The 67,426-nt window shown below is 35.4% G+C and overlaps 4 protein-coding genes across 6 annotated transcripts; 2 read left to right on the top strand and 2 right to left on the bottom strand.

The window, feature by feature from the left end:
• Positions 1-26,559: 26,559 nt before the first annotated feature.
• LOC126708403 (protein ALP1-like) lies at positions 26,560-27,909 on the bottom strand. The gene is made up of 3 exons (XM_050408197.1): positions 27,415-27,909; positions 27,103-27,328; positions 26,560-27,020 (listed from the first exon to the last, which is right to left on the bottom strand). Exons 1-3 carry the CDS (start codon positions 27,907-27,909, stop codon positions 26,560-26,562), a joined length of 1,182 nt encoding a protein of 393 aa, XP_050264154.1.
• A 6,133-nt stretch (positions 27,910-34,042) lies between these two features.
• On the top strand, positions 34,043-41,741 carry LOC126710280 (peroxisomal acyl-coenzyme A oxidase 1-like). The gene is made up of 14 exons (XM_050410668.1): positions 34,043-34,350; positions 35,091-35,199; positions 35,357-35,418; positions 35,671-35,880; positions 36,173-36,260; positions 36,343-36,505; positions 36,840-37,038; positions 37,536-37,733; positions 38,540-38,671; positions 39,809-39,929; positions 40,010-40,120; positions 40,456-40,525; positions 40,927-41,110; positions 41,196-41,741. The coding sequence occupies exons 1-14, from the start codon at positions 34,213-34,215 to the stop codon at positions 41,403-41,405; spliced, it is 1,995 nt and encodes a 664-aa protein (XP_050266625.1). The 5' UTR covers positions 34,043-34,212; the 3' UTR covers positions 41,406-41,741.
• A 12,641-nt stretch (positions 41,742-54,382) lies between these two features.
• Positions 54,383-55,621, top strand: LOC126708402 (uncharacterized). The gene has a single exon (XM_050408195.1). The coding sequence runs from the start codon at positions 54,383-54,385 to the stop codon at positions 55,619-55,621; it is 1,239 nt and encodes a 412-aa protein (XP_050264152.1).
• Positions 55,622-57,242: 1,621 nt separating this feature from the next.
• LOC126709852 (dynamin-related protein 3A-like) lies at positions 57,243-65,418 on the bottom strand. 3 transcript variants are annotated; one of them, XM_050410211.1, is made up of 11 exons: positions 65,401-65,418; positions 64,423-64,536; positions 61,625-61,734; positions 61,208-61,300; positions 61,028-61,120; positions 60,791-60,928; positions 59,720-59,806; positions 58,749-59,120; positions 57,905-58,023; positions 57,766-57,797; positions 57,243-57,624 (listed from the first exon to the last, which is right to left on the bottom strand). In XM_050410211.1, the coding sequence occupies exons 3-8, from the start codon at positions 61,697-61,699 to the stop codon at positions 58,980-58,982; spliced, it is 627 nt and encodes a 208-aa protein (XP_050266168.1). In that variant the 5' UTR covers positions 61,700-61,734; positions 64,423-64,536; positions 65,401-65,418; the 3' UTR covers positions 57,243-57,624; positions 57,766-57,797; positions 57,905-58,023; positions 58,749-58,979. The 3 variants fall into 3 exon arrangements, with proteins under 3 accessions (XP_050266168.1, XP_050266170.1, XP_050266169.1); XM_050410213.1 differs by lacking the exons at positions 64,423-64,536; positions 65,401-65,418 and adding exons at positions 58,179-58,237; positions 58,321-58,437 and having other exon boundaries at positions 58,667-59,120; positions 61,625-61,970; XM_050410212.1 differs by lacking the exons at positions 64,423-64,536; positions 65,401-65,418 and adding an exon at positions 58,179-58,437 and having other exon boundaries at positions 58,667-59,120; positions 61,625-61,970.
• Positions 65,419-67,426: the final 2,008 nt, after the last annotated feature.

Here is a 67,426-nt window from a genome sequence, read left to right as displayed (position 1 = left end):
TGAATCCACACATCCTTAACCCTTGCACAGTCCCTAATAGCATGCAGAATAGACTCAGAATCCACTCGACAAATGGGACAAATATCATCTTCCCCCATACCCCTTCTCACCAAACACCCTTTCACCCCTATACTATTATGGGCACAACGCCATATGAAAGATTTGATTCTAGGGAGAGTTTCTAGCTTTCAAACCCACCCCAATTTAAGCTGAGGATTATTATCATCCGCCAAAGACATAGAGTAAGCACTCTTTAGATCAAAAGAACCCCTCGGGTTGCCTGCCCAAGCCAACTTATCACTTCCCCTAGTCATAGTTGAAAACGGAACAGCCTGGATCAAAGCTTTCAAGTCATAGGGAAGCTCAAAAGGAATCAGCCCCCGTTGCCACCTTGCATCTGTCAACACATCTCTCACTCTAAGATGACTGGCCTCTTGGGTTAAAGGACCTTGAATCAATTTACGCAAAGGCCCTTGAACCATCCAGCAATCCAGCCAAAAGTTTAGATTGCTATCTCTCCCAATCGTCCACATAGCACCTTTCTCAAAAGTGCCCATTCCTCTCCTCATCGCTCTCCAAATCGGAGAGCTTGGAAGCCTATTCCCATTTCGAGCATTCACTCTTCTACTGCTGCAATATTTCTGCCTTAACACTTGGGACCACAAAGCATCCTTTTCCGTGTGAAAACGCCAATTTAACTTGGCAAGAAGGGCCTTGTTTCTACCTTTTGAAGCCTGCAGCCTAAGACCCCCTTCCTCCTTGGAAATAACTACTTTATGCTAGCCAACCCAATGGACTTTCTTAGCGGCTTCAGACGAACCCCAAAGAAAATTCTGGTTAACCCGATCAATACCATCAAGAACTCTAGCCGGCAACTGAGCACACTGCATAACATGAGCTGGAATGGCAGAAGAGGAAGCTTGGATGAGCACTGTACGGCCAGCTAAAGAAAGCAAATTAGCTTTCCATCCCGCTAGTTTGTTCTTTACCCTAACAAGAATGTAGTTGAAGTCTTGAGAAGAAGATCTCGTATGTCTAATTGGAAAACCAAGATATTTCCCAAGGGATGGAGTAGAATGGAACCCAAGAATATCAAAAAAAGATTCCCTGCTATCCCTATCCACGTTTGTCGAGAGAAATACTCTAGATTTGGCTTTACTCACAGTTTGACCCGAGATCTTGCAAAAGGAACCCAACACATCTCTAATTGTGAAACAATTGATTGCATCAGCTCTAGCAAAAAGAACTAAGTCATCCGCAAAGAACATGTGAGAAAAGGCTGGGCCACTTTGGGACACCTTAACCGGCTGCCAAAGCTTGGCATGACATTTTTCTTGAATGAGTTGACCAAGAAACTCCATACAAAAGATGAAAAGGTACGGAGAAAGAGGGTTGCCTTGCCTAATCCCCCTTGACGGGTATATTGGCTCCAAAGCTTCCCCATTGACCATTATTTCCGTTGAAACAGTAGATACACAGCTCATAATCAGCTCTACTAGATCCTCTGGAAAATTAGCTCTAATCATCATATCTCTAATGAAACTCCATTCAAGTTTATCATAAGCCTTTTCCAAATCAATCTTCAAAGCCATATATCCCACATTACCTCTGTTTTTGCTAAGAGAATGGATGATCTCTTGAACAATGATAACATTGTCAACACTTTTCCTTCCCGGAACGAAAGCTGATTGGAGAGGGGAGATGAGCTTATCCAAAAAGGGTCTAAGCCTTGAAACAATAATCTTTGTGACAACCTTATAAACAGTGTTACACAAACTAATAGGACGATAATTACCCAACGTTTCAGGACCTTGAATCTTAGGGATGAGGGTAATGTGGGTCCTATTCAAGAAAACTTGGCAACTACATTAAGAGCATCCTTTGCACATCTAAAACTTATTTTTTCTATTTTACACTTATTTTTACAAAACACTTACATCAATTTGTCTATTATACACATTTATTCAAATAAAATATTCATTTCTTTAACACTGTCTTCTCTCTCATAGACCCAACACCACCCACGCAGCCACCACTCCACCACTCACCACAAACCCATCGGAAAAAGTTTAAAACAACCACATCATCACATCCAAATCGAAACAAACACATACCCATACCCAAACCGGAACAATTACACCCATACCATTGAACCAACCAACCAACCACCACCACTGAAAATTTGAAGAACACCACCCTTAGACCTCAAACTCGATCATCGATGCTGTAACTGCTAATAGAAACACTTTCAAAGCACGGGTCCGAAGAGCAACGCTTGACCCATCGTTGCTGTAGAATCGGATCCTAATAAAAACACCACCAAACGCCTCATCGTTACTGTAGCTACTGTTGCTTTGCCGATCTCCAAAGATGCCAATGATCCGACCCAAATGACCGATCCAAACACCACCGGCCCGACCCAAACGACAACCACAGCCACAAAGTACAGAAAGAAGAGAGATTCAAAGAGGCACTGAGGGAGAAGAGAGGAGAGATCGGTGGTGGAAGCTAGAAGAAGAATGATTGATGAGATAAGAGAGAGAGAGTCATGCGCCTGAGAGAGTCTCTGATGAAATGAGAAAAGGAGGGAGGTGAGTCAAGTACAGAGAGGAGAGAGAAAAATTATTAAGATATTAAATACATATGCTACACGATTACTGTAGCAATTGTGTATTTATACACAAGTTTACACCCACTGATGTGGGTGTTTTTTTACTCAAAATGTGTAAAATTAGTTACTTTTTCTATTTTACACATTTATGCACATACTGATGGGATGCTCTAATAGTAAGGAAAAGTGTTTATAAACATTTTTTTTTTTTTTTGTTTTTTATAATTCGGTAATTGGGGGTGGGAGGACTTGAACCCTAAACACGCCTCAGTCGAAAAGACTAGAAAGTGTCAATTAAGGTACAAGACTCTTGGTTATTGAGACACTCTCAAATGTTTGTAATAACATTTAAGGGTGTGCATGGGGTCAGGTTGAGGAGTAAAAGAATTAAGAAAAAGATATAATATATATTTTAAAATATATATTAAATGTAGATGGGTTGAGTTGGATTAAGTGAATTTGTGAATCTCCTGACTCGAAACTTACTCAACCCATAGAAAAAAAAAATGGCAACCCAATTGAACCCCTAAAAACCGACCTAACTAGGTGGGTTGGGTCAGTTTTGACGGATCAACGAGTTGGTTACACACCTCTAATTACATTGATATATATCAAAACTTTGAGTTTAAGGAAGCACCTAACTCCAAGTTGGTACGGGTTTTTGTTGCACACCTTCGGCTTTTGGGCTAAAATTTCATTTATCTATTCTATTGTCTATTTTAGCATAAAAGCTTAGAGCATTTGCATCAATCAATGCAAAAAAAAAAAGGTATCAATTTTACTTATTAACTGTGTAAATTTACACTAACATTATTCATTTTGCATATAATTTTTTATTCATTCTTTACGTATCTTGAAGCCGAAGGAAGAGAGTTGATGGTGGTTATTGTATGTAAAGAAAGAAAAACAATAAAAAAAAAATCGAGAAAATTTAATATTATAATGTAATGTTATATAAAATAGATATTTTGATGTGTCATTTTGAAAAGTGGGAATATAAAATAGAAAAAGTAAGTTTTTATTATACTAACATAAACAGAATTTTTTACATGAGCTAACGTAAATGTTCGTATTTTTTCTATTTTACATGGCCATTTTTCAAAAACACTCATAGTAGATTATCTATTTTATTAAAATACTTTTTTTATAAAAATAAATAAATCTCTCTTCACATTACAACAACCCTCCACTCTCTTCCTTTATCCTCGGGAAATGCAATAAAAAAAAAAAGAAAAAAAAAGGAACAAATAAAAATGCGTATACACAACTACAATAACCATATAAATTTACACAATTACTCCAGCTAAAATGGAAAATGGATCATAGATGACTGATATATGAGTGATATTTTTTAAGATTGATTTGTCAAAATTTTGCAGCTAGGCCATTTTACATGTACTGAAGCAAGTGCTCTACAGTGGGTGTTTTAAAAAGATTTAGGAGAGCTCCCACTCAAAAAGAAGAAAAGTCTATCGTTTATACTTTATACCGTGTGTTTATAACTGTAAACCAAAAAAAAAATGGAGAGCATACATATTTTCTCAATGTTTGCAGTGCCTCCAGCATCCAGATATAGCATAAGCACAAAGAAAATAGTTAAATAAATAATGTCACCAAGAAGAAAAAAAAAAAGATAAGGCAAACAGCAGCAACAACGTCCCAGCCATAAGAACCAGCATCCAGACTCTTTAGCAGCCTTTAGACTATAGTTTTCTAAAGCATTGTCAGCAAATATGGATCCAGATATAAACATTAGAGGGCGTTGTTAAGGATTTCCCAGCTTTCTTAAGCAATACATAATTGATTGCAAAAAAATGGCTGCCTTCCCCCTGACTATACTATAAAAACCCAGATAAACTTTGATTACTATCCACTGCTTTCTGACATCGGAGATTCTAGTTGAAGCTAAAAATAGCTGACATGAATATTATTCCAGACCCCAAATGTAAATGACACACCAATTGCACTTTACCTCTGGTTTTATGGCTACTGTTGCAGTAGACGTATGCACATGACCCTGTGCTTCTAAGTTCTAATAGGAACGATGAAAACCAACCCAAAGGATAATAGACATAAACACCAAAGAATTACGAGGTTCAACAATAGCCAATATCCACAAGTGATGACGAGGAAAAATTTTACTAACAAATTTGAGATAACATAGATGGTGCTCTCACTAAACCCAAATAGCTCTCTCACAAACAAATTCCATGTACTAGAGATTTTTTTTTTTACTTCTCTAGCCTAATTGCCATTGCCACTAATTTTGCCCAAACAAAACATATCTATAGAGGGCTTTAAGACTCTAAGCTATGAAACACGGGTGCGATTCCGGATTCGGGTGCGGGAGTGGAACTCGACAATTTTTGAAAAAATAGGGTGCGGGTGCGGCGATTAAAAAATTATTAAAAATATTTTTATTTATATTTTCTATATATTTTTACTATTAAAATATTTTTTAAAAATACATTACTATGCCTTGATTCACAAAACAAAGAAAGAAGAAGGCAAGAAACACAAAACCACAAAAAAAGCAACAAATATTCATAATAAAATTGAGGAAGGACAGATTTAGGATGTTTGGACCTCATTCAAAGCCGATTTCGGCTATTTCGGCATGATTTCGGCCTGTTTCGGCTGTTTTGGTCTATTTCGATCATCAACCGATATGACTCGATTCGGCCGTTACAGCCTGATTCTGGCCAAATTGGTGCGAATCAAGCCGAGTTGGCGCGAATCCATGTAAAAAAAAAAAAGCTCAAACGTAGCACCGACACGCCGACAGTCGCGTCCATGCTTCATAGACTTTAAGTCAAGTAACAATTTCCTTTGAGTTGAAAAACTTTGACAAATCTAAGTCGTCTAATTGATCGCCGCTTACGAATTTCCAAGCCACATGGACTTTCCTAGAGAATATGGAAATTGGAAAGAGAGGAAAAAAGGGATAGGTTATAGTACTGACAGGATAGAATGGGAGTGGGTTGAAAATAGAGGTAATTTAACTAGAATTGTTGTGGAGAGGAATGCCAATTAATAGTAGTTCAATATTAACTCAAGTTGCATGTCAATGAGTTCTATCTCAACTAACGCCTCATCCCCTTATAAGGGCTAAGTGGATGGTGAGGTCGAAGGTTCAAGACCCATTGTGTGTGCATGTGTAGCTTAACAATCACCAAAAAAAAATCTCTAGTTGCATAATTACAGCAACACGACAAATATCCACATTCACAATTTTGTAGCTTTCTCTATATTAAATATCTCAAAGGCAAGTAATCCCCAATTATTGCTAATATACACACTCTCAAGCCTGATACAAACATTTTTGCTTAGTTGAGGCAAACTTCTCGTTTTTGGAAACCCAAGCAACGTTGTATAAACAATTAAACATCATACTCAAATTCCATCTCCATCACATTGTACTCGAGCAACATAGTAACAGTTTAACCAAACAAAATTATAAGCACATTAATCAAATAACTTCCCATTAGGTATTGATTATTAGTGCATCTCTCTCTCTCTCTCTCTCAATAAATAATAGAGAGAGCAACATTAAGGGCCAATCAAACAGTGTTGGCATATGCCCGAGCCAGACCTAACCCTCCTATCTAAACTTCCCCACTTTGAGCTACCATTGAATGATCACAATAAAATAAATAAATTCATAAAAGTTATAAATATCCTATCATTGAATTTGATGAGAGGGGCATCGCATCTGATGCAATACATTGTAGAGTGAAAATCAGAAAATCTGTATCACCTTCTTGGGATTTGATAGGTTGTTCCATGTTGCAAAATTCAAAACATCTTCACGTAATGGCACTCTCATTTGATAGTTCAACGTAACCCTTCAATAAAAGAGCTCCAAATCATCTGTCCACTCCAAATGAATCTAAACAAAATAAAACATTTTGCATATTAATAAGTCTAACAAAAACACAAGAATTCTTTCCTAACTTATATTACTTCAAAATATATTAATGCTTTTCGAAAGAAACATTAATGTTTTTCAAAATATTAATGTTTCTCAAATCATTTCCAATTTTTATAATGTATAATATAATAATAGTAATATGATGATTAGATAATTAGGTGACAATTATTATTTTAGTATGCTTGGAGAAATTAAAAAAAAATAATTAATTATATAAGAATTGCACACAAAATTTTGATTAATATATATAAATGATTTAGAAGAAGATTAAATGATATTTTTAGAAAATAAAATGAAAGGGTTTAGTGGTAAATGAATAGTCTAAAATCTCTTTATGAGCCTTAAAGTTTTAAGAAGGGATGACTTATGATCATAGTACATTTTGAGAAATGGACATGTGTTATCATTGTGTGCATTCTCCAGTTTAGGAATCCAAGTATGTAATAGATAGATTGTCAAGACTCTTATAGTTTAATTAGCATTTTTAAATGTTTTTAATGAAAACGTATAGGTTTTAAATCTATTTTTTCCAACTATCATGTGTGTCTATATATAAACAAATATCAAGGATTAGAGCATGACAATTAATTACGGCATTTGAGTCTTAAACTCAGTTCCTTCAAAAGCATAAACTGGAATTAATGTTCGTAATTATAGTTTAAAAATGTGGCGAGGATATAGGAAGGAGCATATATCTATGGGAAATGCTAACGAGTGCCCTTAGGGCACTGATTAAGAATCCAATTAAAGAAATTTTTTTGAGAAAAGAAAAAAAAAAACAATTAATGAGGCTTAAATTTCCCATAAAAGTGATGTCAAAACTTTCTTAAAATGGATTGTTAACAAGTGCCCTAAGGGCACTCGTTAGTATAACCCTATGTCTATTGTTGCAGGGATGGGAACATTAATAGAGGATAGCTATATCTTTAAAAAAATTAACTATAAAACGTACTTGATTATCAATGTTTTGTAATTATTTAATCTTATGATATTTGTTTGTTCTTTTAACTAGAATTTTATAATTGATTGATGTAGACATAAAATTTATAACGGATTGGAATTTTGGAACTTCGAAATTATATTCTTTCATAACCCAAACTCCAATGGCAAACCTACAAACATGCAAAGCTGTTGACTATTTTATGGTTTCTCTCACAATGAAACTTCTTGTTTGAAATATAGTACCAAACACACTTTTATTTATTTATTATAAGTACTATAAACGTGTGTTTTTGAAACATTTTTTAAACCATAGTTTTCACATCATTTTGAATAATAATGCTTAAAAACCGTTGCCAAATAGGCTATTAGTATTTTGTACTATCCATTATTGGAGTTTGCCATCACTTTCTGCAAAATTTGGAACACAGCTCTTCAAATTTATTTTCATTCATAGCCAATAGCAAACATGTTTCAATAGCCAAGATATTGACTATTCTACTACCCATTATTGGATGTTGCCATCACTTTCTGTAACAGTTAGGAATACCAATGGTGAGAATTCAGGTACGATAGTCGTTACCCAAAAAAAAAAAAAGACATGAAACCACGTACGCTCTCTAGGGAGGAAGAGGCAAAGTTGGCCCGGAGCAACAAGAAGGTTAAAGATATACATCATGCTGAGTTTAATGAAGGTCCACGGGAGAGGTCTCCACCTCCGCTTATTCAAAGCTCCGAACCTGTTGACAGAGCCTCATTCAAGGAGAAACTCGTGGGTGAAATGCCAGGGGCTTATGCGAAAGCTTTTGATTTTGATAGTCTTATGGAGGAAGATGAAGGGTCTGACGGTGAAGGTGGGGAGGAAAATGATCCGATTCCGGACGGCGGGGTCAAGTACAAGCTGTCCAAAGATACTAAAAGGCGTATTAGAGGTCCGTGGTCTAAATCCATTATTGTCAAACTTGTTGGTAGAACGAACAGTCTGCTTTACATGAGGACCAAATTGAACCAAATGTGGAGGCCGAAGAGTAGGATGGACTGTGTGGATCTTGGCATTGGTTTTTTCCTGGTAAGATTTTATTCAAAGGAGGATCTTGATAATGTGTTGGTGAAGGGTCCATGGTTTATGGGTGACCAGTTCCTTTCCATAAGGCCTTGGGAACCTTTCTTTAAGCCTTCTACGGCTAATGTATCTCTGATTGCGGTTTGGATCTGTCTTTATGAGCTTCCCATTGAACTTTATGAAGCAGAGGTGTTAAAGGAGTTAGGAGAAACCATTGGTAAGGTCTTAAGGATTGACGCCCATACAGCCATGGAGGCTCGCGGTAGATACGCCAGAATTTGCATTCAGATTGACATCAACCAACCGCTAGTGAATACCATCCTTATTGGGCGTTTTGAGCAACCGGTGAGCTACGAGGGCATTCAAACCCTTTGCTTCTCCTGTGGAAGGCTTGGGCATACCGTGATGGCTTGCCCATACACCATTCGTAAGGGTAAGGAGCAAGAGGCGCCGGTTGAAGATGCTCTGCCTAACAGGGGTGCAACACCTCAAGAGAAGCATGCCGGACATGGGGCGCAGTCCAGTTCTGGTATGGCGGAAATGGGTGAAGCCAAGAAGGAAGACGGTCCGTACGGACCGTGGATGGTAGTGAGCAGAAGAAATAACGGCCGCAAGGGGACAAACATGGCTGGCAGTACGGAAAGTACTACAAAATCTGCTCGGACTGCTACGCCTCAACCTCCTCCTAATTTTCCGGAACGGACGAGCACGTCGACTGGCAGAGCAGCTCATGCACCTAGCATGTCCCGTAATGTTCACATTCCTAGTAGTGGGGACCATCTCAAGAGGGCTGGACCAAGTTAGACTCAAAATTTCGCTGGTTTGGGCTCCACGAGCATGAAGGAAAAATCTGGTTTGGGTCCAGTGGAGTGCATGCCGCTGGAAACAGAGGGTGTTATTGGGCCTATTTCCATGTCGTCTTCTCAAGCCCAAATCCACCGAAAATATCCAACTTCAGTAAAGGGTAAAAAAGCCTTTGCAAGGGGATTAAGTCAGTCTTCTCCTAACACTGACCGTGGCTCTGTAAGGAAACCTTTGTCTGCAAAACCCACTCCGCTGCCTCTTTCCCATACCTCTGCTCTCTACCATGGAACGACTGGTCCTCTTGATCAGTCTTTCAAATTCACGGCAGCAGCAAATGTTGGATGGGTTCAACATAGTAGTGGAAGAGATCAACAAAAGGATGGGAGTGAACCTCTTGTGTCCGGTGTTGATGTAGATCACCAAGGCGATCGGAGTGAGACACGGTCTTCAGGGGATCAACGAGCTGCTCCTTCGGATTCTGAGACTAACATAGTTAATGGAGTTGAGATATTAGGTGAGTCTACTAATTTTAATCTCAAGTCTGAAGCTCTTGGCCAAGCTACTTGTGTGGGTAATGGGGGCATCTTAGATGAGGAGTTATCAAATCCTTGTTCTAGAGAAGGGTCAATCTATGAAGAGTTGGGGTATGATGGTATGGTATCGGAGGGAGGGGAGGGAGCCCCTCTGTCGGATTGAGGTGCTAGCTCCTTGTTATTTTAGTTTAGTCATGAATTTGCTGATTTGGAATTGTAGAGGAGCGTTAAAACCCTCCTTTCAAAACTACATTCATGAATTATCTAGCCGGCATGACCCGGCTATCCTTGTAGTTATGGAGACCAAGTTGGGTGGTAGCAGAACAAAGGAAGTCTCAGACAGGTTACCGTTTGATGGGGCAATTCATATAGAGACGATTGGGTTATCGGGTGGGTTGTGGCTGTTGTGGAATGAGGACAAAGTGGAGGTTGTTGAGCTTGCTAAAACAGAACAGGAAATTCATGTCGAAATTAAGGTACGGGCCTCTAATCTTTCCTGGGTTTTTTCTGCTATTTATGCTAGTCCTAGGAGTGAAGAGAGGTGCATTTTATGGAATAATCTAGCTAAAGTTGCTGAGTTACATAACAAGCCTTGGATTATGGCCGGGGATTTTAATGAACCTCTTGTTCAAGAGGATAAATTTGGGGGCAGAGGGGTAAGTGTTAATCGGTCTTTGGCTTTTAAAGATTGCTTAGATATCTGTAGTATGGTGGATATGGGATTTTCTGGCCCAAGGTACACTTGGACTAACAAGCGGGATGTTAGTAATCTCATTTTGGAAAGGATTGACCGGTTCTTCATGAATCCGGAGTGGTGTGTCCTTTACCCGGAGGCGAAAGTTACCCACCTCCCCCGGTGTCATTCTGACCATTGTCCGGTTCTCATGGAAACCATTCCGGTTAGATCCGTTTGGCTCAACCGTCCTTTCAGATTCCAAGAGTTCTGGCTCTCGGATACGTCGTTTCCCAATGTTGTTTCTAGTGCTTGGTGTGATAACCAGAATTTAGCTGAGTCTATTGAGGTTTTCTCTAAAGAAGCTACTTGTTGGAATAGGAATCATTTTGGGAATATACACCAAAAGAAGAGAAGAATTATGGCGAGAATCTATGGTGTCCAAAAAGCTATCTCCAATTGGCCGAGCTCCTCTCTCATTAACCTTGTGGATAAGTTGCATCAGGAGCTTGATGTGGTTCTAGATCAAGAAAGGGACCTCTGGATGCTTAAGTCCAGAATTAATTGGATGATTCAAGGGGACCGCAATACTTCCTTTTATCATGTTTCTGCCCTTGCTAGAAGGAAAAGGAATCACATTGCCTCAGTTTTAGATGAGAGGGGCGTGTGGTTAACGAGGGAGAGGGATGTAATGGAGCATTTTAGAAAGGGTTTTATCTCCCTTTATACCACTTCCTTAGAGGAGGCCTCTTGGGTGCCAAGGCAGAATGTGCGTGGCCATGTGTATCTGTCTGAGGAAGTCAAGGACATGATTGGGGGTATGGTTACTCTAGAGGAAATCAAAGATGCCTTATGGTCTATGAAACCTTATAAGGCGCCAGGCCCGGATGGTCTTCATGCCGGGTTTTTTCAACGGTTCTGGCTTGTGGTTGGGGGGTCTGTAGTGGAGGAAGTTAGGAAAGTTTTCAGAGATAGAAAGGTTCCTGATTTTCTTAATAGGACCCATATTGTGCTCATTCCTAAAGTCCAAGGTCCTGAAACCATTGGTAATTACTATCCTATCAGCCTGTGTAACACTATCTATAAGATCATTACTAAGATTATTGTTGCTCGAATTAGACCTCATTTGGAGTATCTTGTCTCGCCTTATCAAACGGCTTTTGTTCCGGGTAGGAGAGGGGCGGACAATGTTATAATTGTGCAAGAATTGATCCATTCTATAGGTAGAGCTAAAGGTCGCAAGGGGTATATGGCTATTAAGATTGATCTGGAGAAAGCTTACGATAAGATTGAGTGGGGTTTTATTAGAGAAATGCTGATTTTTTTCAATTTTCCTGCCTCTCTTATTGATATTATCATGAGCTGTGTTTCCTCGGTCTCGACTTCCCTTCTTTTTAATGGTGGCTGTTTAGATGCTTTTTGCCCTTCTAGAGGTATTAGGCAAGGAGACCCCCTCCCCTTATCTTTTCATCCTTTGTATGGAATTTTTGGGCCATTTGATTGAGGAGAAATGTGAGGCAAAACTCTGGAATCCAGTGAGAGCTTCTAGGAGCGGCCCCTTTTTTTCGCACTTATTTTTTGCGGATGATTTGGTGCTGTTTGCTAGAGCAGATCAGGACAACTGTAATACCATTAAGGAAGTGTTGAATGAATTTTGCCAAAAATCTGGGTAGAGGGTGAGTGAAGCCAAATCTAGGGTGTTTTTCTCTCCAAATGTGGATCCGGATCAAAGAGAGCTTCTCACTAATAGTCTTGGTTTTAATTCGACGTCAAATCTTGGTAAGTACCTGGGTTTCCCTTTGAAGCACTCAGGTGACCGCAAGCATGACTTTGATTTTGTGCTAGATAGAGTTAAGAAGAAGTTGGCTGGGTGGAAAGCCAATTTACTCTCTATGGCTGGTAGGGTAGTTCTCATCCAGGCTTCTTCCTCAACGATCCCAAATTATGTGATGCAATATGCTTCCCTTCCTGCAAAAATTCTGAATGGTATTGATAGGGTCAATAGAAGCTTTCTTTGGGGGTCTTCAGATCATGCTAAAAAAATGCATTGGGTCAATTGGGGTGAAGTGACTAAGCCGAAAGAGGTAGGAGGGTTGGGTTTACAAACTGCTAAAGGTAGGAACACGGCGCTTTTGGCCAAGCTCAATTGGAGGTTCCATAATGAGGGGAATGTGCCGTGGGCTAAGGTTATGAGGTTCAAGTACTGCAATAGGCTTAGAATCAGCTCTAGGAATGAAGCTGGACTCCCAAAATCTCCAGTTTGGAAAGGCTTAAAGAAAGGTGAAGAAGTTTTCAAAAAAGGGGTCAAATGGATCCCAGGTCACGAAAGCAATCTAAACTTTTGGTCTGATACATGGACCAACCTTGGTCCCATCCGGTCTCTTATCCACGGCGCGATCCCGCAAGATTTGGAATATTTACAAATCAAAGATGTGTTTTCTCCTGCTAGTTGGGATTGGACTATTATTCCTTTTGAGCTTTCCCCTGATCTTAAAGCTGAAATTCAAGCTGTCCCGGTTCCTAGTGTGGCTAGATGCAGTGATAAACTAGCCTGGAAGTCTTCTTTAAAAGGCAATTTTGATATGAGAAGTGCCTATCTCCTTGCCATAAACTCCCCTGGTACCGAGTCCTTCTCTGGTTCTTGGATTTGGAAGCTTCCGTCGTTGCCTAGAATTCAGTTGTTTATTTGGAAGTGTATGCAGCAAAGTATTGGTGTAAAGGAATGTTTAGCTAATAGAGGGATTCCACTTGATACTACTTGTCCATTGTGCCACTTAGAAGCCGAATCTATTTTGCATGCCCTTAGAGATTGTAATCTTGTTAGACCCATTTGGCACCAATTAAGACTCTACTCTGTTCAGTCTTCCTTCTTCTCTCAAGGTATAAGAGATTGGTTAATATCCAATGGTGGCCTTAAATCTACTCAGAATGCTGTAGGTATACCTTGGAATGTCTTATTCTCTTTTGCTCTTTGGTGGATTTGGAAGCAGCGGAACCAGGTGGTTTTCAATAGTAAGAGTGTTAATCCGAACCTGATCAAGAGTATCTCATCTCAGGCTTTGGAATTCTTCCTCTGTGCCTCTAAGCCTAGTCGGAACCGACCTATGATGACCAAGCAAGTGAAGTGGGAAAGACCGGAGAGGGGATGGTTGAAGTTGAATACAGACGGGTCTTGGAGTGCAGCGTTAGATAAGGCAGCCGGGGGAGGTTTGATCAGAGATGAAATGGGCAACTGGGTGATTGGTTTTTCAAGGCAGCTGGGCCATGTGAACAGTTTTTCTGCAGAAATATGGGCTTTACGAGATGGTTTGCTGCTTATCCATCAAATGAAGCTTCCTACCATTATTATTGAGCTTGACGCTAAGGCTCTTGTGGACGCACTTAAAAATCCCCATTACGGTAACTCTGTTATTTCTCCTCTTTTTGATGATTGTAAGGTGCTGATTTCCTATCCCCCATGTTCGTATCAATCATGTTTTTCGCAAAGCTAATAAATGTGCGGATCGGTTAGCGAATTCTGCCCATTCTCAAGCTTCGGAGTTTTGTATTTTTTATGTTCCTCCTGTGGGTTTAGTCTCCCTTGTTGAGGCTGATATTCACGGTGATTCTTGTAGCAGGCTTTGTCCTGGGCCTTTTCCAGGTTGTTAGTTGAATGTTATTCCAGCTTACCAAAAAAAAAAAAAAAAAAAACAGTTAGGAATACCTGAGCTTCAAAATTGATTTTTCGAGGCAGAGTTGTTGAGTACTGTACTACTCACTATTGGGGATTTTCATTACTATTGTAATCTACTCTTTTAACTGTTTTTTAGGCTGTTGCCTGGTGGATTCCTACCAAGGCAGTTCCTCCTTCCGTGGTGAATGCCTGAGTTTTGATTTGTGTGACTCCTCTATTTTATTTTATTTTTTATTTTGATAATGGTGGGTCTCCTCTATTTAGTTAAACTAATCGCTAATCCGTGAAAAACTATTGACTTTGAAAAAAAAAATCCAACAACGAGTAAATAGACATTTTGCTAGTTAACATTTTTTTAAAAAAAATGAAGAAATATTTAACTTCTATACTTTTCCATAGTTTAGAAGTGTTGTCTAACATTGAACATTATTGAGTTGTAAGTACATAGTTACCGAAACCTACAAAGTAATTTACAATTCTTAAATTAATAAAGCAAAACTCTCAATAATTATATATACACACACTCAAAACTAATATAAATTGCAAATATATAAACAAAGACCCTGATAGAAAGACACACTAAGTTTCAAATTTGAGTAACAATATGACTTTCTCGTAGTTATAACAATATAGACAATTCAAAACATGGAACAATATCTGTAAGGACTCGATTCGTAACGACCCGTAATAATATTGGGTTCGCACGTAAAAAGGCCCAAACAATATCATTTGTAGAGCGTGGGTTTGAAAGGCTAGGCCTTGGTCACCAGACGGTGGGTTTTTCGTGGTGTTCATACATAATTTAAATCGTGCTTGCCCTAGGAGTCTTTCTCCTGGAGGTGGGCTGAGAGGCGGGCTGAGAGGCTTTGGTTTTTGGCCATTTTTCCCAGCCCCTGCTCTGGATTGCTTACTTTTCCTTTTATACTAGCCTGTGTTCCTTATCCTTCGTCCACGTGTAGGATCGACTTTTCCAAGACTAATACTTGTCCCATCAGCCCATATCCAGAGTGGTTGAGGGTGGTTGTAAAAGCTGGAGAGTATGGCTCTGTCAGGTGCAGAGTATTGAATGGCAGTAAGGGCAGCTTTCCCTGGTCATTATACTTTCCAGCGTACCCTTCTCTATTGATCTAGATATTTTAGATTTTTTCCAAACTGTTCCTATACCCTTTTTGCCCTTCCTTCCAGCGAGACCTCGGACATGCCGAGGACAGAATCATCCTCGGCTGAGTTTCAAGACTATTTGGACTTTTATTACCTATCCTCGGCTATAACCTTCCTCGGCTCGGGCCTTGGGCCCCACTGTAAAAATGGGCCAGGGCCACAAATTATTGGACCCCACAATATCAAAATTATAATACCTAATTCCATTATCTTTTATGTTGAATCCAAATAATTAATTAATTGAAATTAATCCAAACAAATAATTAATCAACAAAAAATCATAGCTTTAAATAAGAAAACAAAAAATCACATGAACCTAAATAAAAAGCATTTAAGGTGAAGAACTAAGATCAACCTACTAAGACGCAAATACCAAAAACCCCAAGACTTAAAACTTCAAAATTTATAGAATACCCAAATTCTACTTCAAAACCAAACCAAATTCAACAAATTTATATATAACATACCAAATAAAAATTTATCATTCCCTAGGTTAGAAGACATAGGTTGTAACTTTAATTTTTCTCCAAAAAAATAGAGATGCTTTATCTACCATGTACAATAAAAAAAAAAAAAAAAATTAGTAGAAATTTCAACCCAAAAACCAAACCTACGAAAACAATGTCAATATAAATATGGAGATTAACCCAAATACTCAAAAGAAAATCAATCCTAAACATAACAAAAGAATAAGATAGAAAAAAAAAATCTCAAGCACATATGAAAGCAAATAACAAATTCGACATAAAAGATAATAAAAAAAACAATCATAAAAGCAAAATCAAACGTACGTATTTCAAATATCCAACATGTTCACTAGAACCAAATGGAGTAACAGAAGAATTAAAAGAACATAGATTAAAAAAATAACAATAATGTTGATGAAAAAAAAAGGTGCCAAGCTTAAGATGCGAGACTTGAGGCAAAGCAGTAATTCAATACCATAGCAAAATTAAACCATGAAAAAAGAATACCATAGGAATCATTTGGTCACATGGAGCCATGCTTGAGCTTTGAGCATGTTAGCAATAGCCAGCCACACAAACTTCATCGTATGTCTAATTCTATTTGCAGTGGCAAAAGCAAAAGCCAAAATAAAAATCCTAAATATAGCTCTTTCAATTATCATGACTCTTCATTCTTTTTCAACTTGTACATTGTTGTTATTGTATTATATATATATATATATATATATATATTTTAGTTGTAGGACAGCAGATAATTTGTTGAGTTGTAATCAGTTTTCAACTCTACTTTGGTTAATGTATTGGTTTCCAACTATTTTTAGGCAACATATGGGAATAATTTTTGGTTTCCAACTCTCTTTAGTCAATGTATGGGTAAATAAATGTTAAATATTTTTGTTTAAAAAAAATATTAATAATGTGGTGACGTGGAAAATTGTGAAGTTTCAAAGGTTTCAGTTATATATATATAAATATATAAATATATATATATATATATATATATTTATAGATAGATAGATTAAGAGTAGTATTACACATTAACTATTTTACACACACTTCAAAAGGTAACTGAAAAATTATGAGAGTCATGAGACCCAAAAAGCACCTCACGATTTCAATAATAATTTAGGTTTGTGTGAAACTATATAAAATAATTTGTGTATAATAAGTTTAATCCTTAAAATAATTCTATCATTACAAAAAAATCTCATATTTTCAACTTGTAATCGAAAATAAATTATTTTATCCATAGAAAAAAGTTTTAAATATTTAAATGATTAACTATTATATAAGTAAAAGAGTCCAAATTTGGTAAGGATAGAGTGTAAAATCCCATGTTTTATACCATTCAAAAAGAGATTGACACATCAACTTTTTACTTAAAACTCAATACATCCTACTACACATAATAACATCTCAATAAACTCAGAGTTAAAGTTGAATTTTCAAATGGATATTAGAATTTATTGAGTGTGGTTGTGTCAATTCTTTAATATGTAATATGATGATGTGGCATGTTAGGATTAGAGGGGTAAAACTTGGATTTTACATCACATCCTTATTGAATTTAATCTCTAAGTAAAAACCACAGCAAAGATTGAGGATCTATGGTTTCTTAAATGCATGAAGTGGTGTATGCCATTTTACCCATTATGTGTTTCCTCTAGGGTTATTTTATGCTAATAGTGTTTCCATCCCAATAGTTGGCATCAGTCTCTAAAATTTAGAAGTTCTAGTATTCCAATCGGTGTTAGTGTTAAGATTTTGCATATTAGAACCAACTGAATTTGACCGATATGTGTATATATTTTTAACAAATTCTTATGTGTGTTGATGTTTTATAACACAAGAAAGGGTGCAAAAAACATTTGATAAACTGATCCACATAGTATAGACTCTTTAGGTCTTACTTCTTAAGGGTATGTTTGGTAGACTGTAATAGACACTATAATGTAATAGTTATTCTTATAGTTTAGCTATTCAATAGTTTGATTATGTTTTTATTATAAGGAATAGTACTTTTCATCTTTAAAAGAGATGTAATAACTATTCCTTAGTATGCGTATTACTTTCTAAAATTAATATATTTTCAAATAAACAAAATTTTCATATGCACATAACAATTATAAAAATGAAAAATCATTAAAAATAACTAATCTCTCTTTTAAATTTAAAAAATATTATTTTTTAGGAAATATAATTATATGAGTAAGATATTTCTTAAAATATATCTTAAGTTTGTTTTAAAATGCTTTAATTCCATTGTTGTAGGGTTCTATTGTTGTGTTGTCATGAAACAAATGAATAGTAATAAACATTACATTACAGCGTCTTGTATTCCTTGTAATACCTATTTCTATTCCTATGTAATTATCGTTATAATCTACCAAATATACCCTAAGTTTAAACACTTAACTAGTCATTTTCAATGTCAACCCCATGCCCCCCTCACCACTCACTTTTCAATCTTATTCTCCTACTTACCTCTCTCACTCACTTGCTTATCTCTTGATTTATGTCATAGACAAGTTGGAAGGGTGCTGTCAGAGAGGACGATGTGGCAAGGATGCAAAAGATAGACGCTTTAGTGTTTAGAGATAGGGATGGCAATGGGGCGGGGCGGGTCTGAAGGATGGGGTCTTCACCCTCGCCTCGCATGATTTTGTCTTACCCTATCCCTGCCTCCCCCCACATTATGGGAAAATTTTTTTTGCCCCATCCCTGCCCCTTGGGTTCCCATGAAGCCTCGCCCCATCCTGTAAAACTCTACTTTTTGTTAATTTGTCCATAACTATTACAATTGTTTTTAATAAAACATGTTTTGTTAATAAAAATATACTTGAAATTACAAATAAATTTATCCCATCAAATCAAACTAATTTTTAGCAAAAATTGAATAATAATATTATTAAATTATTTAACAAGACAATATCACCAAAAAAAAAAAAAAAAAATCTCATAATACAAAAATCAATGATTCAATACTATATAAATTGTTTGTAATAAAGACAAAAGAAAATGTTAAAATTGGTACTTTATTTCCAACATTGCTAGAGAAAAAAGTGAGGCAGAAAGCCTTGTTGGGTAGAATAAAATAAGCTGATGATATGTTTGTTTAAATAGTAGAGTTTTAAAGTATGGAAAATTTACAATTTAACCCTTATCAACATGGAACGGGGCGAGGATGGGGCGAGGCGGATCTGGTTGGGTCTAAAAGGTCTAAACCCATCCCCACCCTGCCTCATGATGCGGGGCTAAAATCTCACCCCATTTCTACCCCACCACCTTTGTAGGACGGGGAAAACCCGCAAGAGATGAAGCGAGGAGGGGCGAGTCAAGCAGGGCGGGACAAAATTGCCGTCCCTATTTAGAGAAGGGGAGCACTAAGAATTATTTTGGGGTAGAGGAAGATTTAGAATCCCCTAAACTTGAACTTTTCATATAGGACTAAGTTAAGTCATCTGGTAGTTTGATTATATTGTGAGTCTGGCTTTTTGGCCAAAATTCAAGGATGTTTTTTTGGTTTGGAAAAGATTTGTAATTCCAAGTTTGGCCAAAATGCAAAGGGGCTAAATTGCCACCTTTGCATTTATAGAAGGAAGATGAGACTCGTCTGGAAAGATTTCTAAAACATAGGAGGTAGTCAGGGAAGAACAAAAGTAAGAGAGTTCAACAAAGGAGCAGTGTTCCTAAAAGACAACATTTTGGGAAACACGAAGATGATGAGAGACAGGATCATAAAATCGATACCCCTTTTAAGTTTTGCCATAGTCAAGGAAACAACAAAGTCTAGATCGAGGCTCAAGTTTGTTGTGCTCATAAGGCTGAAGAAGAACGAAATAGGTAGAATTGAAGGAGCGCAGGTGATAATAGTCAGGAGGTGACCTAAAAAGGTGCTCGTATGGAGTTTGATTATGGATGACAGTACATGAAATGCGATTAATAGCATGAACAGCATGGCTTCACCCCAAAATTGGGCAGGAACTTTGGTAAAAAGAAGAAGAGCACGAACATTGTTAAGAATATGACGAAATTTTCATTAGACTCTACCATTTTGCTGAGAGGTACCTGGACAAGTTAGGTGATGTATAATGCCATTGGAATATAAAAGAGTTTGAAAAGCATATTAAGTATATTCAAGAACATTATTAGATTGAAAATTTTTGATACTTTTGGAAAATTGTGTTTCAACCATTTTTGCAAAGTTACTATAGATTGGTAGTAATTCAGAACAGGATTTCATAGGAAAAATACAACTATAACGAGAATAATCATCAATAAAGATAACAAAATATCGAGGTCCACCAATACTAGTAACAAGGGAAGGTCTCCAAACATCAAAATGAATTAACTCAAAAATACCATTAGAGATAGATTCACAATTATTGAAAGGCAAAGTTGGCTGTTTTCCTAATTAGCATGAAGTACAATCAAAATTGTCTTTGGACACAAAACCTAACAGACCCCTAAAAGTTAACTGTTGTACCCGAGAAGAGGGTGCATGACCAAGGCGAGAATGCCAAAGTGTGAGAGAAGGTAAGGAGGATACCGCAGCAGCTGCAGTAGCAACAGAAACAGGAGCAACTGGTGGAAGATGAAGGTTGTCCACCGGAAACATACACCTAACTCTAGGACCGGTCCCAAGCTCCTACCCCATCATTGGATCCTGCACAATACACCTAGAATAGTAAAAAATAAGGCAATAACCTAGTTAGCTAATTGTCCCACAGAGCATAAATTATAGGATAGGTCAGGTACATTGAAGACCCCAGGAACTGGAATGTTAGAGGTTCAAATAAAACCTAGACTATTGCCATGCATGGTGGAACCATCAGCTATATGAATATTAAGAGGATGTGGTGTAGGTTCAAGTTTGGAAAATAAGGACGAATGAGGTGTCATGTGATTGCAACAGACAGAATCAAAAAGCCAAGAATAAGACTTACCGAGTAAAACTGAGAGAGCAATGGAAAGAGATGCATCACCAGCCATATGAATAGCTTAAGCTTTGATGTCCTGTAATTTAGTGGAGGAGAGGTTGATAGTGGATCCAGAAGACTAAGACTCAACTGAGATGGAAGACGAGTAGACGCAGTATTAGCAACAACAATAGTAGATTTGTTGCAACTATAACAAGTCTTAATAGTGTGGCCAGGACGCTTGCAATAGTTGCAGAACTTTTTGTTAGACTGTTTACAATTATTGCTAAAGCTAGATGCCTCAAACCCTGATTGCTGAGGTTGATCTGTGAGGGGAGCAGAGAGAGCAGTAGCTAGAACATTAAGCTTATTTTGGGCTTGAAGGGTTGCAAAATGAGCTTCTTCTCCAACCAACTCATTTACAACAGTATCAAGAAAGGGAGGAGGACTGCGATTAAGAAACTGATCTCGGATGAGCTCATAGTCATTGTTAAGTGACATCAAGAATTCATAGAGACGAAAGTCATCGCGAATAGTAGCATATTGTTGAGCATCCTTTGAGCATGACTAAGTTGGATTAGAAAGGTTAATTTGGTCTCAAATGAAGCAAAGTTGATCATAGTAGTCATTGTTAGATTGCCCTAGTTCTTGCTTGAGCTGATGCAACTTAACCACTAACTGATATTTCATAGATCTATGAGAAGTGGAGTATCTTTTGGCCAACATATCCCATGTAGATTTTGCATCATCAAAGCTGCCCAACAGATTGGAGATGGAGGAAATGGAGGAGTTCCAGATCCATGTGAGGATCATATGATCATGACTATCCTATTCAACGTGATTGATGAAGGCAGTATCTTCTTCAGCTGCCCCCTTGACATGAATAGTGATTGTACTAGCACAATATTGCCAAAGCATGCGACCCTTAAGAAAATTGCACATAACTTGAGATCAAGATAAATAATTCTTATTCTTCCCCTCCAATATAGCATTGATGGGGCGAGGAAGAAGAAAAATATCATTTTTATCCATTTAGAGGCAAAATATGAAAAAATAGACCGCAGAAATGAAATCTACCCGAAAAACTGGATAAAGAGCACTTGGACAGCAAAAAAGTCAATGGTCAAACTCATGGTCAAAGTCAATGGTCAACGGTCAAAGTCAGCGGTCAACAATATAGCATTGATGGGGCGAGGAAGAAGAAAAATATCATTTTTATCCATTTAGAGGCAAAATATGAAAAAATAGACCGCAGAAATGAAATCTACCCGAAAAACTGGATAAAGAGCACTTGGACAGCAAAAAAGTCAATGGTCAAACTCACGGTCAAAGTCAATGGTCAACGGTCAAAGTCAGCGGTCAACAATCAACGGTGGCGGTCAACGGTCAACAGTGATGACATCAGCAGGATGACATAAGCAGCTGACTAATGCCGATGTGGCAGATGGCATAAGTTGATGACGTAAGCAGTGATCGAATGATGGTGTTAGTTAGGGCTGGCATGGCAATGATGACATCACAGATGGCATCAGCCTAGACCAGAGGACGACGTGTGACTGAGACGCAAACTCTTTGGGCGGTGCGTGAAGGCTCTGATGGTTGCGAGGGTTCCACAGTTGAGTAAATCGGGGCAAGGCAATCATAGTGGTACCTACAAAAAGTTAGTCGAAGCAAGATTCACGGTGGAGACGGCAAAGGCAGTGGTCTTTTGTGGTGTGGGACTCCTCAACGACAGCGGCTGCAAGTCTAGAACCCAAGGACTATGACTGAGAGACGAAGGAGGTCCAATAGTGAAGGGCTATGACGGCTACTGTGACGGTAGAAGCAATGAGAGTGGAGTAACACCAAGAGAGACAAGACCGCTAAGAGAAATGTTAGAGCAATGGCTTTGATACCATATTAGAAATACTGAATGAATAGTATTGTATTTCTTAAGTAATAAAATATACATGAGTGTTTTTATATAGGAGGTAAAATGTGTAGTACAAATATATGTACTATACAAGTAAACAAGGTGGGCCTAAGGCCCACAGCCTAATACATGTTAACACCTCTATTTTATTTTATTTTGATAACAATGGGACTCCTCTAAGTATTACACATTAACTATTTTACACACACACACACATGGTTTTAAAAACCAAACCGGTCATAGAACCGTTTTTTTCAAAATTTCCGGTTCAACCCCGGTTTTTGACCGGTTTTCCGGTTGTTGACCGGTTATTGACCGGTTTTGAAGCTTTTAACCGGACCGGATTGGCTCCCAGTTCCCGGTTGAACCGGTCGGACCGGCCGGTCCGATCCGGTTTTTAAAACAGTGCACACACATCAAAAGGTAAATAAAAAATCATGAGACCCAAAAAGTAACTCATGGTTTCAATAATGATTCCGGGTGCATGTGAAACCATATAAAATAATTTATGTGCAATAAGTTTAATCCTTAAAATAATTCTATCATTATATAAAAATCTCATATTTTCAACTTGTAACCGAAAATAAATTATTTTATCTATGGAAAAAAGATTTAAATAGTTAAATGATTAATTATTATATAAGTAAAAGAATCTGAATTTGGTAAGGATGAGGTGTAAAACCCCATATTTTACACCATCTAATAATTGAAAAATCACAAGACCTAAAAAGTAACTCATGGTTTCAATAATGATTCCGGGTGCATGTGAAACCATATAAAATAATGGGATAATTACACATAACCTACCTGTGGTTTGGGAGAAAATCACCTTGTCTTCCCGTGATTTGAAAAATGTCATTTAACCCACCTGTGGTAAATTCCGTTTGTTTTCCGTAACCCATCTCTGTTAAAAGCAAGGGTAAATAGGTATTTTTGCATGCTTTTTATGTCTCTGTCCTCTTAAAACAGAAAATACATACAAAAACAAGACAAAACAAGATCAAAAGATGCTATTTGTAAAAATTTTAGAAACTTGGCTCAAGAACTCCAATAAAGCACAACATGTATCTGTAACACGTTAAAAGAAAATAACAGCCAAAATTTTTTTACTTAAAAAAAAAAAAAAAAAAAAAAACTCTATCCATTATTTCTTCTCTTTGATTTAATTAATATCTCACGCACTCACTCTCTCCTCTCTTGCTCTCTATGTCTACCTCTCTTTGTTCACTCTATCTCTCTCATCTATCACACTAAAATTCAGATCGGCAGTAGCACGGTGCTGACAGTGGAGGAGTACGAGGTGGTTGTTTGGGTTTGGGTTTTGATTTGTAGAGAAGCACAACTGCTTTGAGTCTGAGATTTGAGGTGGAGCGTGACGTGTGGGTTGTGATTTGGGTTTTTTGATTTGGTTGTGGTCAATCTGAGATTATAGCTTGGTTGTGGTGGATTTCAATCGATGAAAGGTGGGTAATGCTGGTGAATCTCAAACCTTCGAATGACATGGATTTTTTCTTAGAGTGCAGTCACTACAATTTATGAACACAAAGAAGAACTAATTTGGGTTTGAATAGCTAGGAACTGGATATAAGTTTTTTTTTTTTCCTTCTTTTAATAGCAATTACAACAACTCTTTATTTACCCAAAAGAGAGTGAGAAAAGGAAAAAGACTTACAATATTTATGTGAAAAGAAAAGCTGATTTGAGATTTATATTATGCGCAGGTTGTTTTCTTTCTTTTAGTACATTTATATTACGTGTAGGTTGTAGATATAAGTTTTAGCATTCAACCTCAATTATTTCTGTCTTCTAGTCAATGAGAACCCAGAACAATACTATAAAAAAGTAGATCTGGTGGTGTTATTGGCTTTTTGCTTGACATTAAGACTGAAAAGGTGGAAATAAAGTAGAAAAGGTTTATTGGCACTGACAATTTCATGGTGGTGTGATTGGCTTATTGCTAAGTGCTCAGATTTTTTGTTGTTTTTTGGTTCGATTTATTACATTTTTGTAATTGTTGTTTAGAGTTTTGAATATATTAATTTTTACATAACCCTCCCTTTTTGATCTTGTTTTGTCTTGTTTTTGTATGTGTTTTTTGTTTTAACGCTCTGTTTGTTTCAGCATTAATGTTTTCTGGAAAATAGGTCATTTTCCAGAAAATATTTTTTGGAAAATTATCTCATTTTCCAGTGTTTGGTAACGACCTTGAAAATGGGCTTGAGAATGTTTTCTAGTGTTTGGTAGGTACAAACATTTTTTGGAAAACTATCTTATTTTTTTGAAAAACTATCTTATTTTTTTAGAAAACTTTTACCATCCCACACCTTTGTAGCAGATAGCTTTCTTAGCTTATTGTCATGATTGAGCATGGCACTTACACTATTAACCACCAAAATTATGCAATCAATATCCACTAGTAACAATAGCAAACCAATCATTCCATATTAAAATAATTTTTAGCCAACAAAAGGACTAAAAGTTGGTTCCAAATCCACATGCCCATGAAACAAAAGGACTAAAAGTTGCAAACCAATACCCATTATAATGATCTCAAAACCTACAAACTAGACGCCAAATAGTCTGATAAATACCAAAATGCCAAATTGTCCAAATAGAAAAGCATAAATTCTAACAAAAATGCACCTACATAATCAAAATTGGCTTAAATAGTTGTCAAAGAAGTTCTGCAACCATTGTCTACGGAGCTTGTCATTTTTCAACATGAATGACCTTGCTTGTTTTTCATCCCCATTCAAATGGTCAAATGCAGATGCAAGCATATTTTCTTCAAATCCATCCATCTTCATAACTTCTTCATAAAGACTACCAAAATTTAGCTGATTTTCAGAAATCTTTTCTATTGCAGAAGCAACCTTACCAAGTTGTATGGACAAATCTTGGTAAACAGCATCTTCAATCATAGTAGCATGACTTCGTTTCCTATGAGACCTTGTTTCATTTGAGGCCACATGTGAGGGATCAACTTGCTTCTTTTTGGATATGTCATCAACATCAGCATCAACAAGCGGAGGTGAGTCATCCAATGCTTCTACACCTATATCACCTACTCCCTTGGAAAAACCTCCTGTAGCCATATCCTTACCCACAACCAAAGCCATCTCATCAAACATCTCAATTTTCTTGTTTAGAAATTGTGCATGATTTGGATGTGCCTGTGTAAAGAAAGGAAAAGAAACAATTAAAAATAAAAGAAAAGAAAGGAATAGAGCCAAAAACTAATATGAGAGCAATAAGAATAATGAAAAATTTTAAACTTTACAATGATACAGACTAAAAAGTTTCTACCTATAAAATAAAAATAATAAAAGTTTCTTACCTCGACTTCTTCATCATACACTGTCCTATCACAGGTGATCATTTTCAAATCATCATTCCATCCAAACCCACTTTTCTTATTACGAAGTAATGCAATTGTATTCCAATTGGTTTTAAGTGTTTTAAAGCGATGTTCCACATGCTTTGGAGTACATTCAGTCATAAATTTCTCAGTAATTGCTTCAGCTACTTTAGCATATGATGCATGTTTAAATGTGTTGGATTGCTTGTTTCCATGAAGAGCCTCATCTGCAAGTATCTCAAGTAATAAATTCTGCATTGGTTGTGACCACCTGAAGTTGGTCTTGGTGTCCTTGACCTTCTGAGTATCCTTTTTATTTCCCATTGCAATTCTATTACAATGATATTCACAAGAAAAATGAGACAAAATGAAAGAAGAATATAAATAATATTCAATACAAAATATGAACTAGGGTTGTGCATGCCAAACAAAAATAATTGTAACATAAAAGTCTTGATAATATGAAACCAAAAAAAAAATCCAATACACAACCAACTAATATAAAGAGTATGAAATCACTCTATAGCATTATAATCCTCCCACATATTACAACAGATATCATCTCGTATTTGAACCCATTCTCTATTTTCTTCTTGGACTTCCCTTTGTGATTGTTGGACTCTTCTACATGTACTGTCATTTGCAAGTGGACTACCACGAAGCCCATTGTTCATAATTGAGTCTAAAGGGTCAACTCCTATGATATGATTGTGAATTATGCAACAAGCTAAGACTACATCCACTTGTGTTGGGAATGACCAAAAAGGTTCTGCATCTAACACACGGAAACGTTTCTTCAAAACCCCAAAACAACGCTCAATGCTAGTGCGTAAAGAAGAATGGCGAAGATTGAATAATTCTTTGTCATTTCTTGGTGGGTTATCACTAAACTCTTTCAAATGGTAACGAACACCACGATAAGGGGATATAATTCCTTTCCGAACTCCATAACCAGCATCACCAAGATAATATTTACCTACACGTTCATAATCAGAAGGAAAAAAAATCACTCCAAAAGCTATTATCCATAATAAAATCACTTTCTATTCCTATAATACCTTCAGGAATTTTTAATCCTCTTGGCCTAGAGAGTGCATCATTTAAGACATGTGAATCATGGGCACTTCCTTCCCAACCAGCTAATACATAAGTGAATTTTAAGCCAAAGGTAGCAGCAGCGAGGACATTTTGTGTTGTTCCATCCTTTCTGCCGCGAAACCTTCCTTGTATTTGAATTGGAACAGATGCACGAACATGAGTTCCATCAATAGCTCCCACACAATCCTAATTACGACCAATATAAGTTACATTTATCTTATATCTTTATATGTATATAAAAAAAGAGGAAAATAAAAGCCTATGAAATTTACCTTAAAATAGGAGTTAAACCTGCTGCTATTTCTTATCTCCAAGGGTGTATCTTTGTCAGGCTCTCTAATCATGTGTTTGTATAATTGCAAAATAGCTCTAAGGACATGCCTAAAGTATCGGTGCACTGTCTCAACTGATCTATAAAACCTCCCACCAACAACTCGAAACCTCACATCATGTCCAATAGTGTGTAAAAAAATTAACACTTGTTCTTTAATGGACATATGAATGGTCTCTTGAAGTAGATTATTCTCACTCAAAATTTTGCATAGCGCATAAAAAGCAATAGGTCTCATCCTTATATGATGGAGACAACGCATATCACCTCTACAAAGAATATCATTCATATATGTCTCTCTTTCATACTCTCGATTAACATGAGGTTCTCTAGGCATAATTCTTCTAGATCTTAGTCCTTTCAAAAGAACAACACCCAAAGCAATAACAGATGTAGCTGCCCCCATTATGGCAGCAGGAAGTGATGGGTTATCCATCTATATTTCCCAAAAAAAAAAAAAATGATGAGTATGAATTAAATGTGTACTTAAAGAAAGCATTCATATATATAGGTACATCGAGAAATCACTTCATAAAAAAAATTAACACTTTAAGTTTGATGAGACAAAACTATAAGATAACAACATCATCACTCCATAAATACTAGAAACCAATGGCGGCTCTAGGAATTTTTTCTAGGGAGGTCATTGAGAAACTTAAATTAAACAATCGTTTAATTTATAAAAAAAAAAATGAATATATTGAATTATTGAAAAAAAAAACACAAATACATAAAATTTTACAATTTTTTTCTATGAGTTTTTATATTTTAAAATCATCTCATTATAGTTCTATTATCAGTTCTCATTATCTATTGTCAATATAAGTATGACCATGTTATTTTGTTAAATTTGTATAATATTTTTGTTTTTATGCAATTGTGGTTATATATTTATCATTTTTTTATAAAAATATTTTAAACTAAATAAAAAAAAAAAACTCTATTCCACTTACACTATATAACTATTAACTTACACAACCACACTCATCCTTTCATAAATAATACAATAAGTTGTTGTTTGATTGTGAGATAAACTGATATGGGATCAAAATGTGTAAGATTTAAAACAAAGTGTGCAAAAATAATTTTAAAAGTATTAATTTAGTAAAGCAATATATTATATATGTATATACACTTTTTTTTTTCAGGTCAGGGGGTTCATTTGAACCCCCTGAAATGTATGTGCAGCCGCCCCTGCTAGTAGAAACAATAACTATTGAGTTTGTTATTAAAGGCTAAAAATTGACAAGGTAATAGATGGTGAAGGAGGGACGTTTGCCCTTAAAAACAATCTATTTCTGGACCACGTTTTGATTGGCTTACAAACACTCTGTTTCTGGACCGAGAAACAGAGCATTGCTCCTAACGAAAACAACAACAACAACAACAACAACTGGCTTACAAGCACTCTGTTTCTGGACCGAGAAACAGAGCATTGCTCCTAACGAAAACAACAACAACAACTGGCTTACAAGCACTCTGTTTCTGGACCGAGAAATAGAGCATTGCTCCTAACGAAAACAACAACAACAACAGCAACAACAACAAAATCTTTAATAATTTTAATTCCCTACACATTGAGAGAGGATTCTAATATGACTAACATGAAAATATATATGGACAAAACCTCCTCTTCTATATCTCTATCATGGCTGGACACATAGGCCTGAATATATAGAAAAGATACATGCCAAGAGCCAAATAGTCATTAAATCACAGGTTTATTTCCAACGTGATTTTTGATGTTTTTGTATACAAAACGTTTGACAATAATCACAGTGACATATAATTGAATAATGGCTACCATTGAAGATCTGGATAGTAAACCGTGTGAGCATAATTGAAATCAAGAACCTTACCGTGGGAATACTGCAAGGAACAGTTGTTGACCGTGGGAGATAGATAGAGAGAGATTTGTGAAAACTGAAAAGAGGAGAGACCAGAGGGGGAGAGACAGTGAGAATATGAGAGGAGAGAAAAAGCAAAGAGAAGGGAGAAAACTGAGAGCTTACCGTGAGACAGAGGCGCCAAAATAGTTGTTTCCCGCGGCTACAGAGGGTAAAGAAAAAAAATAATATTTATAGGAGATGTGATGCGTGAGAGAGAGATTGTTTTCCAAAAAAAAAAATTGGAAAACATCCCATAGAAAATAAGCATTGTTTTTATTAGGGTTTTCCATTGACTAAAGATAATTTTCCGTTGACTAATTTTTTTTTATGCTACCAAACATTGGAAAATATGGAAAACTATCTATATAGATAGTTTTCCGGTGAAACAAACAGAGCAAGTGGAGAGAGACATAAAAAGCATGCAAAAATACCTATTTACCCTTACTTTTAACAGAAGTGGGTTACGGAAAACAAATGGAGTTTACCACATGTGAGTTAAGTGACACTTTTCAAACCACAGGTAGACAAAGTATTTTTCGCCCAAACCATAGGTGGGTTATGTGTAATTACTCCTAAAATAATTTATATGCAATAAGTTTAATCCATAAAATAATTCTGTCATTATATAAAAATCTCATATTTTCAACTTGTAACCAAAAAATAAATTATTTTATCTATGGAAAAAAGATTTAAATAGTTAAATGATTAATTATTACATAAGTAAAAGAGTTTGAATTTAGTAAGGATGGAGTATAAAACCCTATATTTTACACAATCTAATAAGAGATTGTCACATCAGCTTTTTTTTACTTAAAACTCAATACATTCTACCACACATAATAACATCTCAATAAACTCACAATTAAAGTTGAATTTTCAAATAGATATTAGAATTGATTGAGTGTGGTTGTACCAATTCTTTAATATGTAATATAATGATGTGGCATGTTGGGATTGAAGGGGTAAAATTTGGATTTTACACCACATCCTTATTAAATTTAATTTTTAAGTAAAAACCACGGCAAAGATTGAGAATCTATGGTTTCTTAAATGCATGAAGTTACTGACCTAGGATGGCATACACCAAATCAAAGTGGTGTATGCCATTTTACCCATAATGTGTTTCCTCTAGGGTTATTTGATGCTAATCAGTGTTTCCATCCTAATAGTCGGCATCAATCTCTAAAATTTAAAAGTTCTAGTACTTCGGTCGGTGTTAGTGTTGAGATTTTGCATATTAGAACTAACTGAATTTGATCAATATGTGTGTATATTTTTAACTAATTCTTACATGTGTCAACGTTTTATAACGCAAGAAAGGGTGCAAAAACATTTGATAAACTGATCCTCATAGTATCAGACTCTTAGATCTTACCTTTGAAGTTTTAACACTTAACCAGTCATTTTCAATGTCCCCCCCCCCCCCCCCCCCCCCGCCCGCCCGCCCGCCCGCCCGCCCGCCTTCCTTTACCACTCACTTTTCAATCTTATTCTCCCCCTTACCTCTCTCACTCTCTTGCTTATCTCTTGACTTATGTCATAGACAAATTGGAAGGGTGTTGTCAAAGAGGATGATGTGGCAATGATATAAAGAAGAAACGCTTAGTGTTTAGAGAGGGGGAGCATCAATAATTATTTTTGGGGTGGAAGAAGATTTAGAATCCCCTAAACTTGAAATTTTCATTTGGGATTAAGTATAAGTCATTTGGCAGTTTGATTATATTGTGAGTTTGGCTTTTTGGCCAAAATTCCAGGTTGTTTTTTTGGTTTGGAAAAGATTTGTAATTCCAAGTTGGGCCTCCCCATCCCCCACCCCCCACCCCTCCACGAAATCACTAGGCTTATAAAACTTTTAAACTATTAAATTGGGATTGAGTAATAGTTGGGATTTTTTTTAAAGGGTTGTAGAATATTAATGGCTTAAAAATATAGACCTAAAACATAAAGGACAAACATAGCCCTAACCAAACCGACCACCCTAATTGCCCATTGATATGTTCAATGGCCTTATATTTACAATTAGTTTTGATTACAAGGTACACAAAATCGATGGATGTGGTAAAGTAATGGTTTTTAAAAACTAGATTGGCTCAGTCGGTTCAACTGGGAATCAGATAATTTGGCTCGTTCAAAATGTCAAATCTGGCAAAAGCTGAGAACTATATCATTTTCCAGTTCTTTAACCAGTTTAGTTTTTGAAACCATGTATAAAGTTATGATAATTTCTCAATCCAAAGTAACTAAAATAGTTCAGTTTTTTTTTTTTTTTTTTTTTTTTTTTTTTTTTTTAATAAATAAAAGAAATGGGTTAGCATGCTACATGGCACGTATACCATCGGAATCGACACACTCTATTATAATACTAGGAATTCTTTAAGTTACTTCTCTATATAACATGAGGTACTATTGAATACGAAAAAGTTACTCAATGAGTCAAAGTCTAAAATGATTTTAAAAAAAATCTACAATCTATAATATATATTCAACCAAAGATTGTGATTCTGAAATAAATAAAATAAAATAATATAAAAAGTAAAGATGCTTGATTTTTTATTGAACTCATAATATTTTGCCACATAAGATTTTGAGGCCTCACAGTTTTGCACGTCATTATTCTAATATGCATGTTTTAATTGAGTTTAAATTTTATTTTATATCTAAACCATCCACCAGAATATTGCCACATCAAGAAATGTTATGTTTACAACATTTTCACAACAAATTATAAGTGACAGGTTGTTAGGGTTGTTATCGGTGGTAAAAAAGTAATTTCAGGGGTAGGTTTAAATTGAAATCAGTAACAACTTATCACCCATGATTTGTTGTGAACGTAGTACTTCTCTTAGCACATCACAGATATTAAAATATAATCATGTACATGCTTATTAATAACTATCATAATTATCATATCTAATAGTTAGAAAAAAATAGAGAAAATCATATTTTCTTCAACTTTCACATGAATTGCACAAATTAATAACTATGCACATGAAATTTTAACAAAATATGATTTCCTCTATTTTTGTTTTTGTTTTTTCTAACCATTAAATTTGAAAATTATGATAGTTATTAATAAGCATTTACATGATTATATTTGTATATCTGCCGTTTAAAGAAAATGTGACATGACAATATTCTATTTCTAATGGATGATTTAAATATAAAATAAAAATTAAGGCCTCACTTGACACTTGATTGACTTCATAATATTGTCACATAAACTTTTGAGGACTCATAATTTTACATGGCATTATTCTAATATATACACACACTATATTTAATTGAGTTTAAATTTTATTTGATATTTAAACCGTCCATTAGAAGCCGCAATTAAAATAAAAGGACTATTAATAACTATCATAGTCACCTATTAATAACTACCATACTTTTCAAATTTCATATTTTGACAAAAAAAAAAAAAAAAAAGAGACTATTAATAAACACCATACTTTTTAAATTTCATATTTAGGCAATTAATAACCACCACAATTGAGTTTAAAATTTATTTTATATTTAAACCCTCCATTTTAATCTTGCCACAAATTAAAAATAAAAATAAAATTATTAATAACTACCATAATGACCTATCAATAACTAATATAATTATTTAATTTTATATTTAGACAACAAATAAAATAGAGAAACAAATAATAGTTTATTTAACTTTCACATAAATTGCACAAGAGAATGACTAGTTAAAAAATATATAAGTTTCAGTTAATATATATATATATATATATATATAAAAGTTAGAATGTGACGTGGCATAACTTTCTATCAATTTAGATATGATTGTCTTATGTGAACCTATTATAGTTTAACGGTCTAACACGAAAAGAAAATTAAAAATAAATGAAAAAAAAATTAGAAAAATTACTCAATGTGATATGAGTTACTAGTGCATACATGTTAGATTGTTATCTATGTGTAAACTTGTTAAAAAGGAGAAATTATTGCTCAATGTGATGTAGATAGTAGCTGAGTAATTCATTGTGTACCTAACTACTTGTTACTATCCAAAATGATTTAAAGAGAAAGTATACTCACAAAAATCTAATTAAAAACAAGTCAATAATTTATATTAAAAATTTACCCAATTAGGAGGTGCCAATGAGCACACGCATATACTGTCCATTGATACGGATATACCAATTAGTTGATACTACCAAAAAAAAAAAAAAAAAAAACCATTTCAATTCCTGTGAGTCTGAAACAATCGGCTATGGCCGGTAGAATCGATCCAACCCGGGACGGCAGCATACTCTTGTCTGTTTTCAAGTCTTAACAACGAAAATTGCGTGAAATAGTAGACGACTATATCCACACCCAAAATCCTTATCCTATTTTTGTTTGCTTGCTTCCGACCATCCCATAAATAAGAAAATTGCCTATTTTGTTTTTTTAATGTCTAAAAGTTGTGCAGTTCAAAATTTGACTCCAAATCATATAAACCCACGTGCCGTTTCGAAATACTGTAAAATGAAAAATAAAAAAAACCAGAAGCCAAGTCAAAGCACGCGTTGAATCAAATTTGGAAACACAACATGAAAATAAAAAAATAAAAAAAGCATGGAAAATCGTAATTGGAAACACAATGCCAAGTTGCCAATTACGAGGAACACTGATCCTTATCCTGCACTGTACTATCTTTATATAAAAAAGGGAGCATGTCAACTTGTTGCTTGTTACATTATTTTTAGCCCCACACAAAAAACACCAATCAAAGGCGCATTCAAAGAAAGAAAGAAAGAAATTTGTAGTGAAATTGATTTCTCTCTCTCTCTTTCTCTGTGAGATTAGATAATTGGTGTTTCGCTTCCGTTAGGGCTTTTGTTGAGTGTTTGTAGGAAATGGCGAGAGTTGATCATCTAGCGAGCGAGAGGAGCAAAGCTCAGTTCGGTGTCGATGATATGAAGATCGTCTGGGCTGGCTCTCGCCACGCCTTCGAGATTTCCGATCGAATTTCTCGCCTCGTCGCCAGCGATCCGGTCATTTTTCTTCACTTTTTTTTTTTTTCCTGAAAAATTATTCGTTTGACTTTGTTTGGATCCTGAGAAAGTGTAACAAGCACAACCTAGAAAGTGTAGGAAAGTTGTGCTTGTTTTGGTTCTAACGTAATCATGCTTTTTTTTTTTTTTTTGTCGATTTATTTGCTCTTAACTTTTATGAGAAAAATTGAAGGAAAAAAAGAACTGTGAGCTACCGGGAAACCAAATCGTTTGAATTGTTATGGTGATTGTGTAATGTATCTAGGTTGTGTGGATCCGATATTTGCTATTGTCAATTTGTGAACTTCTTGTTTGGTTTTTCTTAATTGGATCAGTATTCTTGTGTTTCTAATGCTCCGTTTGGTTGATGGGAAATGGTTGTTCAAAGGAAAAAAAAAGGGTGTAGCTTGGAATTTAAGGTCAGCTGCTTTAATTTGTTTTTCCTATAAGTTTTCTTCAACCAAACACGGATGGACCAGAAAGAATTAGGGGGCAGAGCTTTTTCTATGCGGGCCAATGTAATCAAACTAAACAGTAATGAGGAATGATTGGTTGCTCAATTATTTTATTTTATTTTTTTAAAAGATTTTATTGAAAGCTTTCAGGATTTTGTGCATTGGCTCTGTTTAATGGGGTGTGGAATAAAAAATTAATTACAAAATACAGAAAGTAATGGTAATTTTTTTAATAAAAAGAATATTTTCTTGAAAATGTGAATCTGATAATTCTTTTCCTTTTAGGCCTTTCGAAAGGATAACAGGGCTATGCTTGGTAGAAAGGAGTTATTCAAAAATACTCTGAGAAAAGCAGCTCATGCGTGGAAACGGATAATTGAGCTTCGTCTCACTGGTATGTCCTCACTTGATTATTGATGCATTATTGTTATTTCCTTCTGTTCCCTATTTTTTTTTTAAAAAAAAATTTATAATTTATTTACATTTGACAATGAGTGAATACCTTTACAAGTTTTGTTTGTAATTCATATTGGAAAGTGTTATTATTACAGACGAAGAGGCATCCAGGTTAAGGTTTTATGTGGACGAACCTGCTTTCACAGATCTTCACTGGGTATGTTCTATTCGTTGTCTTGATTGTATTGTATTTATAGTTTACCATGTTCCAATAGTTAGTTAAATCTATGAGGAACGTTAAATTATATGTGGGAAGATAGTTCACTGACATATTAAAATTGGTTGTAATTTTTGTTCTTTGAATTTTGTATGTTCCAAAGTCAATTCATGTTTGCTTCCAGGATGATCTTATACAAATATGAGCTTCTTGGTTTGCAATACAAGCTTAATTTATATATTTTCTCTACAGGGCATGTTTATACCAGCTATTAAAGGGCAAGGCACTGACGAGCAGCAACAGAAGTGGTTGCCATTGGCATACAAGATGCAAATTATTGGTTGCTACGCACAAACTGAACTTGGTCATGGTTCCAATATTCAAGGGCTTGAAACAACTGCAACATTTGATCCCCAAACAGACGAGTTCATTATTCACAGTCCTACATTGACTTCAAGCAAAGTGAGTATAATGTGCAATGTGCAATGAGCAACCTGATCTTTTTAGAATTAATCATATATCAGTATTGGAGAACTGCTCCTAGAGTCCTGCCTTTGTTTTTTTGTTTTTCCTGTAACAATATTCTTAAGCATAACCAATGAAGGCTTTTGTCTCTTTATCTATGCATCTGCTATGTGTAGTATAATGCTTTGACAGGGTACTTGAAAAAGAGATATTGTTATGTATTTTTTGTCTCTATGACTGAACTTGTTATACAAAGTTCTTACCATTCAACCTCCACTTTTGTGAATAGTGGTGGCCTGGTGGATTGGGTAAAGTTTCCACACATGCTGTTGTTTATGCACGACTAATCACTGATGGCAAAGACTACGGTGTGAATGGTACCTTCCAAACCCATTAAAATTTTCTCGTTTGGGATTTTTTTTTTCTTCTGTGATAAGTGTGGAATATTCCCACTTTTAGGTTTCATTGTTCAGTTGCGGAGTTTGGATGATCACTCACCTCTTCCGGGCATAACAGTTGGTGATATTGGAATGAAATTTGGAAATGGAGCATACAACACCATGGACAATGGTGTATTACAATTTGATCATGTTCGCATCCCAAGGGATCAAATGTTGATGAGGTTTGTTTTATATAGCTTCTCTCTATTTGCTGTCTTGCTTTCATTCTCTTTCCTCTCTCCTAGATATTTAAATTTATTAATCTCAAATGAGCATTGGGTAAATACTCTATTGAGTCCTCATAATGGGTTCCAACTATTTTACTCATGGTTTGGGTGTTGTGGCATGAACATTGTGCTTGGGTAGAGAGGGGGGAGGGACTTTGAGAAGATCAGCAATGATTTACCTCACTAGCTAAATCCCACTGCCCAATGCAATTAAATTTTATACTTTCGAGAGTACTTGTCAATTTGCAAGGATAGGATTGCTGTTCTGAAGCTTGTTCAAATCTGCCAGGGTTTCACAGGTTACAAGGGAAGGGAAATTTGTTCAATCCAATGTTCCGCGGCAGCTTGTTTATGGTACCATGGTATATGTGCGACAAACAATTGTATCTGATGCTTCCTGTGCTTTATCAAGGGCAGTTTGTATTGCTACTCGGTATAGTGCTGTTCGTAGACAATTTGGTTCAAATAACGATGGTGTTGAGACTCAGGTAGGTTAATCCATTTTTTATTTCAAAATTATGAATATTCGTACTATATGGAAACATGCTGTTGACAGAAAATGTCCCAAGTTAACTTGCTCTTGATAGAAGGTTATGATACTTTGTTGTGTTCAGTTTAATCTCTCAGATGCAAATATGTGTAATAGATTTGAGTAATTTAGAGTGCTGCATAGGATATGTTCTTGTCACATGAGTATTTTTTTTAACATATTTTATATATATATATATATATATATATATAATTAGCAAGTTATACACACTCATCATCCAACTCAAGCTGGTCTGGGTAGATAAATCATTGCCCATTGCTGACTGCTCAGAATGATGCTACGTTAGCCAGGATATACTTATTTTTATTTATTTAAAATTTAAGGTTAGAGTCTTGAAAAATGCTTATTCAATTCCCTGTGGATGAGTTACTATACATTGATTTGCTTCTTTTCTTAAAAAAATGTCTCTTATGCGTTTGCCTCTTTTGTTTTTAGGTGATTGATTACAAAACACAACAGAATAGACTCTTTCCTTTGCTGGCTTCTGCTTATGCATTCAGATTTGTTGGTGAGTGGTTAAAATGGCTTTATACGGATGTGACCCAAAGATTGCAAGCCAATGATTTCTCAACATTACCCGAGGCTCATGCATGTACTGCGGGTTTGAAGTCTTTGACTACTTCTGCAACTGCTGTATGTGAATATTACTAATCTCCAGTACCTTGCTTTTCTTAAATATATCAATCAGCTTTGACTCGGTGTTAGTTACATTTCTCTCAAACACGTTTGCACATACACACACAATCGCCCACAATGATTACCAGGCTTAGTGAGGTTTGATGAGCAAAGCTGTAAAAGGGATGGTTGTGCTGGAGTTTGAGGTCAATCTTGGTACTTGTTCTTTTAAGCCAAACTATGTCTCACAGATTTGATGAGCCAAGTAATACTAACTTGGTAATGAATTTAAACTATCGGTCCTGAGCCAAATACTGAAGACCATGATCTCTAATGCATAAAAATCTACCGAAGTGCTTGATATTGAAAATTGAAAGTCAGATAGTGAATTACGTGAATGTACAAGGTTTGGCATGTGATAAGTATTGTATTTTTCAAGCGCAATTGCAATCAAATCACCTGAAAGCCCTTATTTGATTATTATTGCAATGCCTTGTAGCTCAACTAATACCTTCTCAACTGGCACCTCTTGGTGTTTTTGGTCTAGGATTTAAATCCCCCCTTCCCCCATTATTGTGACTATCAAATTGCAATGCAGAATGTTCTGTTAGTTTTCATTTATTTTTATCTAGTTGTCAGCCATTGTTGTAAATTGGATTGGTTTATATGTCATGTCTTTGAATAGGCAATCATTGTGGCATTGCCCTCATGTGCACACGCATGTGTTTTATTAAGAAGTGATTGCATTATATTTCATAATATTTGTTTATCAGATGCATATATCACTGACCAGTTGTGATGCTTCTAATTGACTTGGGTTGCAGGATGCAATTGAAGAATGCCGGAAATTATGTGGTGGCCATGGTTACCTTTGTAGCAGTGGGCTACCAGAGTTATTTGCAGTTTACGTCCCTGCCTGTACATATGAAGGAGACAACGTTGTTCTACTTTTACAGGTATGTCAAAAAGAATTGTTATTTCTTTTCTTTTCTTTTCTTTTTTTCCATTTAATTTACATGTATATATATATATATATATATATTGGAAGTCTGCTGTTGGTTTGCATTGGCATTGAAGAAGATTTCTCTTTGAATATTGCAGTATGAGTTAGAACTTTCAAAATGTGGCTTAGAATATCATTGGCTGGGTTGGTTACTTGTTAATAAAGGCTTTTAGATGTAATTTGATGTTTTATAGTTGTCTTGTTTAATTTAGTCTTGTCTCATATGAGCATAATCTACCCAAGCAGAAGACAAATTTGGTTGGCCTTTCCAAAATTCAATTTGTGGGCTTCATTTAGGGATATCAAGTTCTTTACTCTTAGGGTCTGTTTGAATATCGCTTATTTTGCTGAAAATTGAAAACTAAAAACAATAAAAAAAAAATAAATAAAGTTACTGTTCACGCATTTGGCACTGTTTATAAGCCTAAAATCACTGTTCATGGACAATGAACAGTGCCAGATGCGCATCCTAAAAAAAAAAACGCAGAAAATGCAAATGTGTTAAACGCAATACCCAAACGCCACCTTACTTAGCATTTTGGTTAAGGTTTTGATCTGTCCAACTCAAATATTGCTTTTGTCATGCATATAATTTCTAAGCTCTTTTCTTCGGAGTATTTCGTCACAAATGTATGTTTTTATTCATTTCTGAAAGAGATTGGGTACTTCTATCTTGGCTAATGGAATATAGTGATGTTTGTGCACCTCATTGAATTAAGTGGTTCTACTGCATATTTATGTTATATCTTTGAACTTACAAATCTTTCCAGAAAGGGGATGTAAGGTTTAGAGAAAACGAAAGTTTTTGCCACTTGCCATAATGATGTTAGAGTATTGGTTTTAGGATCATTTTCTTATCTATTTTATGTTGCATTTGTGGAGATGGCTGCCATCTCTGCAGGCTGTATTTATCTCATCTGTATATTGGTGGAGAACCATACTATAAATCTGATGTACAGCATTGACTAGGTAGGTTACTGGATGTCACTTTGGGTTTGTCACTGTCAGACCAACATATGCAATTGCTAGCACTATGCTCGTCAAAGTTCAAACTGTGTTCTGACATTCTACTAAAAAAATCCTCTTGTAGGTTGCAAGATTTCTTATGAAGACTGTTTCTCAGCTTGGGTCTGGGAAGAAGCCTGTTGGGACAACAGGTTATATGGGGAGAGTGGAACATTTGATGCAATCCCGCTGCGATGCTCAACGAGGTAATACATTTTTTATGCTGCTGGGTAGAGTGTTTATTCTTGCATAGATTGGTAATCTGTATCCTTTTAATGGCCTGCAGCTGAGGATTGGTTAAAGCCCAGTGTAATACTGGAGGCATTTGAAGCTAGGTCTGCTAGAATGTCTGTTGCCTGTGCTCAAAACCTTGCCAAGTTTGCAAATCAAGAAGAGGGTATGCCTAATTCTGCATTGATTAAAGTATATACTAGATGTATCTCTCTCTCTCTCTGATTTGTTATTTGACCATATATATAATTTGTGGCCAACATAATCTTATTGCTTGGATGGGTTGAATATCAACAAGTCATTGCATAAAATATATCCTTGGTGGCTTGAACTTCTTGTTTGTGTTTTTATGTCATCTGTCGAAGTTTGGAACTGAGGTTTCTTCAGACTAAAATTCAAGTTCAGAACCAAGACTTCTTCTGACTAAAATTAGAGAGCTTTATATAGCATAATATATATATAATCTAGATGTGCTTCTACTTACTCTTGTTTTCACTTCAGGCTTTGCTGAACTCTCCGCTAACTTAACCGAGGCATCTGTTGCTCATTGCCAATTAATTGTTGTTTCCAAGTAAGTTTCTTCCACATTATCCTGTCAACTGAAAGTTTATTGGACTTGGCTCCTTGCGGTGCCTCTCTTGTCAAACATCCTGTATAATGCAATCTTGGAATCCTCTTGAGACTGAGGTTTAGCCTTAAGCAACCTTGTGACTGTTTCACATTGTTAATGTACAACTGCATCACATAATTAAAGGATATGCTCTATCATTTTATTGATGTAGAATGGATGAATATTTTTATGTTGACTGCTTTTCCATTGAAATGGCAGCACCACTGTGTACCATGATGTGCTGTCCCTCTCAAGAGACGAAAATAAAATAATTCAGTATTTTTTTGGTTGCTGGTAATAGAAAAAATGGTGAATGCTGAATTAAAATTCTAATTGTGATTCTTTTCTATCTTCAACTTCAGGTTCATTGAGAAACTGCAACAAGACATACCTGGAAAGGGGGTGAAAGAACAGTTAGAGATTCTATGCAACATATATGCTTTGTCTCTTCTTCACAAACATCAAGGTGATTTCCTCTCCACTGGCAGCATCACTTCCAAGCAAGCTTCTCTTGCAAATGATCAACTAAGATCTCTGTATTCCCAGGTTTTTCCCAAACAATTCTTTCTCATTATTAGCCTCTTAATGACATAAAACAACTGATCTAATTACTAAATACATGGATTCTTAGGTTCGTCCGAATGCAGTTGCCCTTGTTGATGCATTTAATTACACTGACCACTACCTTGGTTCGGTTCTGGGACGATACGATGGTAATGTGTATCCAAAACTCTATGAGGAGGCATGGAAGGATCCTTTGAATGACTCAGTTGTGCCTGATGGCTACCATGAATATATCCGGCCACTGTTGAAGCAACAGCTCCGCAATGCAAGGCTTTGAAGAATATGTAACAATTATGCAGATAATTCCTTACAATCCAACATAATAATTTTGGGGCTTTATTAATGTTAATAAAGCGATGATCCCTCACCAGAAGGGGTTGCGTTGAAGAATATATGACAATAAACATTTATGGTCTATTTACTGTGGGTTTTTATTATTGTTAATAGGAAGATCCTACACCAAAAGAAAATTTTTCTAGGATCGTTTTACAAGACTTCCCTCTCACAACGTGTGGATTCCACATGTGAGAGATGTCTCATGAATCTCATGAGCAGCCATTTGTATCACATAACATGGTCATAGATTCTATCATATGCTCTCTTTTTTCTTTTTCTTTTTTTGTTAAAATTCTATCATATGCTCTAGCAAAAAAAGATATTATATGCTCTAATTTTGATTCTCCATGGGAAATCTCTCTCATCTTATCTGATATTCGCAATCCGCTTCCCTGTTTCTTGACTATGAATTTCAATTTTTTTATTTTTTATTTAGGATGGTGATGCTAAGGTGGTCATAGATTCTATCATATGCTGTAATTTTGATCCTCTGTGAGAAATCTCTCCTATCTTATGATATTAACCCGCTTTCCAGTTTCTTGACTATGAATTTCAATTTTTTATATAGTTCATCAAATGAGATGGCTCATCTTTGGACCTGATGGGCTTCTTTTTCCTCAACTTGAAAAACTCATTCCATCTCTTTCATCTCTCACTAGGTCTTTTATAAAATGTAGAGGCGATTTTGGCCCATTAGCATTTATTTTTAAAATATTTAGGCCCGAAACACTGTTTGGGAAATATATAGCAATATACCACTTTTTTAGGTACTCGAGCTTGGCAAGCTCGAGTACCATGTTTTTTTAATCCACTATTGCCCCATATTCAAGGAACCCTATAGTGGCGTTTTTAAGCCCTATAGTGACGTTTTCGGGCCAAAAAAACGCCACTATAGGGCTTAAAAACGCCACTATAGGGCCCCTTGAACCTGTTATGTGGACTTATAAAAAAAATTTTGCAGGAAAACGCCGCTATAGGGCCCGAAAACGTCACTATAGGGCTTAAAAACGCCACTATAGGGCCCCTTGAACTTGTTATGGGAACTTATAAAAAAATTTTGCAGGAAAACGCCGCTATAGGGCCCGAAAACGTCACTATAGGGCTTAAAAACGCCACTATAGGGCTCCTTGAATATGGGGCGATAGTGGATTAAAAAAACATGGTACTCGAGCTTGGCAAGCTCGAGTACCTAAAAAAGTGGTATATTGCTATATATTTCCCAAACAGTGTTTCGAGCCTAAATATTTTAAAAATCAATGCTAATGGGCCAAAATCGCCAAATGTAGAAGTCTTTTGTTAGAATGTTGATAGGTCAAATTGTCTTTGCCCTCTTTGGGGCTTGGACTACCATTCTCACCTCGAACTCAATGCGACCAGGAAATAACACTAACCTTCAAACCTTCAATGGTGGGGAGAAGGTATCTTGCAACAGCTTCAAACGAGTTGATAGATTCTGAGTCAAATTTTGTTAAGTTTAGAAATTTCTTAAATGTCAAGTTAGACCAAAAAAAAAAAAAAAATTTCAAATCATATGATCATATCACAAGAGGGTAAATTTGTAATTACATCTATTTCTCAAAAAAAAAATATATATATATATATATATATTATGATTACATCTAAATTAATTCCTTATTAGTTGTTAATAGAAAAAGGGAAATGCTAACGAGTGCCCTTAGGGTACTAGTTAATAATCCATTTAAAAAAAGTTTTTATGAGAAATGAAAAAAAAAAAAAGTAATTAATATTTTGACAACTTTTTTCATTTTCTATAAAAGTGGTATTAAAACTTTCCTAAAATTGATTATTAATGAGTGTCCTAAGAGCACTTGTTAGCATGACCCATAGAAAAGGGAAATGCTAACGAGTGCTCTTAGGGCACTAGTTAATAATCCATTTAAAGAAAGTTTTTATGGGAAATAAAAAAAAAAAAGTAATTAATATTTTGATAGTTTTTTTTATTTCCCATAAAAGTGGTATCAAAATTTTCCTAAAATAGATTATTAATGAGTATCCTAAAAGCACTTGTTAGCATAACTCATAGAAAAGGGAAATGCTAACGAGTGCCCTTAGGGCACTAGTTAATAATCCATTTAAAGAAAGTTTTTATGGAAAATGACCATGTATCACATAATGCTACTATACTCTTAATCTTGAGGTTTTAGTCTTTTTTTTTTTTTTTTTTTTTTTTATGGGTTCGGTTTACCTTCAGTATTTTTTTAACTAAAATCTCTTTTTATTTTAATGAGAGATTGTCACATTACATATTAACTAAATAAAATGTGAAAATTAAAATTCATTACCACTTGCCATTGTACATCTATATCTATATTCATATGTATCTAAAAGATGAAGCGTAACATTTATTGTTGCCGCGCTCCAATTGAGCCACATCAGCATCCACGTTATTATCATTTTTCTTTTCAATTTTTCTATAATTTTTTTTTACATTTACTTTTTTTTTTTTAATAATTACACTTTCTCCAACCTTTCTCATCCCCTTACCTTTTCATCTCCCCCACTACCCTCAACCTTAATATCACTATTCATCTTTCCCTTCGCCTTTCTCTCTCTTACCTTTTCATCTCCCTACTACCCTTAATCTTATTATCACTATTCATCTTTCCCTTCGTCTTTCTCTCTCTTACCTTTTCATCTCTCTACTACCCTTCATCTTCTTTTATTTTGTCTCTTCATATTCACATCATCATACTATAAATTTGTCATTCTCTTTTCTCTTCTTTACATAGTTTTCCCTCACAAAAAAGTTATATCTCTCTCTCTCTCTCTCTCTCAATATTTTTTGGATTATTTTTTTATTTTTCTACTTTAAGTTGATAAAATTTTTGTGTTTGTTATAACTCTACTTTGGGTTGATGCGATTTAGTTTTGTGTTTTAAGTTTTTTTTTTCCCTCTTTGATTGTTAAGTGTTGTCCTACTACGTTATAAAAAATTAAAGATAATATATATGAATATAATATATATTATTCTATTATATAACATGATTTTGGTAATTTTTTTTATATATATTTTTTTTCTTTTCATCTTATTTTATTCAATATTTAAACTTAGTCACATTCTTCATATAATTAAATTATTTATGTTTTCTAATTTTTATTTTAAAAAATTAAACATATAATATTTTATTTAAATTCAAATAAATAAAATTGTACTCATTTTTTTTTACTTTACACTTTCTCTAACCTTTCTCATTCCCTTTACATTTTCATCTCCTCACTACCCTGTATCTTAATATTACTTTTCATCTTTTCCTTTATCTTCCTTATTATTGTACTCTTTTTGTTTCTTCTTATTATCATCCTTTTAGTATAAATTTGACATTCTCTCTTCCATTATATGTATAATTTTTTCTCACAAAAAATTTTATTTCTCTCTCAAATTTTTTTTTTTTTTTTTTTTTTTTTTTTTTTTTTTTGCATCTCTACTTTAGGTTGATAAATTTTTGTGTTTTTTAAAAGTCTACTTTAGGTTGATGCAATTTAATTGTGTTTTAAGTTTTTTTTTTTTTTTTTTTGTTCACTTTGATTGTTAAATTTTATCATATTGCATTATAAAGAATTAAAGACAATACGTAGGAATGTAATATAATTATATTACATAGTATGATTTGGATAATTTGGTATTTATTTAAAGATAATTAATTTGGTTTTTATTGTTATATATTTCATTTTTAATTTTTTTTCTTCTCATATTATTTTATTCAACATATTGGATTATAAAAAATGATAAAATCAATTAGCCAATATCATTATGGAGTAGTAGTTTATAGTTTTACGTATATAAAGAAATGAAATATATAGAGTTTATATATGTAAACATTCACATTAAGTAAATAATATATATATATATATATATATATAAAAGGTTTAAGAAAAAGTATATGTATGGTTTTTATTAACTTAAAAAGTTATTGAAAAACCAACTGTTAATAAATAGTAACTAAAATAATAATATTATCACGCGCAACACATGGGTTTGCGATTAGTTTAAAATAAAAGAACATGTTCAGTTAAAAAAATACTAAAGGTAAGCCAAACTCTTTTTTTATCACCATAGTTTAAAGGCGAAATTACACTATTGGTCCATAAAGTTTACTTGTTGAGCGCTTTTAGTTTCTGAAGTTTCAATGGAGTTCTATGAGTCCCTAAAGTTTTAAAACTAAACACAATTGCTCACTTCACTAACTTCCGTTAGTTTCTTTGCTTACTTGTCTAATGGAAGAATGAGTAGACATATTTTTAATGATGTGGCAACCTGGTCATATCAGCTGCAACGTCTAAAAGGAAAATCGTTGCAATGTAACTTAAGTGGCCGAATCAAAATTTGACACTTCATTTAAAAATACAACCCAGAACCAAGTCACCAAAATTCTAACGGAACCTTAAAATCTCTTTTCCTGTCTAGTAGTCCTTTCTCTCTCTGTAAATTTTATCCAAACATGATACATCAGATAGATACGGCGAGACAAGGAGGACTCAAGACAGCAGCCACTTGATTTGGATCAAAGTCTCCAAAGACCTTCAGATCTTCAAAGAGAGGCAGCACACCTGAAGTCTTATAAGATCCTAAACTAAAACATTCATGAAGCCCAATTTTTAGCGTATAAATCTTAGGAAAGCAATGCTCAAAGAATTTACCTAGATTGTCATAGTTTTCTTGTTCAACTGATCAAGCTGAATTTTTGCGCAGAGATTAGGCCAATGATCAAGTCAAATACCAAGACAAATTATATAATATTAAAAAAAAAAGAGAAATAGATGGAGAAAATGAAAGGGTCCTATTGGGTTAGTGAGAAATTTAATTTTAAATGTTCACAACAAGAGATCTGCTCCAGGTATTGAATATATGTAGGACTATGTTAGCTGTGCACTGATGTACGAAACTCTTGCTTGTGGATCTCCTTGTCTTGCTGCCTCTGGAGATTTTTGACATGGATTTCATTGAAGTTACACAGAGAGAGAATGAGAGGTAACGGGGAGAGAGAGGGGTGAACGGAGAGGAGAGATTTTTGGGATTTTTTTAAATAAAAAATATTGCAATGTCATTAAAAGTATGCCTACTCATTTTTCCGTTAGACACGTAAGCACAAAACTAACAATAGTTATGGAGAGACCAATTGTGTTTAGTTTTGAAATTTTAGAAACTAATAGTGCTCAGTTGAAACTTTAGGGACTAAATGTGCTCAACATGCAAACTTTAAAGACTAATAATGTAGTTTTGCCTAGTTTAAACATGGCCAGGGTTGGAAGCCTCGTGGACATTTTGCTCTTCTACACAATTGAGAGACTCCTCTTCAATAGAATGGTATGTTCAATGGGCAAACATCCTCAAATGGTCAAAAAAAGCCTTGGCTGTATGGCTTATGCTAGAGGAAATTGGTTACCATGACTTAATCCGAATGATCCATTTCTTTGACAACAACACAATCGAAGCCCTTTTCGACGAAGGATTGCAATGCCTAGAATGCATACAACCTAATGCAATTGAACCAAGTGAATCAGAGGACATCCAAGTTTTTGTAGGTCTACTTGACGAGCCCATGAACCGAAGGTTCTTTTATTATAACCGAGAGTTCATGCACAAGAGCTATATGCATGTTATGGAGACTGCTTGTGACAAAATATTTGGTGAGACTTCAGCTATTGAGGTAGATGAGTCGGGTATGCGACCAGTGGTTAGACCTCTGGGTGAGGGAACTAGCTCACATGGTGCAGCCCTTGGAATTTTTTGGACTCACAATGAGCCTGGTGAGGTATTAGCTCATGCTAGCGATGAAGTGCCAAAGCAATCAAATTTAAATCCTGATGCAAGTGAGTTTTATCCTGGACAGACCCCAGAGGAAACTAGGACTATGTTCCTGACATTCTCAAGTGGTTATCCTCTTAGCCGAGAAGAGATTGTCAACTTCTTTACCTCGTATATAAGCTCATTATTCTCTAAATATCACTTTCTTTATTTTACTACTTATCATCTATGATTCCTTTGTCTATATATATGCTAATTATTGTTGCAGACAGCTTGTTACACCGTTTTTCTCAGCCTGTAAAATCATAACACAATTTTAATTGTTTTTTATACACGGTGTGTTAATTATCTTTGTGATGTTATGTTTATAGGAACTGGGGGCCAGTGGTGAAAGAGGTTGTGATTGAAAGGACTCGTCCAGGACAAGATCCGGTATATGGGCGTATTTTTTCACCACTTCCTTGGTGATACCAATGGTTTTAAATGGGCAAGTGAAAGCCAAGTTCTTAGTGAATAGCAAACATTTGTGGGCTCGAATTTACGTACCCCGTCACCGAGGAAGTAGGAAAAAAATAGAATATTATAATGATTCTGTGTTTAGTAGTTCCGTTTTAATCATACCCATATATAGTTTTAGTGCTATATTCCAAAGATGCTATCACTGATTGGTTAAAATGGTTGGAAACTTGGAATACAATGTGCATATTGAACTTTGAATGAATTTATTTCACTATTTTGTGTTGGTTTGAATTTTCTTCCCCTGATTAATACGGCCTATTACTAATTTTTTGATAGGTATATAATGAGGAGAGGTTCAAACCATATATATGAGGTACCATAAAGAATGTCATTATTGTTGAAGTATTAATTAAACCTCAAATTCTCAAATCTTGTACTACATATTGGAATTTTAATTCCCAACGTGATTAAACTATATTTCAAGTCGAAATTTGAGTCAATGAAACCAAATGAATTTATATGAACATGGCATGAAGTAAATCCAATTAAAGTAACCATGTATGGTCCTCTTCTTTTATTGTTTATTTGGATATAAGGTTAAAAATTCATTGAACTATTTATGAATAGCTTGGGTTCATTTCAATAAAATATTTGCTTATGTTTGTTTAGAAAACAAGTTAAACTCAAGCTTAGATTTAAACTAAACTATTAAGTAAGCTGAACTCAAGTATAATAATATATTCATAAACAAGTTTGCAAGTGGGAGCCTCTATTTATGTATAAATTGAGATTAGGCTATATAATTTATTAATTATCTAAATAGTATTTTTTAACAATACAAAAATTGATAAATCTAATTTGGCATAAGCTCATAAAAAAAAATTCTACTTAATTAACTCAAATGATATAATTTAAATATAATTTAGTTATAAATTATTAATATAGATTTGTGAAGGGGCAGCAAATTTTAGTTGTAATTTTTATTATATATAGAGAAAAAATAAGTTAATTAAGTAACTCATAAACAAGTTTGAACTTATTCAACAAAAAATAAAAAATTATTTGCCAAGAATCTTGTAACTTAATTGATACATCTAGTACTTCTAATAGAGAAGTCAAGAGTTCAAATCTCTCATTCCTCATTTTAACTTTCGAATTTATCAACAAAAAAGAAAAGAAAAGAATTAAGTTTAAATATGTAAGCTAATTTGATGATGAGTTTGAGTTCAGCTCATGTTTAAATAAAACTAAATAATCTAACTCTAAATTTTTAATACTCGGTTGGACTCGTTGCTAGCCCTATTTGGATTTTAGATAGAGGTATTTAGAATGATGCTTGGATTTCATTTTTCCCATTTAAATACATTAAATTAAAGTATGAAGGGGCAATTTTTTTTCCTCTCCATAAAATTTATGAATAGAATGGATTTGAGATTTATTAGTATATGGATTTGAAATGATTAGATTCAAATTTTTTTTTTTTCAAATAAAGTAGGCGTGGGTACCTAAGGCATGCTTGGCAACGTCCTCAGCATGCTTAACAACGTCCTTGGCCGACCTTGGCATGCTTTGCAACCTAGGCGTCCCACATCGAAAGAAAACCCCTCCACTTTCTGCCTTATAAGCTGTGAAGTAAAGTGAGTAGTGTACCACCAAGCATCTCTGTGATCACAAGAGACTTGGTGGTACACTACTCCCTTTGCTTCACAGCTTATAAGGCAAAAAGTGGGGGGGTTTTCTTTCGATGTGGGACGCCTAGCTTGCAAAACATGCCAAGGTCGGCCAAGGACGTTGTTAAGCATGCCGAGGACGTTGCAAAGCATGCCGAGGACGGTCGAGGACGTTGCAAGCATGCCTAGGACGTTGCCAAGCATGCCTTAGGTACCCACAGTAGGCAAACTACCTTTACCTATCAATGGGGGGAGTAGGGTAATTCATAATTTCCCTAATTGTCTTTGAAATCAACAAATTTCTCCTTTTATATTTGAAAAATGAGAAAAATATTGCAATTTTTTTTTTTTAAAGTTAAAACCAATGGAATTATAATAATAAAAAACAGAATTCAAGAAAACAATAATGCAATCCTCAACTTTTTTTTTTCTTTATTGTGGTGTACAACTAATAACTTGTTAAAAAGATTTCGTTGAATTTAACTAAAAAACATAACAAATTAGGAATATTTGCTCATTTCTCAAACATAAAAGAAAAAATTGGTTGGTTTCAAAATAAGAGAGGGACTTGTGAACTATCCCCAAAACATGAAAAGGAAAAAATCCAATAAAGTGACATAAGTGTTTTTGTTAGTGTAAAGTTCAAAATCAAATCTCTTCTTAAATCGATTCTCAAAAAAAAAAAAAAAAATCTCTTCTTAAATCCATAAAAAAATAATAAAAAAAAAATAAAAAAATCATTCGTAATAAACTCCATCATTTTAAATACTTCGGAGATTGTAGGAAACTAGCATTTAAAAACTAACTATTCAGTTAGTTGGCCCCGTTTGCAAACAATTTGTAATTGTAACAACTCGAGCCTTAGAGGGTCGATTTAGGGCCTGTAAATCGAGCCTCTAAGGCTCGGTTTACCTGGTTTCCTATGCGAAAAGTCCACGTGGAGTACACGCAGAAATCGAGTGTCTGAGACTCGATTTCCACGTGTACTCCACGTAGAAATCGAGTGTCTGAGACTCGATTTTTACGTGGAGAACACGTAGAAATCGAGTCTATGAGACTCGATTTACTTAAAGTGAAATCGAGTCTCAGAGACTCGATTTTCACACAGTCAAACCAGCTCACATGTCTTGGTCGTGTCTAGTCTTGGGCGTGCAGGCGTGCATAGAATATCTGACATGAAGTCTGTTTTTGAACTGACCAGCTACTGTATTGTATTATTTTTGGTCTCTTGCGTGCCATCAAGTCAGCTACTGTGTTGTATTTTTGGTCTCTTGCGTGCCATCAAGTCCATGCAGAGAATATCTGACATGAAGTCTGTTTTTGAACCTTACGCTGACCAGCTAACGTGTTGTATTTTTGGTCTCTTTTGGGTGTGCCATCAAGTCCATCAAGTCTGTGTTTTTGTGCAAAGCTGACCAGCTACTGTGTTGTATTTTTGGTCTCCTTTGGGCGTGCCATCAAGTATTTGTTTTTGAGTGGGTTATGTCATTTTGAATGTGCAAAGCTTATAAAGAAAAGTCTGACCAGCACTGTTTTGGCGTTGGTCATATCCGTGTTTTATTTTTGGGTGATTGGTCTGTAATAAAAAACTCTCACACAACCTCTCACACAACTCTCAGAAAATATTTTCACTGCCTCACACAACTCACACCTTCAGCAACTTCTCACAAAACCTCTCTCAACAACTCTCACAAAACATCATACAACTCTCATAAACTCTCATACATCAGCAGCAAAACATTGCTCCTCTCAGTCTCATACAATCTCAGCAGTATATTTGCTCATCCTCATGTCAAGTAAGGGTCTCCTCCTCACTATCTAGTTGGTTGTTTAGTGTATATAGCTGCTTTAAAAAGTGTTGCTTGCATTGAATTTGTCATGCCATTTCTTGATAAAATATTTGTTTGTATTAAATATTTATATTTGTTTCGTAATAAGATATTTGTTTGTATTAAATATGTATATTTGTTTCATAATATTAGTTTTTTTTTTTTTGAGTAATCGGCCTGGAAGCCCAAGCAGGGCTCCTTATGTATATTAGTTGGTTGTTTAAATATGTATATATATTTATATTTATACAACTATATGTTTAAATATTTTTATATATATATTTATATATATATATATATTTTTTTATATTTATATATTTATAGAAATATATTTATATATTTATAGAAATATATTTATATATTTATACAACTAAATGCAAATATAAATATAAATATATATATATATATATATTTATATAAATATATAGATTTATATTTATATATTTATATATTTATAGAAATATATTTATATATTTATACAACTATATATTTATATATTTATAGAAATATATTTATATATTTATACAACTATATATTTATATATTTATACAACTAAATGCAAATATAAATATAAATATAAATATATATATATATATATAGTTATATAAATATATAGATTTATATTTATATATTTATATATTTATATTTATATTTATATATTTATATATTTATATTTATATTTATATATTTATATATTTATATATTTATATTTATATATTTATATAAATATAAATATATGTACATATTTATAGAAATATAAATAAATGTATATATTTATACAACTATATATTTATATTTATATATTTATATTTATATATCTATACAACTATATATTTATATTTATATATTTATACAACTATATATTTATATATTTATATAAATATATAAATAATAGACACATAAGGAAAGAAAAAAGAAACAGGTTCAAAGAATTGTGCAACCTCCAACTTTTATGAAATTCCAACCATGAGAAAGACATTATTGAATACAGTAAAAGCTATGAAAATAATTGGGTCACCAGTCCAGTTGCACCTAATTAAGCAGCTAGCATTTTTCCATTTTCTGGATGACATAAAGCTGATGACATATTAGCAGATTCGAAACAAATTTACTGTCATGACGGATTTTTTATTGTATGATTTTTATGATTCAGAGTCAAAATTTGAGTTTGTATATCACATCTAGTATATTTCACTGTATATTAATGCCTTGATTTTCAAATTAGATGATATGTCTAATTTGATTGATCATGATCATATTCACATTAGTGTTTTTTTTTTTTTTTTTTTCTTTTGTCTGATGAACACTGCTCTATGTTATTTCATTAATAGTAGTGTAATAGGGTATGCCATTAATTTCCGTAGCACTGGAATGATGATATTTTTATTTATATTTTTGTTAGAGCTGAGTTTAAAATTTGTAATGGGGGTGAGTTTTGTTTTTAGTTTTTTTATTTGTTTGAGTACGAAATTATAATGATTGAGTGTGTTTGTATGTGATGTGGGGTGAGTATATGCAATTGTTACACTTTTAGATCCCTTGTAATTTTTGTACTTTGAGTAGATAGAAAAGGTTTTGTAATTCGAACATAAATGAAAGAGATAAAATATGTCACTAACATAAATTTCCTTGGCTTGGCTCTCTAATAGGTTCACAATCTTTGAAGAATATTGATATAAATGTATACTTCGGTGGACCCCTTCACAATCCTGAAGGGATTGACGGATTCCCATTTAGAGGGGAGGGTATCGAATGCTACTACATGATGTTACGTCGTAAGTTGAAGACGTTGAATGATTTGAAGAGGAAAATAATGGACGAATTGAAATTGAATCCTGCTTGGTATGACATCAAGATTATTTATCGTTACCCACAAGAAGTCCTTCATGAACGGATAAATTATGGGTATATGGCGATCAAAGAAGATAAACATGTAAAGATGATGTTTAATAGGATCCAGAAAATGCCCCAAGTAAATGCTGCTGAGTTGTATGTAAGTTTGGAGGCGCCTGCAGATAACACTACTGAGGTGGTGCAAGAAACAACTACGGCTTTACAATTTACAGCCCTAGATGATGGATGCACTACAATGGGAGGGTATACGATGGGAGGGTATATTGCACAAGAAACAACGATGGGAGGTTATACGCTCCCATCTCAAGATCATGTTGCTAATACTAGTGAAACCCTCTATCGTGAAGAGACACATTTAGAGGAGGAAGACGAAGACGAAGATCATGTTGCGAATGATGGTGAAAATGTTGAGGTTGTGGATGAGTACGAAGAGAGGATTGAGCAAGGCGACTTTGAGAACGATGTGGATGAACATGAAGTCGTTCCCAATTTTGAAGAGGAAAATATGGAGGACCATGATGAAGGTGATGCAAATGATGATATTGGTGTCCAGTATAATAGAAATACGACCACTGGCTACAGACCTCCTGCTGAGTCATTCTACTCAAATACTTGGGAAGATATGGTTGATCCTTCACGTCTTCAGATACCATTTGTCTCTACTTGGGAAGATGGGATGCATTTTTCTAAAGGGTTGACTTTTGCAAATAAAGATGCGGTGAAGCATGCATTGATAATATACGCAGCAAAGGATAATAGAAATTTTATAATCCGGAGGTCGACCAAATCGAAATTGTGCGCCGCATGTGTTGATGACAACTGCATGTGGTATGTTGGGGCATACATGAAGACTAAATTCAATGGTATGTGGATGGTTACGTCTTATGTGGGTCCACACACTTGTATACCCTTTGGCCTAAAAAGAGATGGTAGAATGATGGATTCGCATTTTGTTGCATCAGAAATTGTGGGAAAATTGCAAAAAAATCACACTACACGTATTGATGACCTATGGGAGATCATACGTACTAAGTATAATCATGAGCTTTCTTACTATAAAGTATGGGACGCAAAACAAAAGGCAATTGCTAAGATATTTGGGGATTGGGAGGAGTCTTACCAAAAGTTGCGAAAGTTGTTGTTGGCATACTTGGATGAGGACTCAGGTACCTAGTACAGCTATCACACCATACCTAGGCTAGACGAAGGTACTGCGGTACTACGCTATGTATATTGGGCATTCGCTCCATGCATTGCTGCATTCCAATATTGCAGGCCAGTGATTAGTATTGACGGGACTCATCTGTATGGTAAATACAAAAGGGTATTGATGATTGCAATGGCAACCGATGCTAACCAAAAGGTTTTGCCTCTCGCCTTCGCTGTTGTGAACAAGGAGTCAGGGGCTAGTTGGAGGTGGTTTTTAGAGTGTCTCAGGACTTCCATAGAGCATGTCATACCTAACGATGGCATTTGTATTATTTCTGACCGACACAAAGGTATCAAATGTGCCATTCGAGAGTGGCCTAGACGTGAGGACGGAAGAGAACAGGTATATCACCGATATTGCCTTCGACATGTTGCTAGCAACTTCAACAGACACTTTGATAACCCGATTCTAAAGGCATTGGCCTTGAAAGCTGGATATGCGAGTAATGAAGCTAAATTTAAGTCCATAATGCAAACCATTAAGGAGGCTGAGATTAATTTACTGAGGGGTGTAGACCCTACTGATACGCGGATTGAACGTTATATGCCATACACATATCTAGTGAGTGAGGATGTGGAGAAATGGACCCAGTCACATGATGGTGGAAGACGTTATGGGGCAATGACAACCAATATCTCCGAGTGCTTTAATGGGGTACTTAAAGGTGCCCGCGGTTTGCCCATTGCTGCAATGGTTCATTTCACTTGGTGCAAACTTGTTGCATATTTCCACGATCGACATAAACAAATTACTTCTGATCTCTCTCGAGATAAGGTGTGGAGTGATTATGCAATGGAGATCTATAGCAGAAATGAGCAGAAAATTGCAGGACACACTGTGAGGAATTTTAATCATGCAGAGGGTGTATATCAGGTGGTTACCCCGTACAATGACCATAGAGGTGGAGGGGGAAACCACAGTCATGAAGTGCGCATATTTGCTAGAACATGTGGTTGCAGAAAGTGGCAAAACTTGAAGATCCCTTGTTCACATGCAATTAAAGTTCTTCAAGATCTGCATCTCAATGCGACCAACTATATTGACCCATGTTACAGTTTGAACAACGCCATTCTCACATATTCACATAATTTTGTGGTACCAAAGTCAGAGTCTGAGTGGAGGGACATTTCCGGACCACGATGGGTGCCTGACCCACTGCTGTTGCGGGGCATAGGTCGTCCTGTGAAGTCAAGAATAAGGAATGAAATGGATGGGGTACAGCGAGAACGGGGAAGCCGGAGGGAAGATCCAGACTTGAGGGAGACTCAACCGAGGCAACGATGCGGAGTGTGTCATCAAGAGGGGCATAACCGTAGAAGTTGTCCCAATTCCCGTGGGGCATCGACAAGTGGTACTGCTATAAACTAGGCAAGTGCCCTCACTGTTTTTATATAATATATTCAGAATTTCATTTTCTTATTGTTCTTTGCATTTGGAAACTAATGACCGTATTTTAATTTTTGGCAGGCAAGCGGAAACTCGATTTTGCTAAGTCACATTGTACGTGGGACTTGTGGTTATCTTCTGTATGGACAAGTGCTAGGTGACTATGTAGAGTCTGTTGTATCAGTATGGAGAAGTGCTTGGTAACTATGTAGAGTATGTTGTATCAATATGGTTTAGTATGGACAAGTGGTAGACAAATATGGAGACTATGTTGTATTTATTAGTTGTTATTTTGGTTATTGTTGAATGTTGTTGTAATTGAACTATTTGCTGTCCATTGTACTTGTTACTATAGTTGCGTTGTGCAGCTTTTGCCTATAATGCCAGCAATTATATTACTTTGCCATTAGGTGCTACTACTTTGGCAAATTCAACCACAGGGCCCTCCTTTGAAGCGATGATAGCTAGTATTGAATGTTTTTTGTCCGTTAATAGGGAACCTATAATGGGTATGAATAGTAACTGTTTGAATCCAGTTGTTTGCATATGATGTACGAGCAATTTACCAGTATCATATGCTTGTATCTACTTGTTTACCGCTGCTCATGTTATGTGTTCTGGCTCTAGTTTACTGCTGCAGTTATGAGAAACCAATTATGGTTTACTGCTGTGCCAAAAACAAAAAAAAAAAAAAACCCCAGTACAAATCGACTCTTTGATAGTCGATTTCCCATAGAAATCGACTCTATGGAAATCGACTATAAGATGGTCGACTTCCACTGGGGGATTTTTTTTTTTTTTAATCCCAAGTTGGGAACTAATTTCAACAGGCAAGTGAATAGGATTGAAGTGGACTAAAATAGACTGAATGAACCTAATAGACCGAATTGGACTGCAGTGAACTGAATGAACCTAAATGGACGGAATGGACCTAAGCGGACCAAATTGGACCAAAATAGACCAAAAGGACCAAATAGACTGAATTGGACCGAATTAACCAAAGTGGACCTAAGTGAACCAAATTAGACCGAAATGGACCTAACACTTCATTTCGACTATAAGATGGTCGACTTCCACTGGGGGATTTTTTTTTTTTTAATCCCAAGTTGGGAACTAATTTCAACAGGCAAGTGAATAGGATTGAAGTGGACTAAAATAGACTGAATGAACCTAATAGACCGAATTGGACTGCAGTGAACCGAATGAACCTAAATGGACGGAATGGACCGAATTGCACCGAAATTGACCAAAAGGACCAAATAGACTGAATTGGACCGAATTAACCAAAGTGGACCTAAGTGAACCAAATTAGACCGAAATGGACCAAATGGGACTTAACATAAAGTCATAACCCTTGTAGGTCTTGCATGAAATACATATGCCAGATCAAACAAGCGCTAAAGTTGATGCCAAAGTTGGCACTTGTAAATAAAGTCATAACCCATGTGTTTATAGTTTTGATGTTCATGGCGGTCAACATGAGACCTATTATTGCCCAACTATAAAATGCTCACTGCTTGTTCCGAGAAACTAAAACTGGTTTTTCAAATGGAGAAACCATCTTATAAACATAAACATCAGTCACGAATTGCTGAAAACAAAAACTGTCCCTTTTGAAACACTATTTGAAAGAATCTTAACACAAGTTGATCGGACAAGTTCACAAAATATAAGCCAAACAATCTATAGCGGAAGTTCATACATCAAAAGGCACCATGCTATTCTCTCATAACTTGACCAATCAAAGACTTAAAAATAAAACGTATTATGCAAGTCTTATATTAGTTGCTGGGAAGCATAAGCAGGTCTCCTTCCATTAACTTTACGCAGAATATGGTATCCTCAAGGCCATTCTTTGGGCAAGCCAAGGTCTTTCTGAATCTGGGTCAATGAAACGAGGCATGAGGAACTGTTCTGCTTCTTCGTCTATCAATTCTCTAGCCCATGCGACCCTCTTTGATGGGCAACTACCTGGCCCATAGCACCTGCATTTGAAAATGCGATGTTCATAATAAAGGCTTATGGTCATTAAGCACAGGAATTAGCAAGCAAAGAATTTGAGAAGCATGGTGATGTGTGCTGGCAGCAGCCACACCAAATTGACTATGCTGGGATTGGACGCTTACCAAGTTAATTGAGTCATACTTTTCATCAGCATCTGTAAAACAAGAAAGGTATGTTGTAAGCACTTCACACACTAATGTAGAATGACAACAATTGAATTTAGCGGAAATTCATACAATCAATCTAGTATCAAGTAATTACATAATTTTTTAAGGTAAAATACAAGAAGCCTGGCCTGCACTGTGCTTTCTGCTGCTTTTGATGCCAGGTACAAGCAGGTTGGAGCCACAAGACGCGGATCATATTCTGTCATACTCTTTCTGAAAGCACAAAAAGAAGTTAAGCTTAGCAAGCAAAAGAGGTGATGCTATTTTTGTTTTTTGTTTTTGTTTTCTTGTTTTCACTTTCATCAGTCACTTCATCAAATTCAGAATCCTCAGTGGCATGTTCACTTTCAGAGTCACTGAACACATACCTTGTTTTCTAACTTGGTTCACATGCAGTGCAGACCTCATCTGTAACTATTGATGGTGGCTGGAACAAAACAAGAAGAAACCATTTTGGCCAACATTGATAGCAAAGGTACAAATTGGACACGAATTCGAAGTCCATCTTACCCTCTACTCTTTTAGAACTGAGTAGATGGATGAAAAGACATTAAGGTAGGCTGCTGTTCCAACATTTCCTTTGTCAGGAGGGAAACTGAAGACTGTGATTGCTAGCTTCTTCTCTGCCTGCATCAGTGCATGTATTTATCAAAACAAGCTCAGGAAAACAAAAATCTAATTGCCTTTAAGTACATTCTCTACAGAATAGAAAAGACAGAACATCAGTTAAGGAATGAAGTTTCAAATTACAAATCAAATACAAATCATGAAGTACAGTTTCTAAGCAAAACATCTAACGGTCAAGGATTTTCTACAATGTGAAACAGATGAGGTATGTTCACCCTCAGTGGCATACCTTGTTTTCACTTTCATCAGTCACTTCATCAAATTCAGAATCCTCAGTGGCATGTTCACTTTCAGAGTCACTCAACACATACCTTGTTTTCTAACTTGGTTCACCCTTTGAGGTGTTGCTCTTGCTGGTGCAACTTCAATAGTTTCTTCACTACTGGCAGAAGTAGAAGCAGAACCCGAATTTTCTTCATTTTCAGTCACTTCATTTACCTTACCAACCCTTCCCAACACAGAACCACTTTTCTTGTTGAATGGAGATGCCCTCATCTTTCTCACTTTCTTCTCCGGTGAAATCCTGGAATTTTCAGCAGGCTTTAACATGTCAGTTCAAAGCTTCTGGGCCAATGTCTGAGGCTGCTGCTTATTCGCTGCACCTCTCTTCTTTGTCGCTGCAGCAGCCCTTTTGCTAGGTTCTTTCTTCTTGGCTGGTACTTTGGGCACTTCAGTCTCCATGGCTGTCAGGCATAAAAACAAAGAGAAATTTACTGTGGGAATACTTACAGAAAAAACAGTCCAACACATTCCTAATGATCACGGTAAAAGATCATGGAAAAATTCACAAGAAACTAATTATTACTGATGCTGAATCTCAAGTGGAAATTTTAGTTGGTGCTTGTAACATGGCCTGATCGTGTGATTTGTTATGATTCTAATTTAAGTGCTAAACGTGTGAGATTAAAATCCTTAACTTTTAGGCGAGACTATAGAGCCCCATAAATTGTGGGAATTAGTCAACTAGACACACCCATATTGCGCTGAATCATATGGAAAAACATTTTTAAGATAAAATTAATATACTCTTTATGGTAGGGCTGTTATTGGGGGGTTCAATCACAAAATCAGTGATACAAAAATTTAATATGCAATGAATTCAGATCTATTTAACAGATGTTCATATTGATCATGAATTTCAGAGTATCTAGTTGGATCTGAACTCATATCATGCCATATTCACATTGAATTGACAGTCATGTAACATACTTCATTATCACATATCACATAGCTAACTGTCTAATCCTATATAAATGGTTCAACCAAAAGTGGTGGAACATACCTGCGATGATCTCAGCTGCTGCATAGCAATCTCAACAGCTTTGCTCCCGCCTAAGAAATTTGGATTTGAAGAATTTATATAATCCATCTGAATGAAATAAGTTCATATATCAGCAGAAAACAATACTGGCATTTGTGTGTCAAATTTGATGTTATTGAAAACAAGATGTGATCAGTAGAAAGACTGCCATCACATATGAAATTCTGCTGGTACCAAAGCACAATCACTTATCATGTAAGAATCAAGAAAGCAAATGAATCAATCCCTTTCATTCCAGCAAGTGACCAAAACAACAGATTATCAAGGACATCAAAGGTGTAATGAAATTATTTGATAAAAATCATTCAAGATAGCAAACAGCATACTGTAAAATTTGTGTATTAATCAAGCACAATTGCTTCGTTTTAGTGAAAATAATTCCAACAGTATTAAGTGATCAAAGCAGGATATTTTCAAGGTGACTGAAAGCTGCAAAAGTATTGTAATTCGGTAATTCGTGATGCTTGATTTCGGGATACAAGCTTTCATATTCTGTTCTTTATGTTATTGTATAGCCAACACCATGGTTTTGTTTCTATTGATAGCAGGATATAAGTTTTTGATTTCTTATATACGACTAGTAGTAAGCAATCAAACACTTAGATAAAACCTAATTTTCAAGCCTTCATTTTCTAGTTAAAATTCCAGTCCACATTTTGAAAGATATTAGTATATGTAATATCAGATTTCAAATGAATTTTGAAACTTGGTGATTCCACTTTACCATCAATTAGCACAGATGCAATATGAAGTTCTAACTATAAATACTTTTGTGCCTACTTTGCCACCCATATATCTAATTACGTGCCATCCTAGATTTTAAGTATAATATCATTGCCCACAGCTTTTTTTTTTTTGTTATATGTAATTTTAATTTACTAAAATTGGAAAAGCACATACAAGAAGTCTACAGAAATTTAAAAAATAGAAAGAAACAAAAGAAAGCTAAAAGATTAGCGATACGAGTGCAAAGAGTCTAAAAACTCATCAGAGAAAAGAGCAAAATTTAATTGAACGGAGATATTAGATAACCTCCATCTCAATAAGATTCACTATCATTCTCTCAGCAGGCTTTACGCCATCACGCAAAAACTTTCCCATGACTTCATCCATACGCCTTCTTAAGAAGGGAAACCTTTGCAACTCAGTTGCCTCACAAGCACGGCTCATCTGCAGGGAAACAAAATATTCTACATCTTGAAATTCATCACACAATAACATAAAAGCAGAACTCATAAGAGCACAGCAAACTAGACTTGTATATGTCACCTTCACCAGTTCATCATAAACAAATCTGAGACACTGAAGACTAGGATCTAACAACCGAGCAATTTGTCTTCTAATCAAAACTTCAAACGGAACCTGAAACACCAATGCCAGAATTCACCATCCAATCACCCATGGGAAACACAAAACAAATACATCATATGCAATCATCATGATACTCACTTCTGGCACAAATAAAGTATTTCTAAGACCAGTGGCATTTTGAATAGCCGTTCGGATATCATCATCAGATAGATCGTCACAAGGGTCCACTTCCTACAAATACTCCAGGTAGTTAGCAGGCAGTTAGTGTGATGGTTAACAGTCATTGTCACCAATAAACTTTTCAGCAGATAAATAATAGACAAAGTTTAACATCATTTACTGATAGAATCAATAGATAAAACTATCTAGTTTAAGCTTAACTCCATGGAGCATGCACATCAACTCAAATAACAGGATGAAGCAGGAGGAAGGAATATAGGTTTGAACTATAGCAATATGGCTTTAGGTTAGAACATATTAAAGAATTAAAATTAAGTATAAAAAAGAAGCAGCACTAAAGAAGATAGAATATGCTTCTGAAAATAGATTGTGCACCTCCAAGCTCTTTACAAAAATTGACTGGAAAATGTAGTGAATCCTGGCTCCACCTGACAACTCTTTAGTTGACATCTCCTGACTCCTTCCATCCACCAAGGAAGAAAATGCTGTCAATGATTAACAAGGTGCCGGAAGGGAAAATCAGTATGGCAACAAACCCATGAAAAGTAAAAAAGCAGTACTTGAACTAGTCCTACTTTTACAGATTGGTATAAAAAAAAATTTAAAGATTAGAGTCCAGAGAAGACAGACAGAAATAAACCCATATGTGAACAAGGGAAAGATAGCATCAATTCCTAAATACAAGGATGCTGCAGTTGCCCTTTATTCTAAGAAATATTACTAATTGGATTTATGGGAACTGAAGGCATATTGAACTATCACACATAGAAGTAAAAGTAGATGAATCTAAAATACTACAGTTTGACTTATATCTTGAGTTTTGGCATAGCAAAAGCAAAAAAAAGCACTTAGAAATCAATCCAAAGAAGGGGGAAAAAAATCAATATTGATAACATCCAAGAAGTACTACTAAGACTCACTCTAGATAACGAAGACGAAGAGATGTTCATTTTGTTTATATACTAAGCATCGGAATCAATTTATTGCCCAAACCAGGAAATTGGCAAGCAGTAAGTTCGGCTAACAACGTTAGGCATCAAAACATCACAGGAGTTTGTAGAAGAGAGAAGAAGAAACAAATTTAAAATATATAAAAGTTGTGGCTGGGGAAAATCAAAGATAAACTCTTGCATAAGACTAGACTAACATCAAGTTGGATTATAAGCTATTACAACCAAATACATAACTAATTAGCAAAGATAGTCAAGTTATGCTGAAGATCTACAAAATGAAGGATAATGAACCAAAAGGATTTGCACATGGGCACAATTTTGTGATAAGTAATTTCATTAAAAAGTGCAAAAAGGGAGTGCTAAGGAATATGAATTTCAGTTGCACTGTCAGTAGCTGCTTTCCTACAAAGGTGTGTCTATTCCTTTCTCCAAATGGTCCATGTTAGGCACAAAGGGATTGACTTCCAAAACACTTTACCAGTGTTGGTAAAAGCGTACTTAAGAGCAAAGCACGTAGCACCAAGTAGTGCTTATCTAAATATTATAGGAATTATATAAAAGGTTTTATTTCAATTTATATGATAATTTAATCATTTGATTGTTGTGTTTCTCATTAATAATTATTTTGAAATTTATTAGTATTATTTTTTTAATGTGTGCTTCACTTCAATTAAGTGCATGCTTGCACTTAGCACCTAGGCTCCAAGAGGCTTTACCAACACTGCTGCTTACTGAAATCCCCTTCCAACATGCTAAAAGCCTAAGAAGCACAGACACAAACACGGGTACGACACGTTGACACGAGCAATTTCTAAAAAATTATAATATAAAACAGTCAGTACGACACCAGTATGACACGGGTTCAACACCCTAAATGAAGTGTCTGTCCTTCCAAGCTAAAACCTCAATTACTAAGCCCAGCATCACCCAACTAACCCTGAAGAGGCTTAGCACCATTAAACAATCAAGAAAACAGATGGCTCATAGACTCCCCACTAGACTTACGCATGCATGGGCACACGCCCCTTTCAAAGAATACAAATAAAAGCAGTCCACACAAACTCCATAGCCCAAATATTCCCAGCCCACAACAATAGGATCAAGTTCAAAGTTGTTTTCCCATCAACAAAAAAAAAGTTTAAAGATGTTTTATACATATAAGTACAAAATTTATTAGGAACAGAAAAGGGAAAGAGAACAATAATTGTCCAAGTCCCTTTCAAAGAATACAAATATAAAATACAGAGAATCAATAAACTCAAACAAAAGACAAAAAGGTGGTTGTCTCCTAGAGCACGTATCCTGTCAAACAAAGACCACAAAATATGCTTTTTGATTGCAAAAGTAGGACGTTCAACTCCATCAAAGACTCATCTGTAGCTTTCATACAACAGAATCCACATGACACACAAGGGCAAGGCTCACCACATGTTCGCTCCTCTGTGGCACTGAAACTCACCTTCCCAACATTCTAACAAATCAAGCACTGATTTAAGCATCACCCAAGCCAACCGAAACCAGGTGAAGGCAAATAATTTGTTGGTATATGTTGGTATATAGAGTGTCATATCCAAGTTAGCCATACAGCCTACATTATAGTCTCTGGATTTCTAAAACTAATTCCTCAGGTTCTACTGAACATTGAGATCTAATTACTCAGGAATCAAATAGCCAAGAGTTTAGAAACTCATGAGAATCGTAAATGCTCAAGAATTTTTTTTTTATATAAAAAATCTACCAAAAAACCATGCCCTTAAGGTTGTTCATCATAGAGCACAAATAAACAGTTTCCAGCAGAATATAAATCTAAATACGGATGATCAGATTCCATGATGAAAAAATCACGGCATCATTCATGGATACAATACTTAAGATTATCTGATCTTACCAGTACTTTAATGCAATTATGGCATCATATGCCCTTATAGTTGTTCATCATAGAGCACAAATAAACAGTTTCCAGCAGAATATAAATCTAAATATACACTTATAAAAAATATATATAAATCTAAATATGGATTATCAGATTCCATGAAGAAATCATGGCATCATACATGGATACAATACTTAAGATTATCCAATCTTACTAGTACTCTAGTACAATTATGGCATCATATATGCAAATACACCAGTTCCCCCAAACTTTGCAAACTACATTTAAGCACCAAAGAAGGCTAAAAATATTCTAGCAACTCACATATTTTATACTGCGTAACTTACTTTAGATTCAATAGCTTCTCCATACATTCGCAGCTCTTTAACAATACTCATCATATGGAAATTTAACTCAGCGTTCAAACCTGGGAGAACCATTCTGATATGCTGCTCCAGAATCTGAATAGAAAACAAATAACATCAACAATGAAAAATCAAAAGAAAAAAAGAAATGAAAAATAATCAAGAGTAAGAGATCTGAATAGAAAACAAACAAAATCAACAATGACCAGTCAAAAAACAGAACAAAAAATTAATAAAGACAACAAATTGTCTAAATAAGAAAGGGAAACAGAATCATAACCATTCCATTTTCCACAGCAATCTCAATATCTAAAAAGTTTAATTAGTAAAAAGTATATCATCTCATGCACGCTACGCATTTAGTAATTTATATGAAAAGAAAAGCACTCAGCTGTTTCCTGTCTGCATCACCAATGGGACCATTTACAATTTTCAAAAGCTAAATGAAATTAAGCTTAACATTAACCCCTAATTAATAATAATCGGCCTCTTTTTTATAAGTTTTGGCCCCAAGAGAGGGAGAAGGGAAGATTTGAACTAGTGAATACTGCCTAATGTGACATGGTCCCTAGCCGATTGTGCTACCCTTGGGGTTAATTTAATAACAAAATGCAACAATGATACCAGACAAATATAAGCTTATCTAAAAAACTTGGTACAATCATTTGTACACAGCAAATGCATTCACAAAGCGATAATTTTCAGAGTGAAGAAATGGGAGCTCTCAAAGACTCAAAAAACCCATGTTTTTTCCTTTGTTTGTAGCTGTGAAATTGAAGAGATTCAAGGAAGACCCATTTTCCAAAAAACACCAATTTATGTACTTATACTCAATATTGAAAAAAACAAAACAAAAAAAAATTTAATGATAGCCTAACAAGAAAAGGCTAATGACCAAAAAGCAGAGCATAAGCCCAACTTCTGCATGAAGTACAAATTCAAGCAATAAAGATTAATTACCTGAGCCGCAGAAGTTGCACCATGCCGTTTTGAGAGCTTACTCCGATCAGGTGCAATAATTGGGTTCTCAAAGTTACTCACCAGTGCATCTTTCGGAGGATCATATGGAGGCACGTTTTCAAGTTCTGCTTTACAAGCAACAAGAAAAAGTTAGCTTTAATGATTCTTTGTTACCGAGATTCTTCTTGCAACCTCACGTGTTCCACTTCTTTATATTTCTTTCTAATACCCCTTAGGAAAAAATATACAGAAATGGAAGACCTGAGGAAGCAAGAAGAATCTCGGGAACATAGAATAATTAAAGCTAACTTTTTCTTGCTGCTGCAGAAGCAGAACTTGAAAACATGCCTCCATATGAACCTCCAAAAGATGTACTTGTGAGTAACTTTGAGAACCCCATTATTGATTTATGCCTCAGGTCGTGGGTTATGACGTGAACCCACGACCTGAAGCTTTAAGCCCATTTTGACGAAAATACTTTTCAGTAAAAAAAGATTAGAAACCTATTAGAAATAAGTCATGCCATGGAAAACAACACACCCACGAACCATTTACAAATTTAATTGTATGAAGTAACCAACCTCAGTATTAATCCTTGCTTTGGATATGGCATCATCCTTGAGCAACTTCTTCAATACCTGCACAAAGTTCACTAACCATTAGCATCACAAGTTGAAAATCTCTATACACTGCCAATAACCAAAAAACCTCAAAACATAGTCACTTGCCTTACGAAATGGAGAAACTATAAATAAACATAAGAGCTGAGGAAACAAGAAGAATATTGTCAACAAAGAAGCATTGATGCAACAAGTTTGTAGCTACTGCTGAAACAGAACATAAAGCAAGATAGTTAGTTCTTGTTAATGCATGCACAAGGAAGCGGGAATTAAACTTGTTTTCATTAATAACAAGAGAACCATAGATAACCACAAACACATGAATATGTACCTCGAAGATAACAGCAACAAGAATTGTATTATTCACAAACACATGAATATCTACCTCCAGCTAATGTCCCAACTGTACCTTTCACCTAGTTCAAATAATGTACATTAAAACCATTTTGGCCACAAATATAATTTCATGAACTTTTCAACACCAGCTTGAAATGTCCAGTTAAAGGAATAAGGTATCATTTGAGTTACCTTTTTTGAACCTTACGCTTTCTCGTATAATAAGGAGGAGGTCTTGCATGTCCTTCGTCAGATGCGTCGGGCCCAGCGTTGTGTCCATGTTTGTGCCCCCCTGTCCCACAATGAGGTGCCTTAGATATGCGTTTTGGTCGACCTTCTGCCGCTGCAGCTAACCCAACAGGCTGCTCAGGCTGAACATGTGGTGGGTCAACGGCTGAAGAAGGGCCAGTGGACGTACTGTGGGAAGGTGGGAGGGGTTGCAAGTCAGGAGGGGTTTGATCAAGACCCAGGTCAAATGATGGAATAGGTGATAGCTCAGGAAATGACCGTGGGGTGGGTGGACGAATGTCAGACCCAGGACAGGCATGTGGGGTGGGTGGAGGGATGGTGGGACTAGGGGACTCATGTGGGGTGGGTGGAGGGATGGTGGGACCAGGGGACTCATGTGGAGTGGCTAAAGGGATGGTAGGGGTAGGGGATGGATGTGAGGTGGGTGAAGGGATGGTGGGGCTAACGAATGGATGTGGGGTGGGTGAAGGGATGGTGGGGCTAAGGGATGGATGTGCGGTGGATGGAGAGGGATCGAGGGTAGGGACAACCTGAGGGGTAGCAACAGGCGAACGAGAGCAACGTCCGGCAGGAGCTGTGCTCGTGCTTGGGCTCTCAGTAGTGCTTGGCCTCTGAGTAGGCGCTGCCGCAGGAGTAGCTGCCTCCTCGTTCGGGGCCTCAGGTTCCTGAGGTCGTACACGGCCAATCTCATGCACTGCCTCCAGCACATTAATAATGTCATTGTGGGCCTCCGTGCCCACTGGGTGACGGCGCATCATACGGACATATCCTTCAATCTGCACATAGAAAAACGGAGATATTAATAATGCAATATCAAAATG

Source organism: Quercus robur, chromosome 12, assembly GCF_932294415.1.
Source record: "Quercus robur chromosome 12, dhQueRobu3.1, whole genome shotgun sequence".
NCBI classification, from domain to species: domain Eukaryota; kingdom Viridiplantae; phylum Streptophyta; class Magnoliopsida; order Fagales; family Fagaceae; genus Quercus; species Quercus robur.
Note: the sequence above shows the minus strand (reverse complement) of the source record. Positions and strands in the feature narration are given on the sequence as shown.

Coding starts and splice junctions, on each gene's coding strand:
- LOC126708402 (XM_050408195.1), top strand. CDS start 54,383: ATGGCAACCGATGCTAACCAAAAGGTTTTGCCTCTCGCCTTCGCTGTT.
- LOC126710280 (XM_050410668.1), top strand. CDS start 34,213: ATGGCGAGAGTTGATCATCTAGCGAGCGAGAGGAGCAAAGCTCAGTTC. Junction 35,200..35,356: donor AATTGAGCTTCGTCTCACTG/GTATGTCCTCAC, acceptor TTATTATTACAG/ACGAAGAGGCATCCAGGTTA. Junction 40,526..40,926: donor CAATTAATTGTTGTTTCCAA/GTAAGTTTCTTC, acceptor CTTCAACTTCAG/GTTCATTGAGAAACTGCAAC.
- LOC126709852 (XM_050410211.1), bottom strand. CDS start 61,699: ATGTCAACTAAAGAGTTGTCAGGTGGAGCCAGGATTCACTACATTTTC. Junction 61,301..61,624: donor TTTTTGTAAAGAGCTTGGAG/GTGCACAATCTA, acceptor GAGTATTTGTAG/GAAGTGGACCCTTGTGACGA. Junction 59,807..60,790: donor TGAATCTTATTGAGATGGAG/GTTATCTAATAT, acceptor TATTTCATTCAG/ATGGATTATATAAATTCTTC.
- LOC126708403 (XM_050408197.1), bottom strand. CDS start 27,909: ATGGATAACCCATCACTTCCTGCTGCCATAATGGGGGCAGCTACATCT. Junction 27,329..27,414: donor GGTTTAACTCCTATTTTAAG/GTAAATTTCATA, acceptor GGTCGTAATTAG/GATTGTGTGGGAGCTATTGA. Junction 27,021..27,102: donor AGGATTAAAAATTCCTGAAG/GTATTATAGGAA, acceptor ATGAACGTGTAG/GTAAATATTATCTTGGTGAT.